The sequence below is a fragment of the Leptonychotes weddellii genome, chromosome 3 (genome assembly GCF_054177405.1).
Source record: "Leptonychotes weddellii isolate Sample4059 chromosome 3, ASM5417740v2, whole genome shotgun sequence".
NCBI classification, from domain to species: domain Eukaryota; kingdom Metazoa; phylum Chordata; class Mammalia; order Carnivora; family Phocidae; genus Leptonychotes; species Leptonychotes weddellii.
This window is the reverse complement of record NC_138371.1, coordinates 106,529,991-106,602,079: the sequence shown is the minus strand read 5'-3', so window position 1 is coordinate 106,602,079 and position 72,089 is coordinate 106,529,991. Positions and strand designations below refer to the sequence as shown.

Sequence of the window (72,089 nt, the reverse complement as noted above, 5' to 3'; positions counted from 1 at the left end):
AGCCTTTCTCTGTCCCTCCTCTCTGCTTCCACATTATCCTTTCTTGGCCATTTCATGCACCCCCGTGCTTTGAGTCTTATCTCCAAGAAGAAGATTCAGGCTGGGATCCCAGCCCTGGTGTCCCTGGGTGTTAGCTGTGCACCTGCATGTACCTGAGAGGTACCTCCACCCTTGGGTGCCAGGTGCACCTGAAATTCAGTTAGAAACCAATAGCAGCTCCCCACTCTCCTAGTCATGAAACCTCAGCACGCTTTAGTTGCCTTTCCTCTTTTCCTCTCTTTTTCGCATTCAACCAGAAAATGACAATCATGGCTCCACACCCAGAGGATTTCTCGAATCTAGTTTCTTTTCCCATCTAGAGACAGACCTGTGACCGACCTCCAAGTCCCGGCTTTGCCTCTTTCAGCCACCTGCAATAGACAGCAGTAAACTGTCTTCAGCTCCAACACCCTCCTGCTCAAAAACCCTCAGCCCACAGAGTAAATTCTTGCACTTGGCACTTATAGCTTCCTGAAACTGATCTTAATCTACCTTCAGATTTTCTCTTCCAGCAAGGACTCCTTTGTGTGGATCTTACCCTCCAGCCCAAACCACCACTCGTGACTTTTGAAAACACTTGATGCTTTCCGGTCCCCGTGGTATTCCTATCCCATTTGCCAGCACTTTTCCTAGAAAGACTTCCTCCCCTTGTATGCTCACCAAGACCCTCATCCTTCACAGTTCAACACATCTGGGCCTGCTCCATGGAAGCACTCCTAGATTGCCCCAGGCAGTGATTGTTTTCCCCGTTGGAAAGTTTTAATTCCTCTGTGTTGTACTTCTCAAGGCACTCGTCACATCTGGTCAGATGCAGAATCTTCCATTTTAGCTTTTACAAGCAGCTTTGAGGATAGGCCTTTTGTCTTGCTTTCCTTTACTGAGCTCAGTAAATTACTGACTCAATAGTAGTGATTAAATGTAGCGGTGGTCATCATAGATGTCACATCCAGCTTTGCAATGGTTACTGTTTAACTTAGGAGGGCTGAGAACTCAGTCTGTTAGCACACGATGCCTCCTCCCACTCCTCTCAGTTGTCCCCACCTTAGTCCAAACCACCAGCAGCCCTCCTTGGATTGCTGAACAACCCCTAACTGGCCTCCCCATGTCCTCCTTGTCCTCCAAATCTAACCTCCACATGTTGGCCAGGAGGTATTCTGAAAATGTCAGTTCTTATCACCCCCTTATTTAGAACCTTCCAGACTTTCTATGGAGGAAAGGCTTAGATCATAATCTGGTTAGAAAGGAAGACTAGGAGAATTGTCTTGATGCTGTATTTGCGCCCCAAGAACAGGGTATAAAAAGTTGAGGCTTCCCCAAACCACCTGGCTGCTGGGACCTGGTTCCCCGCTGGAATGTGCCAAGTGAGAAGAACCAGAAAGGAGGCAGAGACCAGGTCCTGCCTTGGTTTGGAATCTACCAGAGGGTTCTCCCTCTTGCTCCCCTCTCCTTCTTTCTTTTGTGACGGTTCCCTTCCTGACTCTCAGCTGCACTGGCTCTTCCTTCCTGGGGGCGGCACGTGCAGCCGTGGTCCCTTTCTTTTCCAGTACCTCCCTCCGTCTGTACAAGAACAGAGAAGTCTTGCCTGGCTTCTCAGGCAGGCGTTGGTCCTGCCAGCGAGGGGGTAGTGGGGAGAAACAGAAGCAAGCTCAGGAGATCTACTGTATGAAGTGAGAGGAGCCGTACTCTGGAAACACAACGTTTCACACATGAATGAGGGCAGTCCCCCTCAGTGGGAGTGACAGAGCACTGTCATGCTCACAGGTGCAAGAAGAAACTCTTCTCAGCTTATGCAGAGAACCAACCTCTTGTAATGATTTAAAGACATGAAAGAAGAGTGTCTGCTCGCACCACCTACAAGCAATTTCGTGCACATCATTAACGGGGAAAACGTTTTCTTCCAGTGCTTTGTGTAGCTGGAGGGAGGAAGAGAAGAGAGAAAGGAATCGGGGTGCTGCCCACCGATAAGCTCTGTGTCTATCCTCGGACGAGCTGTGAATAGCTGTTGTGCTCCCCACACATCCACGACAGTAAGGTTGTGTGTGGCTGCGAGGTATTTCCGTGAAAATTCCGAGAAATGGCTTCAGACGGAAATACCCGTGGCCCTTCCCTGTGCTCACGGATCTTCACGTTTCCCCAGGAAACCGGCCCGTGAGCTGCACAGAGGCTCCTTGTTTACATCTGGGGGGATGGTGGTAGGTTAGTCGGAAGCTAAATGTTGAGCAGAGGTAAAAAAAAAAACAAAAAAAAAAAAACAAAGGGAGTTTGCCCAGGTTAACTCCCTTAGTCTTGCTAGGCTTACAAAAGAAGGTAAGGGCGTACATTATACAGCGCCCCTGGCGGTCAAGCCCGAGGGGAGGTAAGCTGCCGCCTGAGCGCTGGGAGGAGACCAGCAGGTGCATCCTGCGCGTCGCAGGCACGGGTGTCCAACCGGCGGAAGCCCTGTCCTCCCGGAAATCCTGCGCAGGCGCCAGGTGTCACGGAGGCAGTCTGCCAACAGGACGAGAAGTCAGATCACTAGTCAAGCTTTCACTTGCAGGCTGGAGCTCATCCACGCAAAGCAAGGGGGGCCGGGCACCATTTAGGAGCGCACCCGCCGCATAGGGCAGGGGTGGTAGCCCGCCTTTCCTGTGCCACGCTGGCTTTTCTTCACTTCTTGACTTTCCAAATTATATTACTCTCCCAAGAACTTGGACTCCAAATACTTTCATTATCTTTAAAGACTCGGAAAATGTAGCAATGTATATAAAGAAGAACGAAAATCTCAGACCCCCATTACCAAGATGGCCACTGTTTCTGTTTGATTAAACTTGCTCCTTGATGCATATTGTTTTACATAGTTGAGATGATACTGGGTAGAATTTTAAGATTGTATCTTGCTTTTTTCCTGCTTAGCTTGTGTTATCATAAGCATTTTCTCATGTCATAAAAAATTCTTCCTACAGTAATGTGAGGGGGAAATGTATATTATTAGCAACTGACACAAGAATTCCTTTTAGGGAAAAATTCGCCTTTATTGAGAAGAAAGCTCTGGGGAAGAGTGGGGGGCATACTTTGTCAGTTACTCCAGGGAGCAAGTGTGTGAGAGTGAGGGGGAGCTGGCTTGCACAATCTGAGCCCCCTTGATGGCTCCTCACGACAGTAAATAACCCAAATCACAAAATGCTTGTGGGGAGAGTGGAAGCTGAATTAGGCAGCCCCGGACAGAGCATTGGCAGGAAAAAGGCACTTGGAAGGAAGGAAGCTCTTGGTAATCTACACAATTAGTGGGAAAGAATTGCCTTGTCGCAAATTGTGGAGCGGAGAACCAGGCCACGTTCATCAGATATCTGCAAGACAAGGGGAGGACCTCTCGGTCCCAGAGCTGATATCAGGTTGACGCTCACAGTCTTTTGATGGTTGTCTAGTGTTCCATTAAATGGCACTGTCATTTAAGTAACATTTTGAATAACTTTGTATTTAGGTTAATTCCTCGGGCACACAAAGCACTAGGTCAGATAGTATAAGCATCTTAAAGGAATCCGTTACACCACCACCTGGTTGTTTTCAAGAATGTCCGCAAATAGGGAGCATGACAGCCATTTCTCTGTGTCCTCGCTAGCACTCACCTGCTATTTAGAATCCACTCTACCAGCCACCGCCTCCAAGAACCTTTTTTTTTTATTCTGCCCAAGTAGAAATAATTTGTCTTATAGAGCTTGTAATGCCTCGCTTTCATCCCCTAAAGGCAGGGGTTCTATTACTGTCATTAGCATACACACGTCCCCCTTGAGCTATACTGTAAGCCGTCTGAAGGTAGACTCTGCCTTTCTTACCCTGCCGTGCCATCAGTATTGCAGGACAGCAGGAGCCCACATTGCCCGAGCACGGGGGGCAGCACCTGCCACTCTCACGTTGTGTCTCCTGACCCAGATTCGTAAGGGGATCAGGTTCTAAGAGCCGTTGTGATTCAATTCCGTGACTGCGCCCCTGGGACGATCTCTGGGGAGGTCTGGAAAACAGACAAGTGCCAGGAGGCTGCCAATGGGTGAACAGTGTGCTGGTGTTCAGGAGTAGGCCGAAGGTGGGGGCGGTGGGGCAGAGTCCAGCGCGGTGCCCTGGCAGAATGACTCGGGGAGGGGAGGCTGTGATCACCAGGAGCCGGCCGGGGCTCGGTGAGAGCCTTCGGACCGACCTAGTTTCTTTTGCTGCCCATACTCTGGTTGTGGCACACGCCAGAGAAATGCGAAGAGCGGGACGTCTCCGGAACCTGGTGAGCGTGCTCGCAGTGGTTCTTCTGACCCTCCTGAGACCAGGTGTGACAAGGTGGGTTGGATGCAAAGCAAGACCAGTTAGTGAATCCACAAGTGCCTGAATAAATCTGCCCCACCGGTTTGCAAACGTGCAGATCAACGGCCAGATGTTAGCGTGGAGAGAGGTTTTTTTAAAGTGACATTCCTCAGAGCTCTCTGCTTGTCTCTGAAGGGTGGGCCCGTAGCCTTGTCAGGGACTTGGAAAAAGATGTGGAAGGAAGAGGTAAGTCATGAGCCAAACGTAGGTTTGGCTGAAAGCTGCAGAGGAGCAGGAAATTAGTGGAACACAAAATCAGGATCTAGAAAGGCCAGATGAATCAGAGCATCAGGCCAAATTCCATAAAATGAAATTTAACTTGGGTCCCTCAAAATAATTGCACAGGGATGGAGTGAGAGGTAACACGTTTCAGGTGACTGAATTTCTATGTGATGCCGTGTGGCAGTCAAATTGCCCTTTGATTCAATATCCATATCTAGAAGACCGGAAGTGATGGTCAGTCTGTTCTGTGTGCCTAGGCACACCCTGGAATAGAACACCAAATTCTCGGGTCCGTCACGGGAAAACGATAGAATGATAAGGAACAGTTCAAGAACAAAGAAGGCTACCCTGAAAAACCAAAGTCTCAGAGATACTTGAAAGGTAGTTTCTGGAAGACGTGTCACTTGGAAGTATGTATGAACTTATTTTCTAGAAAAAAAAGAAGTTGCAGCTGTTTTGGTAGATGGTATTCTCTCTGATGGCCATAATAAGCTTTCTCATCTCACATGTTCTTTTATGCTATGGTCTTGCCACTCTCCAATAAAGACGCTGAGTTTAGTTATCCTGCCCTTGAATCTAGGCCACCCTGGGACTTATTTTGACCAATAGAATTTGGTGGATATGGTGATATATAACTTCTGAAGCTGGCCCTTACCAGTTAGGCAGCTTTCACCTTTGTTGATTGAAATGCTCAATTTCGGGTCCAGTTCTAGCCGCCTTCACACTGCAATCTGTGACAGACCTCAGTGGATGCCAGGTGGAGCGGAAGATTCACCTCACTGAACCCTGACAAAATATCTGATCCACAAAATTGTGAGCAAATAAGACGGTCATTGTTTGAAGCCACTAAGTTTTAGAGTGGTATGTTACTCAGCAACAGATCATCAAAACAGTGATTAAGAAGGTAGACTATGGAGCCAGACTGTTTGCTAGATATTACATCTTGAGCAAATATTTATCTTCTTTGCCCCAGTTTCCTTTTCTGTAAAATAGGGAGGGTAAACCTCACGATTACTGTGAGGATTAAATAAGGCATGAGAATCCCTTGGAATAATACCTGGCCCATAAAAACTGGTCAGTACTAGCATAGTAATAGGACTAAGGGGTGTAAGCTGTGAAGTTACAAAATAATTCAACTCTATTTTTAAAAAATTCTCTAGTGGAATTGTCCAAACATGGAGTAAGCTGCTTCTGGATGTGGTGAAGCCCCCTTCCCTGGAGATTTCCAATCATGAATGGGTGGCTGTTTGTAGAGTTTGGGGATTGATGACCCCGTCAACCTTAAGATTGTATGTCCTGTCATGTTGGGGCCAAGTTTTTGATGGAGGAGGCACTCAATGTGTTCAATACGCTTTTCTTGAATTGACTTGAGCTAGATATAGAAGAAAAACGTACTCATCTGGCTAGATCATTACAATTTTGAGATTACCAACATATTTTACTTGGCATAATGTTTTCTCATCAATCATTAATGTTCCTGTACACATCCTTATGAGGTCAGCATCACCATTCCTGTAAGATGAAAGAGTTAAAGCAGAAAAGCTAAGTGGCTTATTAATTATTGAACGAACTGCTTAGAGCACCTTTCTGCTTGTGAATTCAAGGCTGGAACACGAGGCCCAAGCCACTCAGCTTCCTTGTGCAGCAAGGTGGTACAGAGACCGTCCCGAGCTCCCCGAATACAGGGGCGAAAAGGCACAAAGACACAGGACAGATCTTACTTCTCTCCAGCTTCTGAGCTCAAGAAGCAGCCCCATGTAACTCCTGAATTACAGAAGTTCAAGAAAGGAGGGGCTGCCCATTCAGAAGTTAACGAAGGAAAAGGAGGTCTGGCATGGGAATTGTCCTATCTGTTATGAACTAATAAAATGTCCCAGACCTGCTCCCAAGGGCCCTGAGAAATAACAACTCCAAAATCACTTGCCATTCAGCTGACTGTTTCTTGCCAGGTCATTCTAGGGCAGGGCACAAGACAGGGAGAGAGAAACAGGAGGGCAGAAGTTCTGGGTGAGCGGGGGCGGGGCCCCAGCTTGCTTCCTGTGCTATTCAGTTTCTCCACACATTGGCATCAAAGACGGCGATCCTGGGGCTCTAAATGAGGACAGACTGACCCAAGAAACAGGGACAGGTGGTCACTTTGCTACTGACTCTGAAACCCCACATGGGGTATTTTAATAGTGCTCTCCATCTGTCCAACCTCGGGGGCTAATCCCTTCCTAATCTGAGCTGTAATATAATAATTGGGTAATCAGACAAGACAATGCAAAAAGCTCAGGCCATAGTTTTGCTGTGCTTTTTGGCTAGACTCTCCCCCTATTAGAGCAAAGTATAGCTGACCTAGAAATTTCCCATTTGAGCTTCAGTCTTCGCTAAACAAAAACAGACACTCTGAAGAAGTATGCATGTTTAGGAAGCACAACCCTTCTTCTTGAGGGTAATTTCAGTCCCTGCTCCCTGCACATACAGGAATCAGCTGCTAGGGGACCACATGATCTTGCTCTGTGTTACAAACTGAAAAAAAAAAAAAAAGGAGAAGAAAAGAGGGAGAGAAAAGCCTCATGGTTAGCTTGGGCTAATGAGCTCACTGGTGTGTGTCCAGGAAACATCCCGGAATGAATACATCTGCCGAGATTTCTCTTTTGAAAGAAGTAACCTTGTTGTGGTGGATGGAAATGAAACATAAATGTAAGCTGCATGAAGCCGGATCAGGGACTGAACCTAAAGCACATGCAGAAAACCCAGTAGGTGGTTAGGCGCTGGGACCAAAGTAAGCCTGGCTATTTGGGGATTAACCCATCATGGAGGAAAACATAGATTTTTTTTTTTTTCCCAAAGGAGAAAAAACAAACACTTACACTGCTGAGGCCTGATCCCACTGGCCTAGCACCTGAGAGGAAACAAAGGTGCTGTCAGTCCAGTCGGCTGGAGGTTTCTCACACTGGGGAGTCTCCTGGTTGCCATCAAGGACAGAGTCACAGCTTATTCATGACAGCCCCCAGCATAAAGTAGGCACACAATAAATGCTAATGGATGCAGCTAAGGCAACATGAAGGCCCTTCCTAAAATAGTCCAGAGGTGGCAGTGACTGCCGTCAGGTAGGTGTTCATTCACTTGAGTCTATTTCAAACATTTGCTAAACGTATTTGTTTTGACCAAAAAATATTCTCTCCAAAGGAGAAGGCTAAAGGAAATGGAGCAAGCCGGGAGCGAGTGACAGAGACTGGAACGTGAGGGTCTGGAGATCGAATGAACGGTCTTGTGGCAGGAGGAAGCATGGAGGAAAGTGAGCCCACTGGGGGATGTGGGGTGTTTCCTTTCCCCAGAACAGCTGCAGAGTGGGCTGATTTGCTAGCAAATTCTGCTAGCTGTCTGCTCTAATCTATTCTCTCCTTCCATAGTAATAGGGATGTGGCCAGGCACATGGTTAGACCATATTTCCCACGCTTTCTTGTAGCTAGATGCGGCCATATGACTAGCTGTCACCGTTGGAATATGAGTGGAAGTGATATGCACCACTTCTGAGTCGAAGCTTCTTCCAGGATCCCTTTCCCAACAACCGACTAGATGCGGATGGTGACAGGACCCCCGGGGGGATATGAGGCGTGAAGCCTGAGACCCTGGGTGATCACATGGAAGAAACCCCCGCTCTATTGACTTGGATACCTACCTAGAACTGGTAAGTGAGCAAGAAATCGACTTCTGTTAGGTTGAGTCATTATTTTGGAGGACCTGTTACAGAAGCTAACACCATCCTAAGTTACTGTTTAGAATATCAAGAGAAGTAACCTCCCCCCCATATCATGTAACTCAAAAAGGGGAGATGATGGCCCCAGAAAGTGAGTTATCAGCCTCTGACTAAGATGACTGAGCTACTCCCTTGCAGCTCTGCTGGTCACAGAGGACAGAACTACACTCTTCCCTGTCAACACAACGCTCAGTCCCTCCAAGTCAGAGTCAGTTTATGGTAGGCAAAGATGCAGAAAAAAGAAAACGAAAACAAGATAAGACTCTTTTTCAAGTTCAAAATAAGCTTTTAAAGCCCATGGCAGTATCTTTGGGTATAAGGTTTTTTTTTTTTACTTACATGAGGCAGGGTCATTTAAACTTTAAGAGCCAAGGTTCCAACCTCAGGGATCAATTTAAAAGGACATGCATGTGTTTTGCTGGCCCAGACTACTTTAGACCCCAAAGCTTTGGGGATGGGAGAAAAGAAGTTGGAGAGGAAGAGAGGGTGCTAGGGTCTTTAATAAGAAGGGGCTCTGCATGGTCCATCCAGGTTAGCTCCAAAGGAATTTCCCCATGTTGCCATGAGCTTAGGAGCTGAGACTAGGAAGGACCCTGCTACTATCTGTCTGGAGCACTTATGTATGTTCCCTGTGCCATCATGGCAGGGACAGGGGAGTAGATGTTATGACGTGGGGCAGAACCAGAGTGACATGGGAAAGCAAAGGAACTCTTTGTGTTTCTGAGAGTGAGGTTGAAGGTAGCTGAGAAAGGGAGCCAGCGATCCAGAAGGTGTCATGGCTGCAATGAGGAGATGCTGTGGCAGAGAGCGGGTTGCTCGTGTGACAGGAAACCAGGTGGGAAGGACAAACCTGGGCAGAGGGCCTCCCGTACCTGCACGGGCTGGTTCGTGCTTACTGTCTATCTGCTGAGAGGGCCGAACCAACCCCGTGTGTGATGCTGCTGTGTGTCAAGAAGCAGAGACACAGTAGAATGTCTTTAAGATGAGAGAGAGTACACCCAAGGGAGCAGGTGCTTGGGCTTGAATTCATTTCTTGCAGCCCCTCTAGGCTCTCGATCTTGAATTCCTGTGCCTTGCATCCTCATTAACACCTGTGGGCCACCTCTTGGACTCTGGCTGTAGTTTGCACCCTCTCTGGAATCAGATGATTCCCACTGCTGAGTTTGGCCTCTCCCTAACGTGCATTCATCCATGCCCAAAGCCCTGGCATCCCGTCCACATGGCCTCTGCTGTCCGACCTCATTTTGCCTGGTTTTGGCTTCTTTGCAGCCACCTTGGCACTGACAGCTGGAAGGGGCCGCACCCCACTCTGCAATCTGAGACGGAATATTTTCTAAGAGTAGCTCTGGCCAAAGAGTGGGCCAGGAGAAAAGGGAATTATGGGAAGGAGAAGCCCAACGGTGATGGTGTAACCCCTTTGCCAGCCACCCTGGCTTACATGCAGGAAGTTGGAGAACAACAGTAGCCATAGTGTTTCTCTTATTCTTTCCCAGCCGGACGGCCCTCAAGGCCCCTCCCGGTTAGTCCCGGCGGACCCAGGGGCTCTCACGTGTGTGTGCCAACGGCCAGCCTGGGCTGACGTCATTTTCTTTCTTGTGCGCTCTGGCTGGCTCTGGTGCTGTCCCCTCGCTGCTGGCCACCCCTGGAGTGCCATCCCCAACCTTGCAATCTGCCAGGAGCCCACACTTGCTGGAGCAGCGCTTGCCCAAGCTGAACCCACCGAAGCGAGTCCAAGCACGTTACTGTCTGTGCGAGGCCACTGGTGGCTGTGCCGAAGGATAAAGGTGACGTGGATGTCGCCACCACCACTGGCCGTGCTGCCTGTTATGGGTTGAACTGTGGCCCCCAAAGCTACGCTGATGTCCTAACCCCTGGATACCCGAGAACGTGCCCTTATTTGGAAATAGGACCTTTGCCCCTGTGACAAAGATGTAAAATTAAGATGAAGTGATGCTGGCGTGGGGTGGGCCCATGGTGCCGTGAGACTGGTGCTCTCGTAAAAGGAGGGGAGACACAGACAGACACCGGAGGGAGAACATCATGTGAAGATGGAGGCAGCTGACCTCATTCTGCCTCGCTTTGCCTTCCTTGCACCCGCCTTGGCACTGACAGCTGGAAGGGGCCCCAAGGGATGCCAGTGATGGCCAGAAAGAACCGGAAGCTAAGAGAGAGGCACGGGAGCTACCCCAATACCAGCATTGGCAGCTTCCGCATGGCCTGTGCCCCCCGAGAACCCCCGACATTAGAGACAAGTGCCCATTTTGCTTTTGTTTGGTCTTTTCTTCACGCCCTCTTGCTCTACAATCCAGGTGCAAACCGGCGGGGGCTGGGCCAGGGTGACACCTTATGAGTGGTGACCTGCGGAACCCAGAACACCTCCGCCCCTGAGCTTCCTGGCCATTCCAGAGCCCAGGTGGGCTTCTGTCTCCTCTTGAGAGGAGCTCTTTCCCCTCAGCCGCCTCAGCTGTGCTCAAGGGTTGATGTGGAAAATGACAAATTGGGGGTGCTTTTGACATTGCATGTTACTAATTAGAAAAGAATTTCTCCTCTGTGTAAGCATATACCCAGAACAGTTATTATCCCACACTGAAAGACATGTTCAGGACAGATCAGGAATCAAAATATGCAAATAAGAACATAAGAACTTCAGTCTAGCCTCAGCAGGTGCTCAGACCTCTCTAGTCCTCTTCTGTCAAGCGCTTGCCTAGAGCTCTCTTCACAGAAAGGAGGGTACAGCAAAATGCCGGTAGCATGGACCCCTGGGTCGGGCTCCCTGGCAAGGGGCACTCACACATCTCTCCCCTGGCAACTGTGCACTTCATCTTGTCGTCTCAGCTTGTGTGTGAGGCCCTTGGAGGGCAAGGATAGACCTTGGCCACATGGACAGAGTCAACTGCAGGATGAGGGTCAAGGTTGGCAAAGCTGGAGTGCCTCCTGATGGTCCTCATAACAAAGACATTTGAGGGTCTTCACTCAGCTCGCCCTAGAGGCTAATCATGGTGGGGTGGGGTGGGGGTGGAGATGGACGAGAGTGGGAAGGCAACATGGCCAATTGGGCTGGGGTCCAGAACAGGCTAAGTGGTCTGGAGACAGAAGGTGTTGGTCCCAGTTCAAGTATCATTTCCAAATGTCATTGGCTAAGCATTATCCCTTTAAAGACCGTAGGCAAATGTAAGGTAAAGCCAGCAGCCTTCTTAATGGGAATGCTGTGACAAGGGGAGGTCCAGAGTAGCAGCTGCTCCCTGGCTTGAAGGGTAGCTCCTCCCCCAGCTTTCTCTGTAGAATATTCTGGGTGGTTCCCCTCAAATAGAAAATTCCATCCGATAAGCTTAGGACACAGACTGGAGCTAGGCTGGTCAGAAGACACCCTGAAAAGGGAATTGATGATGATGATGATGATAATGACGATGAAGATGATGGTAAGCTCTCAAATGATTCCTCCTGTGTTTCTCTTATCTTTTCTTCTTGTTTTGATTATCCTCCTCCAAAGATGCTCGCTACCCGGAGAGAAAAGCCCTGACTGAATAATAAACACACCCTTGTGCCAAAAAAGAAAAGCATGCACATGTCTCCAGCAAAACCCGCTTGCTGTTCACATTTGCAAACCATCCTATCATTCTGAAACAGCGTTTTTCTGAAACATTTATCCTCAGCTCCTTTCTACTCTAATTTTCTGTTTGCTCTCTCAAATGGTAGATTTGGGAAGTGGTTGGGGGCCGTGGTGGAGTAGGGGAGAAAGAATGAAAGAGGAAACTATAACCCCAAACAGGGATAAAATTATCCTCACTGGTAAAATTATCTTCACTGTCATGATCTATCTTTCAGGGACAAAAGTCACCATTTTGTGCAAATACAGATTTTGCTTCCCTGACTCTTGACTGTGAAGAGCGATTTAAGGTGTGAGTAAACCCTTGAGATGGTTCATAACATGGCCTTTGGCTTCAATCTGCCACCCAGCAGTTGGGCTAGAACTAACCATCCGCCTCCCTCGCTGGCTCCTGGGCCCTGGGAAAGAGGTGCTCTCCCCCCATGTGTCTGATTTTTCTGATAAGATCCCTGTAGGCTGGCTGCACTCTCCTTTTTCTGATAGTCCCCAAAACAAGGATCTTGAGTCTGAGAATATTTGAAGGTCCCCATTCACACCATGGCTTCTAAAGCTCCCCTTGCCCAGGGCCCTCGGATGAGGATGATTTGGATTGTCCTTGTTTTCTTCTGCCTCAGGGCCAGGGACTCGCCATCACAGCATCTTCCCCAGACTGAAGACTGCTTTGTCCCTTTCTCTTTGTTTGAGGTCTGTATCTCAAAGGAATGATACCCATCCCAAATTCCTGGCCACAGGTTTCCACGAGTGGGGTGGGTGGGGGCAAGGACTGTCATGTAAATGAGACTCACACTGGCCTGTCCTGATAGGCCAGCGCTCTGCCGAATAAGCGGTCCAGGGGTGCCTGGGTGGCTCAGTCGTTGCGCGTCTGCCTTCGGCTCAGGTCATGATCCCAGGGTCCTGGGATCGAGCCCCGCATTGGGCTTCCTGCTCGGCGGGATGTCTGCTTCTCCCTCTCCCACTCCCCCTGCTTGTGTTCCCTCTCTTGCTGTGTCTCTGTCAAATAAATAAATAAAAATCTTAAAAAAAAAGAGTAAGCAGTCCACCTTCTCCCAACGTCAGGCTCAGGTATGGAGAAGGGGAGACTTTTCACAGGCTACTTCATTTTTTCCTGATTCCCGTCATAAACTCTTTCAGACTGACACAGTTAGGTAGTAACCCACCAATCAGAGCAATTGTATGTGTGTGTAAAAGAACTAAAAAAGATTTTCGACTGCCTTCAAAAGCTTGTGAAGAAATAACAAATGCATTTCTCTTTATAGTTCTTCATAACCTCTTCCCTCCCCACGGCAATGAGGACCTTGATTCATCATGGCAAGTGGTCAGTTAGACCTGGCAAAAGCCTCTCTGGTCTCAGTTTTACACCCTGTCCTGGGGACATGTGTGCCAATAGTGGGAGAGACCTGGTCAGATTCAAATGCTGAGAATGGGGGTGCCTGGGTGGCTCAGTTGGTTGAGTGTCCAACTCTTGCTTTCGGCTCAGGTCATGGTCTCTGGGTCATGGTCTCAGGTCGTGGGATCAAGCCCCGAGTTGGACTGCAAGCTCAGCAGGGAGTCTGCTCAAGATTCTGTTCCTTTTCCCTTCTGCCCCTCTTCCCACTCATATGCTGTCTGTCTGTCTCTCTCTAAAATAAATAAATAAATAAATAAATCTTAAAAAAAAATGCTGAGAATGAAAACCTCTCCTGAATCCAAACTCCTTATGTTTTAAATTTTATAAAACAATGTTCTTGATAAAAATCAACAGAGAACGGCAAGTATACAGCTAACAACCCCCAGGCCCAAATTCAAACCAACTGTGTTCCATGCTATAGGACCTGCCTTGGCCAACATGTTATTAGTAAAACTCCGACTTCAACCCAGAGAGAATGGAGTTTCTGGGTATAATGCAAGGAGCTCATAAAAAATGAAGCTGGAGATGATTAGGGAAAAGATGGGTATTCACATATATGTAAATATCACATATTGCTAAATAATATTTATGAATAAAATAAATGATATGTTAATACTACATCTTTATCACATATTATTAAGTATTAAACATATATAAATTATATATATACATATGTACGTGCTTCTCCAAATTTCTTCTTTTATTGTTAATAAGCCTTCAGTTAGGATCAGGAAATTAGGTGTCAAGGTTACAATATTAGCAGTCACCTTCGAAGTCAGATTACAGAAAAGATCCCCAGATTGGGCTGTTTCCTGGGACAAGGTTTCCATTTTCCCCAGATTATGTGGGTCAGAGCAGCTGCAGAGACTCCTGGGCACTCAGCATCCTGCCAGGCTTTTCCATGTCCCATAAGGGAAAGGGGCCGCAGGAAGCCCTGGGGGGATAGTGAAGGGGGTAGAGGGTGGCAGCAGTGGGGGGCAGGAGTAAAGCGCATGTCCTGCATAATGGAAAAGAAGAAGAAGGCAGACCCTGGAGGCCTGTGGAGATTCTCAAACTGTGTCCTCCATCCTCCACTCATCCATTGTGACAAAATGCAGGCTAGGCAGTGGCTTCTGTGACCTGAGCCCCAGGAGCTGGGGCCTGGGATAAAAGCCAGGGTTGTCCCTAAGGACCAGTCAACTCCCACCTTACAGAACTGTTGCACTTTCCTTGCAGAGAGTTGCTAATTGGTATTCTACTGATGGCTGGTGTTTTTGCAGCAAGAATCAGAACCGCATTAGTAAAGATTCAACATCCACCCGGAGACTGTGCTCAGCGGTGGACAAGACACAGATGTAAACAGGCACAGTCCATGCCTGCTGGGCTTGGTGCCCAAATGATAAGGACAGACATGAAAGGCTCGCGAAAGACATAAAGACTCATGAAGTCCAGATAGGCGCTCAGAGGAATAACCATCGTGTACTGGGTTGAATTTCTTTGTCCATTTTGGGGGTATCTTGTGATCCACGATTGGGCTTCTGGAAAGAGCCTATCTAGAGGAGGAATCTGAAGGTGGGTAAGATTGGATGGAATCTGAATTCCATACAGACGACTCTAATTTCTGCAATCGACTCGAGGCTCTGTTGCCTGCTCTTGCCACACACACACACACACACACACACACACACACAAACTATGCAGCACAAAGCCAAGTCGGATCCGAAGTGGGTTAGGGTATTATATAAGCCCTTGGCGGGAGGGGAGATGGTCTTTCCTGTGTGTTTCTTTGGCTGCCGCGGCGGCGGTGGCCGCGGTAGCAGCGAGAGTGGCTCAGGTTGATTTAGAATACGGATGACAGTGGCCTGGCGCGAGCCCACGGCTGACGAAAGCTGCTTAGCCCGCTCGGTTTCCATGGAGACAAGCAGGAGCAGCGGCGGCGGCGGCGGCCGCGAGGCTGTCAGCGAGCGCGGCGGCGGCGGCGGCGGCGGCGGCGGCGGCGATCGCGCGTCCGCGGGGGTCTGCAGGAGGAAGGAGGAGGCCGGGGCCCGGACCCTCGCGGCAGACATGGACTTGCATTGTGATTGTGCTGCCGAAACGCCGGCCGCCGAGCAGCCGTCGGGGAAGATTAATAAAGCTGCTTTCAAATTATTCAAGAAGAGGAAATCGGGTGGCACCATGCCCAGCATTTTTGGGGTCAAAAACAAAGGGGATGGGAAAGGCTCGGGTCCGACGGGCATGGTGAGGAGCCGGACCCACGACGGCTTAGCGGAGGTGGTGGTGCTGGAGAGCAGCAAGAAGGAGGAGCCGCGCGGCGGGGGCGACAGCGGGGGCGGCGGCGGCGGGGGTGGCCGCAGCGGGGGGCGGCCGAACCCGGGTCCCCCCAGGGCGGCCGGGACCGGCGTGGGCTCCCTGGCCAACAGCTCGGTGGCGAAGTCGCACAGCTTCTTCTCCCTGTTGAAGAAGAACGGGCGATCGGAGAACGGCAAGGGCGAGCCGGCGGACGCGAGCAAGGCTGGCGGCAAACAAAAGAGAGGGCTGAAGGGGCTCTTCAGCAGCATGCGCTGGCACAAGAAGGACAAGCGGGCCAAGGCGGAGGCGAAGGGCGAGCGCGCGGGGGCCCCGGGCGGCCTCATCCTGCCGGGCTCGCTCACCGCCAGCCTGGAGTGCGTCAAGGAGGAAACGCCCGGACCCGCCGGCGAGCCGGAGAAGCCCTGCAGGGACGCGCCGCGAGACCCAGCAGGTGAGCTCGGAGGGGGAGAGCCGGGGCCGGCCTCCGCCGATAGCGCCCACGTGCCGGACCGCCGAGAGGCCCACAGCCCCGGGGTCCCTAAGGCCGAAAGCGCCCGGGGAGAGGACGCCGCGGGGCATCGGCGCGCCGAGAAGCCCCGGGCACCCCCCGAGCTGGGCGCTGGGGAGGTCCAGACGGCCGAGGATGCCTCCAGGACAGGTGACGTTCCGGTAAAGACCGTCCCCCTTGTCGACTCGGAATGCGGCAGCGGCCGAGCGGCGGCCGTCCCTGACCCTTCCTCTGTTGATCCACCCTCAGACCCATCGGCCGATCGTATTTGTTTGATGTTTTCTGACGTGACTTCACTGAAAAGCTTTGACTCTCTTACAGGCTGTGGAGATATTATTGCAGACCAAGAGGACGAGGCAGGTCCCAGCTGTGACAAGCATGCCCCCGGGCCAGGCAAACCAGTTCTCTCTAAAAAGAACCCCGGCGTGGTGGCCTACCAAGGAGGAGGGGAGGAGATGGCGAGCCCGGAGGAGCTGGACGACACCTATCTCCAGGAATTCTGGGACATGCTCTCCCAGACTGAGGACCAAGGACCAGGGCCCCAAGAGGGAGCGGCCAAGGCGGCGGCAGCCCTGGAAACCAAGGTGGTGGCCGAGACGTCCAAAGACGCCAGGTGTGCGGAAGGGGCCAAGGACGTGTCCTTGGGCAAGCACAAGAGGCTCAACCGGATTCCCATCGAGCTCCATCCCAAGGAGGAGCCTAAACAGCCCGAGAAGGAGCAGCAGGAAGGCATCCCCAATAGTGACGAGGGCTACTGGGATTCCACCACTCCGGGACCGGAGGAAGACAGCGCGGGCAGCGGCAAAAAGGCGGGCATCCCCCGGGATAGCTACAGCGGAGACGCGCTCTACGACCTCTACGCAGATCCGGATGGAAGCCCGGCCGTCGTTGCCGCCAACGAGGAGACATCCTGCTTGTCCCGGTTAAAGCCTGTGTCTCCAGTCACCATCACCTGTCCACTGCGAACACCAGGCAGTTTGCTGAAGGACTCTAAAATCCCTATCAGCATCAAGCACCTCGCGAACCTTCCATCCAGCCATCCCGTAGTGCACCAGCAACCAGTCAGGAGTGAGATGCCCAGAACAAAAATCCCAGTTTCCAAAGTGCTGGTCCGCAGGGTCAGCAACCGGGGTTTGGCTGGGACCACCCTCCGGGCAGCGGCGTGCCATGACAGTGCCAAAAAGTTGTGAGGTCTCCAAAGCCAAGATGGACAGACCCCATGTCAAGGAATACAACTTACCCTGGAAACCACTCAAAAAGTTTTGCTTCTCCTAAAGAAAGGCTTTTAGGACCATCCCAGCTCCAGAGCCTAGACCGAGGAGGTCTCTGTGCCGCCAGCAGGGGCAGGATACACCAGAGAGGGGGTGCTACACATGGGATTCTCCTCTCCAGATAAGTTCCCTGAGAATTATTTTCAAGCACTTTTAGTTTTTTACCTTTAAAAAAAATCACTTTTTTCTTTTTTCCTTTGATGCACTGAACACTTGGAAGTCACCTTTACTTGCCTTTGCAGAAAACAGGACTTAACCAAACCTATGTAAGCATCATGCCATGATATTTGGCGGGGCCAGGGCCCAGAGAGGGCCTAGAGGAACGACTGCCAACACCAGAGGAGCCCTTCCTCTTCCATGACACTTTCCTTCCTTCCTTCCTTCCTTCTTTTCCTTTTTCTTTCCAGGAAAAAAAAAGAGAGAGAGAGAAAGAAAAGAAAAAAGACCTTTTGCTGTATCACTGTGTGGGAAACACCTGCAAAGCTGAAAGAGCCAGGTATTTACCTGATGAGCAGAGGGGATCACTGATTGGCCAAAAACTTGCCTACTTTCAGTTGCTGGGTATGCAAATAGGTCAATATCTACCACTAGGACAATAAAGGAGCATTTTGGTTTGGTTGGTTTAGATCCTCTGGGGAGAAATAAGAAGCTCAGCAGAGCAGGTTTTTTCTTTTTCTTTTTCTTTCCCACCCAGTGAAGAAATGAGGATCAGGGAAAGATTTCACTAAAATGCCAATAGACACAGTATTTTAGCATTTATAAACTATAACATTTTCATGTGTAGATAATGCATATTTTACAGTTTATCCAGCTGTTAACATTTTATAATCTGTCAGTAACCTCGAATTTAAAATCTGGTTTTATAACTAGTTATGATAACTGTCCCGGACCACTGATGTTCTTTTATGTACTGTAACCGAAAGCAATTCTGTTTTTGTTTTATATGGGATCTCTGGCTCTCAATGCAGGAAAAAAAAAAAAAAAAGTCTATTGTGTTGATGTCCCAGAGGAATGATTCTGGCTTGTCTTGGGTAAAAGACTATTTGCTTCTCACTCTCAATCCTGGTTTTCAGAGATTTTTACCTTGGTTATAAAAATTTTGGATTCAACCATTCTACAATATGGGGAGTCCCAAATGAGGAACATATTTTAAAAAAAAAACCCAATAGAAAAATACAGTTTTTCATGTTGTTTGACTTTTGCTTTATAGATTCATGATTGAGACAGGTGTGTTCAGAATATGACACTGGCAAGTGTATATCGTAAACACTTTACGTCAAGATTTTTTTTTGAAAAGTGGTTTCCTTATATGTATATTTTCTATTATTTTAGATGAGACATTGATTTCAGGACGGGTTACCATATGCCTGGATAGTTTGAGTGATTAACTGAAGCAGTTCCTGGAATGTTATTAGCATCTAATGATTATATAATATCCTCTTTGAAATGCACTTGAGTGTGTTTAATCAAAAGACCGGAGCTTCTACTAGGAATGGATTCGTGGTATCAGGAAGATTAGACATTTTCAAGCAAAACTACATGCATACGAATGGCACAAACACTTCTATATAGCTCCCATTTTCCAGAGAGATTGCCTAAGTAATGAACTGATATTATATGCTTTCTACGCTTGTTTTCTATTTTATAAAGGAAGGAAAGAGGCAAGTTAAGTATATGGAAACCTGTTTTAATAGTACAAAAGGAACAAAATAAATGGACATCAAAGGCAAACAAATTTGAGCCAGTAGCATAAAGTAAATCATTCCCCATTTTAAATTTGCAATGATTCAATGAGAAGAGGTGGTAGAGATTTGTTGAATTTCTTTAGTAGTCAGATTACTGGCTTTTATTGCATTGTGTCAGATCCTTAATGTTATTTCAAAGTACTGTTTTAATATTTAATTTCCTTATACAGATGAGGTCCTATAATCAGACATAGCCTTAAGCACTCTGAACCCACCAACAGGAATTCATCAAGCCACTCACACTCACACGTGCTTATGCACTCAACTGTGCACAAACTAACAGACAAAGGCATGTACTGTACACTCGGAAATATTTTACAAATTATTTCTGTCTTGAGAAAGGGATTTAAATTTGATTTAGACTCCAAATGCATTCATCTTACCCCAGTGAATGTAAAGAACATAAATTTTATTCCTAGCCGTAAAACAAAGGATGTTTATTTTCTTCTTGTGCATTTTCTTGTGAGGGTTATCTTCTCCTCTGTGTGAATCCATGACAGAGTTATATTTGTTCATTCGTTCAATTGTACAGGAAAGTTAGGAGTACCTGAAGTACGGATGAGAATATTCTAACAGTAAAGGCAATCTATTGATAAATCTATTTTGTTAGCACTGGGACAAACTAGTTTTGCTTTCATAATTTTGGGGGCTTATTTCTGCCATTATACCACTATGCTGTGTCTTCTTGTTATAAGTAAAGGAAAATGTCAGCAAAGCTTACCTTCATTTCCCCCTGCCTATTAACCAGTTATACAAGATGTAAAATATTTTCTCTTTTCCATATGTTTTCCACTTTTAAAAAACTCTCATCTTTAAGAATTCCACCCACACCAGTCAAATGAAGGATGAAGGCAATTAATTAAATGGCCTCGGTAGCTAGTTGGGAAACCAGGACCAATGCAGGAAGCCTGCATCTTAACCTTTTCCACCCACAGTTGCTTGCTTTGTGTGTGTGTGTGTGTGTGTGTGTGTGTGTGGGTGGGTGTGTGGGTGTGTGCCCCAAGGGCTACTTTCTCTCATTCATGTTCCTGGAGATTGCTTTTTTTTCCCTCCAGCATTTTAATAGATTTATATTCCAATTATTATTAATACATTTCCTAATTTGGCCATATTTGCTGATTTTTTTTAATGGAAGATTAAATATGGGCTGATGATACCTTTGCTGTGTGTGTGTGATTCTGAGATGCTTAGTTGATTAGGTCTCTTTAGTCAAAGAGCTGGACAAATTAGAGAGGAAAATGTCAAATCAGTTGTTGGCCCTGAATTTATCAGTGAGTTTAATAGCTCTGCACAAAGACAGCCTGACTTTAATAACTACATTACACAGACAATGCTACTTGAACTACTCTAGCATCAGTACTAATGGCAGTTGGATGCTTTTATTCTTCCATTAGCACCGACTGGGAGAAATTTTACTACAGTGTTTTCAACAATTGCTAGAGGAAAAAGATTTTTATTATTTCACCTAATGACAACAATGACAGATGGGACATTAAGAACTTCCTTTAGATACGTTTTCCACAAATTATCTGCCTATTTAAATACAAAGTGTTTAACATCTATGAGAGTGATGACTTACTGGGTCTAAAGCCTTTCTTCCTTAATCTCAGAAGTAGTTTTGAAGTATTTGCACTTAAATGAATATTCAAATAACCCTTTGCACAGTTACCAAGGTAAAAAAAACTATATTAGGTATCAAGATTTCTTCGACTGATCTGAGTTTTTGTTATTTATGTCTTTGTCAGATCAGTTCTCAGAGCCTTTTGACTGTTAACTTTGTATGAAGAGATTGATTAAAGTAGCTTTCTGTCCTCTCCCTTTGTACCCACCATGTTTGATGTTTGCTTGGTGCCCTCAGATAGCCATAAGGGGACACTTGTCATGATGGTGGCATTTTTGACTCTTGCATAGCGGAACACATTTCCTGATTGTAGTCATTCCAGATTTCTCTCCTGAATGATGACAATCTGGCCTTGGTCACGTGTGCTGGGTTTTCACGAAGGCATGTTCCAATACCTTCACAGATACTTTGCTCCCCTTATCATTCTTAAGAAATTAATTCAAGAATTTTATACTCTTAAACAAAAGGAGAACACATCACAATTGCCTCTTATCACCACTGGGAATGACCAATTCAAAGTACCTACATGAAATAAGAGGAGAAACCCTAATACCTTGGCCTACCCATTTCCCCTCCCTCTTCGTCAGACAGACCAAGTGATGAACAACACCGTTCTTATTTGTGGAAACTCGGCCTTAGGAATTTTTGATTGCTTATGCACAAATATTCATGACAGTTTGGGACCCAAAGCTAGCATGGCAGACCGGTGGCTTGTATATCTGTGTGGGAAAGCAAGAGGCCAGCATTTACTTTATAAAAGGACTTGTCTGTAACGTTGTCAGGTGGGAAGTGCGGTTCCCCGTCAAGGTCAGTCGCCCGTCTGCCTCTGAGGATTTTGCAAAGACCGTCATAAATTGCTTCTCAAAGCCTTTGCACTGTGCTAATGCTTTAAAGGAGATGCTTTGTTGCAACTATAGCCACTTATAAAGAATGTTATTATCTCACTCCAGATAGTGCTTTTAAGGAGTGATTCAGAGTGATAGTTTTCATGATTATGGAAAAGTGTTCTTTCCCAAACTGAAAAAGGAAAGATTAAAATAGTCACAAAGCCTCCAGAACAGAAACTGGGCATATTTTATGACCGACGTTTAATTCAATGCAACCTGTGTTCTTGGGGCATATACTGTGCTAATACTTCATAAAAACCCCTTCAGTCTAGGCTCTCACATAGCTGTACTGTGATTGGATTTTCTTAACAGTCATGAAAAACATCTTTATTTTATTTTACCTATTTTTTTTTCCATTTGTTGCTTATGGTTTGTGGGGTGGAGCAGAATGGGGCAAACTTGAACAGGAGTGGTATGGATTAAGCCACACAAATTCCTCTCAAAATAATAATAGCAATTATAACAATAATGAACATTTGTTGAGTCCTTGCTAAGTGCCAGTGACCACTAAGAGCTTTACAAATATTGACATGGTCCTCCTAGCAGCCACATGGGTTAGGCAATATTATTTCCCTAATGTGCCATCTTTAATTCATTCTTTTTGTTTGTTTCCATCCCATCTCATCTCCCCCCCACCTCCCCTCTTTCTCTTTCTCTTTCTCTTTCTCTCTCTTTTCCCCTAGCCTCTGGGATGGGAACATAAACTCTTCTGTAACTTAGACTAACACAAGAGCTAAGAACTACTTAATGTCATGACAGTTCACTTCCAATAGAAACAAAGCTAACCCATGCCATGAAGCTGAAAATTGGTTTTTTTGTCCGAGACGATGGTGCTCATATCACTGACAGAGAAGCCAGGCACAGTTAATAGGCAAACACTCTGCTTTCTTTTGGCAGTATCCTCTCCTTCTTGAGATTAACACCAAAAATATAGGCAGAAATCTCTCCTGTTGTCATGGTAACACTTCTTCCCTGTAGGATGTCGTCATTCCAAGCACGTTGCCCTTGTTTTTCCACCATGAGCCCACTCTAGGCTTGCTCTGACTGTTCCATGTGGTTTGTTTAAATAGCGACTAGCTGATGATCCCTTGCCTGGATACAATTCTGAACTTCAGAGATAAGCTCCTGGCTCTTTCCAAAGTAGCGCATCTTACATTCTGTCAACGGCCATTGAATCCTGGCTCATATTTTCCAATTCAGTCATTCATTCAACTAATATTATTGAAGACCTAGAAGTCAGTCATCGTGAATTTGAATATTTTATATTGAAGGAGAAAAACTAACATATACTGTGTGTTTGCTCTGTGCCAAGATGCTGCTCGGTGCTTTCTTTCACGTTCTTATCACGACTGTTCACAAGGACCATGCAGGGTGGGTATTGGCTCCATCCCGCAGAGGAAAAAAATGATGCTCGCAAAGGTGAAATACCTTGTCCCAAGTCACCCATTTCCTAAGTAATGGACAGAATTTGAATCAGAAACCTAACTCTATAGCTTCTGCTTTAATTATATATTTTTTAAGCCATATGATTCAATTTCTATAAAACTTGTTTTAAGTAAGAAACTGATCAAAGTTCTGAACTGCAAGAGCCACCCCAGATTTGTATAATTGTGGGTACCATCCGACTGACGGCTGTTTTAGTTAAAAGTGAACTTGTATTTTTATTTTTAATTCTTTGATGGCTTTTATACATGTAAGCCTAAAAGGGAGAGCTCAGAGACTAGCAGGTTTTTTTCTCACCTGGGCCAGTCAAAATTGTGGACTATATTCATCAATTACTTTAGAGTTCCATACAAGCAGACCTAAGTACAGATTTTGTGATCTGATGTCTGTTTTGCCAATAATAAAACCAAAAGCAATTTCAGTAGTGAATCTAGCAGCGTGCAACCTCTGTTTTATCCCACTCTGATTCTGTTAATACCTCCAGTATTTAGGGAAAATCCATTTGAAATTGCATCATGGTCATAATTAAGGAGGTTATTTTCCTAATGTATGGCCTGTCTACATTAGGTAAAATGCTTTTAAAATGAATTTTAGGCCTCATTTTAATGAGACACAGTGGAAGATTTTAATAACAGGTGGTCATTCTATTAAAATATAAACTGGGGTAATTTGTGGTAATAATAATCGGTAAAGTAAATTTCTGCTTTGTGTGTGAAGATAACATTTTTAATAAAATATAGCCAAGGTGACTGGTTATTGGAGACATATTTAACTTTCTCAGATACCTACCTGGATCATCTAATAAGCTAAAGCAGAGATACTAAAAATACCTGGTTAGATTTCATAGGGGCACAGAGCGGACACACAGTAAATACTTGTAACCTAAGTATTGAAATGGTCCTAGGTAGCCTGAAGGAATTAGTGAACTTTCTAAATATCTACATTGCAACCGTTTATCCCCCACTACACAGTTATTTCTAAAGAAAAGAAAAGAAACTCTCATAAAGTAATACAATAACATTCTTATTGCTTCCAGGACAAATTTAACTGAACATGAAGGATCTGAGAGTGGTCGTTTTATCAAGAACATCAGGGAAAATGGTTCTGATGTTATAGGCAAAGTAAATTTTTGTCACTTTTACTTGACGCCAGCTATCTACCAGGCTCATTGCTAACTTCAGGTTTTTGACCAAGTTATTTATATGGGATATCTCAGTGTAATATAAGGAATTGCAGGTTATTTGAAAATAATGACAAAGAAGACCCAAATGAGAAACTCCATTTCTATAATTAGTTTTCCTGAAAGTCAGGCATGTCTTTGAGGACAAGCTTTTGGCTGTATTATTTTTGTGCACAGGAGGAAAATTGTTAGTAGGTTTATAGATATTATTTTTATAATAGAATGTTAAATTCCCCCCAAACATCAAAAATCACCTCCTAGAACTACTCTATGTTTTTAAAACTTGTTTTAAAAAAGGATTCTAAATAGCAATAGGATCTTTTCTCCTTTCTCCACTCCAATGATTTAATGGGATAAATGAACCAATGTTTATATTTTTAAACCTGTAAATATTTTATTTTGGGTATTTTATATATTTGTTGATATAATTCCATTTTGTGCATATGTATCATTGTGCATGTTGCTGTTTTTGATAGTCACTCTTTTAATGAATGTAAGAAGCTTGGACTAATAGCACTTTTCTTGTTTCATTCAAACATCTTAAAATGAAAATACAACACTGCCATTTTAACTGTTGTGTTTAATTCAGTCAATAAATTTTGTTGCTCCTTTACATTTAAAGTGAAATCTGTTGGTTGTTATTTTTCCAGGAAGAATTTTATTTCCAGTCTCTTCAATTTTTAGAACTGATACTAATGATGGTGATAATGGCAAGGTGATGTGTGTGTATGAAATTGGTGGAAAAACCGATGGGGGTGGCTGTATTTCTTTCCACACTTTGTAAACAAGTGAAAAGTTATTGTTTGGTTTGGGTGGTCGCCTTTCAAAACGCTTGTTGTCCTCACATGGATCTGATTTCTGAACCTTTTACTCAGAAAATCTCCATTCCTCATAAGCGCAGGAACGTGAGGCCAGCTATTCTGCTGCGATTATTAGGAGCGGCTAACTGGAGTCTTTTTTTAAAGAGTTGTTTTCTGGCTTTTATTGTTTTGTTTGGGGGTGGGCAGAGTTGTTAAAAAGCAAAATTCAACCAAGTAAATTTAAAAATCCAGTTGGCTTCGTTAACAATTCATGAATTGGGCAGCATCCCTTCCAGCAAGTAGAGAGATGCTCTGAGGAGTTGTACAAAATAGAGGGTTTTTATAGGAAGGAGGGTGGGGCAAAGAGCTATTAGTAAAAGAAATAAAAAGGATTATTTCAGGCAAGGTCACCTTCCCTGAAGGGGAAAGGCAATGGCTTTCATTAGGTGGTTGACCTCATCTTCCTTTGCGGGTTGGAGAGGGCCCCAGTCACAGATTACCTCTGATGCTGATCAGAAAATTCCTTACTGACCCATTAAAACTTACAATTTCTGGGGGAGGCACAGGTTAGGTACTAAGTCCTGGTTTGGTGACTTGGCCTGAGTGCTGCCATTTTGGACTGTGGTTTTATTTTCAACAGGGGTATGTTTTCACTTTGTATGTCCAGTGGCTTAAATTCATAGTAGTTTGAAACTCAATGTAAAGACTAAGGAGGTTGTGCCTTTTTATATTTGAAAAATAACAATCGATGACTGCATAAATTGTTTTGAAGTATGCCTCCCTTAAAATAGGCTTGTTCACACTACACTTGCTTGTATTTCTCTTAAATGACAAGAAAAATTCATATTTGTCCTTAGAACATGATGAGGGTAAACTTCCAAAGGGAGATCTGATTAGTTACAGAAAGCAGAGTAAATATACATCAATAGAACCAGAAATAGGGAGATAAGAAACTCACAAAGCCTCTACTCCCTTTGTGCTGCCCCTCCCCCTTTCTCCCAGCCCCTTTGACTTGCCCCTCTCTTCTTCTCTTGTCCTAGAATTAGCATGGAAGCACCTCAAAATAACTGAACTTAATTTCCCTTTAATAAGGCGATGAGGAGGCTAAAGCTCATAGAGGCTGGGAGACTCACCCTAAAGTCTTTGAAGCAGAAAGTTGTGGTAAAAAGAGACCAAGTTTGGAAACCAAACAGAATCTGGGTTTGAATTCTGGCTTGGGCACTTATCTGCTCTCCAGGCAATTTCCTTAACTTCTGTGAGCCACAGTTTCCTCCTCTATAAAATGAGGATAACAAGATTTAATTTAGAGGCTACTTGTACCATTATTAACTTTCAGAAAGAAAGGTATCTAAGACATAGTATGTTTTTTGCATACGTTCATATAGTTCTTCTTGTTTAAAAAAAAAAGAAAAGCATTTGTAAAAATTAAAACCTCAAGGGCTGGTGTTGAAACAGTCTTGAACAGAGAACTTGCTTTGATGTACCTAGAGATAAATATGAACCTCTTGGATTGGGGTGGAGGTGTAGAGTGGTGAAGTATGCTTATATGCAAACAAGGAAAAAATGGGAGTCAAGGTGGTCTTAAGTGTCTTATTCTGAGACACATTATTCTGAAATGAAGAGCCTACATACAATTAGGAGAGAGTAGGGGGGAAAAGCTAGTCTTTGTAGAAGAGGTCAAGAACAGTAGCTGAGCTGGTTGGAGAGTTGGCAGCTAAAACAACAATGACCAGACACAATGGCACTGAAATCAGAAAGGAGCTTACTCCCCCAGACATCAACCAACGGGTTGTAATAGCACCACCATAACTGAGGTACTGGGCACCTCAGGTAGCTGGGTGGTTTAGTGCACCCACTTAGTGGAAAGAGACCATTGATGTGTTTAACCTGAAAAAAAAGAAGTAGCTATATGGGTTTGAGAGATAGAAAATAATTTAAGCAAGAAGGCAATTGCCTCTACCATTTCAAGTCACGGACGAGCAAGGCCTATGTTCTGAATCAGTCTCAGTTCCTGAACACTTTTCACAGAGTAAGCATCGCCCTGCCCTGAGTGGGATGTGGGATTCTGGGATTTAATGATAACACCATTTTCATATGACATAGCAGCCAAACTCAGTCAGAGAAACCCATCTATTCTGACACGGAGGGAGTAGTTGGCCACACTGAACATACTGAGATATGTCAGCCTCCATTGTGAGCCTGCACAGGAGAGTTTTAAGGGCATACACAGTTTTCTCCTTTTATGCTGTTTTCACTGTGTGGAGTAATTTAGGCTGAAAGTTTAGAATCCTGAGGAAGCAACTGTGAATGAAAGGGGAGTGAAAGCATGTGTCTCAGAAGGAAGAGGCTAATACCATAAATCTAAACCGAGAGAACAAAGCAATGGAAAACTGCCCTTGAATTTTCCTATCCACCTATGCATTTTACTCACAGACTCCTGCCCACTCCAGATTATGTCAGGTACTCATGAACCAGCAGTGAGATGAAGAAAGGGATATTCCCAAGAAAAAGTAGGAATCTGGGCAAAGACCAGGACCCGGGGGTATAGACACATCCCTTTGTCTTTGTCATTCTAAGTATATACTTTGAAGCAGCAAAGTATATACTTGTGTTCCATCAAGGAGGGGGTCCCCATTTAAGATCATTTAAGATTTTATGCTTTTCTGGCTTCTAGGTGTACGATTTGAGAGTTTAATTTCCTTCTCAGCCCCCGAGATTTCTATATTCCCCATGCCCTGCATAAAAGTGGCCTTTTAGAAGTAATTGAGAGTCCTTGACGGTTGGTCTCGGTGCCTCCACGTTGGCTTTGTTGCCCAGGGGATGTAGGAACTTTCTAGAGGATTCTGGTTCTCTTGGGCAGCTCAGGGACAACTCTTGCCAGGTGCTCCAGTGGTCCCACGTCTTATGTCACAGTCTAGCTGCAGCTTTCCATCTTATGAAAAGGTTACATCCATTGTATATGACAGAAAATAGATTCATGCCATTTGGGTTAGCTCAATAACCATTGACTCTTTAATGTGTTAAGTTCATGCTCAGCTTGGTGGGTATGAGTGAATGAGATATAACACTCTCTGCTAAGGCCACTTAAACTTCCCAACAAATTCCCGGAGTACAGATCTCTGCCCTGGCGTCATTTCCTGGGGACCCTTAACCTCAGATATTATTATTTCCATTTTCCAATGAAAAAATGAGGTTTAGAGATCGTACATGTTTCTGGCAATACAGAAGTTTAGATAGAGTTTTAAAAAATCCTTGTACATAACACTTAAAAATGCCAGACAAAGTTCATTTTCATTTCTCTATATGCATTGTTGAGCTATCACAGGAGGGAGGCCGAAAATCCCTGGATGTTACTACTGATTCCTGAAGCCCTAGAACTTTCAGTTCCATGGTTCAAGAATGGGCTGGGGACCAAACAGGAGACAGTTAAATCCACAATCAGAGCAGAAGAGCTGTTTTGTAGACCTTTTTGGTATTGAAAGATCAAGCAGGCACAAAATCAGTAAGGATAAAGATTTGAGAAACATGTATATAGTTAGATACATATATAATCCTGGATCAAACAATTAGAGAATCCACATTCTTTTCAAGTACAAATAAAACATTTATGAAACTTGGCTACATCCTAAGCCATGAAGTAAGTCTTAAGCTTTTCAAAAAAATCAGTTACATGCAGAACATGTTCTTTTACTACAAGTATGCTAGAAATTTGTAGAAACAAGATAACTAAAACCACTCCATACATCTGGAAAAATTTTAAATGCACTTTTCAATAACTTATGGATCAAAGAATAAATGAAAATGGATACTAGGAAACAATTGGAAGTATGTAATTATGAAAACATATATTAAAACATGGAATATAGCTAAAGGTTACTTAGAAGGAATTTTACAGCCTAAAATGCTTAAAACAGAAAAGATAAAAGGCTACAAATTAATGAGCTAAGAATCCATTTTAATCAAATGTAAGAAGTTAGAAAAAGAATAACAGAATAAGCACATAGAAAGTATAAGTAAGAAGTAATATAAATTAGCAGAAAGTAATGAGACTGGAAACAAAGATACTCTAAAGTGGATCAACAAAGACAAAAATTGATTCTTTTGAAAAACATCTAATAATATTTATTAAGAAAAAGAAAATAGTAAGATTCAGAATGGGAAGATGGGCACCATGTCTGTGTGCCAAAGATAAAAAGATAAAGAATGCTATAAAGCTATGCCGATAACTTTAAAATTTAGACAAATATGCGAATTCCAAAAATATATAAATTGTCAAAAGTGACTTGAGAAGAAATAGATAACGTAGAAAGTCCTAAAACTATTATAAAGACGTGACATTGGTAGTGAAAACTCTCTCTCCCCCTCCAAACAAGACAGTAAAACCAGATGGCAGAACCAATGTTTTACCAAACAACTAATGATCAGTTAATTCCAATGTAACAAAATCTCTTTAAGAGAAAGAAGAACCGTTCCTTGTTGCATATACCTGAGGAAAATTAAAGCCATAGCTCTATTATGGAATTCAGCATTTCCATATAAGCTATTTGAAAATTGAATCTAGTAGTCTATAAAACCAACATTCATCATATCAAGTTGGGTTTATTCCAGGAATGCAAATATGGTTCAACTTAAAAAAATCTATTACTATAATTATCACATTAAGAGGTTAAAGGAGAGCAAATGATGTCTTAAAGCTGTAGATTCACATGCCTGAAGACACTTTTTAAAGTTCTTTAACAATTCTAGAATTTGGACACTTAATCCCTGTCATGTTCTTAAAGCATTCAAGCTATTTAAGACAATGGGGTTCTTTAAACTTTAAATGTTTTGTCTAATAACATTATTTTAAGCAATTGCCCATATTTCATCCAATCTAAGGTTTTGTAGATACACATTCCCTTATGTGTCATAAAGAAAAAAACAATTCTGGCAATTATAATTGTGAGACACCACTGATTCAAATATGTACCCAGTTTTAGAGATGTAAAATTGTGAAAATATGCATCTTAGAATGTATGTAATATTGGTGTATTTGTTAAAAGTTTTAATAATAATATTCTCCACTTATCAGGGAAGTAAAGGTTTATGTGAAAAAAGACAGTTATCTAAATGTTGGGTCTACAGATACCAAGTGTCTGTATGTTTGGAAGCAACTAATATTTAGTGAAGAATATATCAAACAGATACAATCAAGGTCTCAATGTTTAGGAAAATTGTATATTCCTTTTTATACAGAATTATACACTTTTCATGAAATGAACATGAAAAAAATTCACATTTATAGAGGGTTAGTTTTCAAACTTCCCACTTTGAAGAAAATGAAGACCTGTACATCTGACATCTTTGCTTACCAGGCCCTCCAAGTTGGCAGGCAAGAATACAGTGAAAATCGAAAAAGATCTTTCTCTGCTAGCACCTCAGTGTTTCCCAGAAGACACCGATTTCTCATAAATCTATGTCTTGTACTTACTTCCAGATGGTAATGTGTTTTTTAACAAGCTTCTAAATTTCATTTCAGAAGATTCTTGTCACATTTTGTTTTCTCAGTCTGGCAGATATGCACCAGGCCAAAATGATGCATGACCATATCCATCAATTTGTGCCTGCCTGGTGGGTGTTAGGTAGAGTTCTTCTGAGTGGAGAGCCCCATCAACTGGCAAGTCCAAGTCCTACATTTTGTTCAAGAGAATATTGGTCTTGCCATAATGATATCTCTCAACTTGTAGGTCTTTAAATAGTCATAAAAGGTGAAACCTACCTCGCTCTATTCTTTCTGATGGTCTATAGTTTCCCCACCCCAAGGACTTGCACCTTTTAATCTTTCTTTTAGGACTGTGCATTTTGGTTTTAAGATTTCCTTCTTCCTGCTATCTTTGTTTTTTGCTCTCATACTGACATTTAGCCCAGAATTATCTTCCCAACAGTTCATTTGTTCTCTTTTACTGGAAAATCCACATAATACCTACTTTTTCTGGGAGGATTATCCTGAGAATCTTGTATCAATAAACTAATGTTGTTAGAGATTATAATAGAGTTTGTCTGGTCTTGCTTCCTGAAAAATAACTTGGAAATCTTTGGACTTTCCTGAGTGACAGGGGTGTCTTTATTATTCATGGGGAGCCCCTCATCCACACCTGAGCTTATGCTAATGAGGTGACTCAGGATGGGACTGGTCATGCCAGAGAGACCAACCATGTGATTAGAAGCCTGGGGCTCCAAGTCTTGCGACAGTAGCATGACCTCCCCACTTCCAGGGAGGGGAAGGGGGCTGGAGATTGATTGAGTTCAACTTTGAAGCCAATGATTTAATCAATCATGCTTAAGTAATGAAATCCCAACAAAATTTCTAGACACTGAGGCTTCTGAGAGTAGCTTCCTGGTGGTGAATTGTTCTGGGAGGGGTGACAACCCCAATTCCACGAGAGAGGACACAGAAGCTCTGTGTCTAAGACCCTCCAGACCTTGCCCTATGTGACTCTTCACTTGGCTGGTCCTGATTTGTATTCTTTTTCATAACTATCATTGTAAGTATAGCAGCTTCCTGGGTTCTCTGAGTCATTCTAATGAGTTATCAAACCTGAGGGGGTGTTGGGATCCCCCCAAACTGGTAGCCAGTTAGTTGGAAGTGCAGGTGACCAAACCTGTGGCAGGCATCTGAAATGAGGACACTTGGGGACCATGCCCTTAACCTGTGCAATCTATGCTGACTCTGAGTGGCTAGCATCAGAATTGGATTGCAGTATTGCAGGGATGCGGCAGGGTGGGGGCAGGGGGGCGCTTAATTTTATCAAGCCCGAATAACACTTTTAAAAGGTTATTTTTGTTATAGTGTCTATAAATAAAGAAATAAAAATTGATACCATAGTCTCATAACTTACATGCCCCATTGATCTACCAGCTACACTTGTTTCTTAGTTATTTTATGGGGCTGTTTCTCTGAACCTTTAAAGAGTTACTTTCCCACTCCCTCCTGTGGCTTTAACTAGACATTCCTCAGAGGTATGCTTGGAGGAGCTGATCTCCTGCAGGGCCCAGAGTGGCTGGCCATACCCTGGTTTGGGGATCCAGAGAGTGGCTTGGGCAGCGGGGAGAGGGCCCAACATCATCTCACGGTATTCACGGGCCTGGGAACAGATGAAAAAGCCTGGGACTCCCTGCAGTGCTAGAAAATGCAAGCAAGGTGATCCAGCACCTGAAAATCCGCCTCCCCCACTGCTGCCCACTTGATGGACAAAGGGTGGAGATGGGAATGGAATATGTGTTGGAAAAGGGCAAGGGGCAGGGTTCCACAGCCCCAGGTGCTGCCCAGCGTGGGGCAAGGGAGGGTTTGGCTGGGTCCCCATCTCTGTCCTCCCAGTTAGCATGCTTTGGGCCAAGGGCAGGTTTAGCAGACTCGCTGTCCTCTTTCCTCTGAGTGACTGCTCTCGTATATGCGAGATACACAAGGGAGAGCTTCCATTTACAGAGTCATTGGGGTCAAAAAGTCCAATTGGGTCGGAGATCCATTTGCCCTGATGAGAAGAACTTCCACCATGAAAGAGATGGAGCCGTTAGACTCTTTAAACCTAATTTCAACTTTTATAAATGTTTGAAAGGTTTGTAAAACGGTGTTCAATTTTTTATCACCCATTTGGGTGAACACAGTTCCTCCTCCATGGTGACTATCAAGGGGTAGAAAAGGAAGGTGGGACCGCTAAGGCTTAGACCCTTAGAGGCATGCCATGCACAGGGAGAGCCAGCTCCAATTTCTCAATAAAGTTCTTGGAAAGGTTTTATTGAAGAGTTTTATGGAAAGTCAGTATTAAATATTTTGTCTGTTACTTCCTATTTTTCTTGACATAACTGTATGATGTAATATGAAGAAAATGTCATGTTTTTAGCAAGCCCCATAGAGTTGTCCCTGGCTCCCCTCTGCTGCATTAATATCATCATTCTCCATGGGACTGTGAGAGGGAGAGCCTGGGGGCCCCAACTCTTCACATGGTCATGAACGCCCCAGACTCACACAAGATTCACTGGTATTTTAGGCAAACTCAAGACTGTGACCAGTGATTTCAGTTGTCCTCCCTGCTTTACACTGGGAAAAATCTATGTGTATGTTTCCTCCCCCCCAGGAGCCACTAGGTAATCAGAGCAATAGCACATAATAAATCTCAGTGGATTCTGGTGTGATATATAGTAGCGAACACAGGTCAATATACATTTTTAATTTAATACATTTTTAATTTTAAAAAGTCAGAAAGCAACACAGTTGTGTTACATTACTAACATAATGTAAGTGACAGCTGGGATCACCTGGTCCTCCGAGTTTAAATGCCATCCTTCCAATGGTAAGAAATCCAGTTAAGCAAGGAGGTAGTTTCCCGAAAGTTCCCTCAGCCTGATCCCACAGGGAACTTGAGAGAATATATTTCACTGTGAAGCCCATTCACCTCAAGGCCAGCGTGGTTTTTGTACTCCTCACCAGTCAGCCATTAACTGGGGGACCAAGAAGATTTTTCTGTATTCATTGGCCATTTGGGCTTCTTTTTCTATACACTGCCTGCTCCTGTTTTCCCCTTGGTTTCCCCACCTACTAAATGAGCACGCTCTCCCACCATCCCCAGACAGGCTGGCTCAGGGCGTTTCCTAAACAAGTGCCTCCGTGATAGAAATCTGGTACCAGCTACTAAAACAATCCTCCCCACCCCCGCTACCTAAGAAAGAAGAGAAAACAATAAAGGAGTGAAGAGAGGGAGGCTGTGGCAGGTGCTAGGAGAGCCCTGCCCACGTCCCCAGGGAGTCTGTTGCTCCAGGGCTGAGACTAGTAATGACTCAGACCCACAGCCTTCTCTGAAGTTCTGCCTGCCGGATTGGAGCTAGCTCTCCAGGCCTGCCTGGAAGCTGTCTGCCAGGCCACCCCAGTGACTAGAGAGGGTTCCAGTAGCCCTGCTCCCTGGACTGAATATATGTGACTGTGCTTGAAACGTCTGACTTATGAGCTTTTAAATCTCTAGGCATGGAACTCATTACCATGAATCCATCAGTGTCACCTCCAAATGGCACTGAAAGTACAATCGTTTTAATGTCCACACTAATTCCGTGAGATAAATGGGGTGGGGACAGAGTGGTTGGAACTAGAATTCCAGAACTTTTGAGCTGGAAGGGGCTTGGAGATTATAGTCTAACCCCTTCATTTTACAATGAGGAAACTGAAGTCCAAAGAGGGAAAAATGATCTCCTCCTGGTGAGTGAGGTTCCGTGGTGAGGGAGGGGACAGGTTTAAAGCCAGAGCAGAGGTCAGATGCTTGTCTGGTTCTCCTTTCCAGTGAAGGATGGAATGGAAAAGAGCATTTCAGGCTTTTGTTATGAGTCCAAGTTAATTGCCCACAATTCCTGGAAAGGGTCTTCTTCATTAAGGAGGTGCAGGGGAAGACAGAAAGATACAGGTTCGAGAGAGATTCAGGAGGTAGTAGCAATACTTGATAACCAACTGGATAAGAAAGGAGAGAGAGAGAGATGACAGACAACTCAGAAATTTCTGATTTTTTAAAAGATAGATAGTAATTCATTGTAATAGGGAATATTGAACAAAAAGCAAATACTGAAGATGAGTCCATTTGAGATTTATTGAGTTGTTATGTTTTCAGGACCTTGAGATGAAAATGTCTTTTAAAGATAGGAAACTGGATCTGGGTGGGATTAGTGCTTGGGAATATTTTTGGATACCAACAGATAACACTAGGTCATAATTCATTTGTTACTCCATCCCTGGACACATCTTAAGAAACTGGTTTGAAGGTAGTCACCTACTCAAATCTGTGTGCTTCTTTCCCAGAAGATAAACTACACTAAAAGGAAGAGAAAATACAACCCTGACAGAATTGCTCAAAATCATGCTTGCTGGGAATTAAGACAATTGAGGTTAGATATGACCATTGAAACTTCCTTAGATGAGATCAATGAATAATTGAAGATCTCAATTGAAGATCCCAAGGATCAAGAGTTCTGTTCCTAAAGAAGAATAATAAATATATTTTTAAAAATATTCCCTTTGTGGACAAAAATACCCGTGTCCTCCATTTTGACAAAATGAGCTGGATTATCTGACAGTGAACAATTCCATTTTTAGTAGAAGACCAGAAGCAATGAGAGTCATTTCAGAATGTTGTTTAACATGTTTTTAGATAGGGAAGAAAAAAACAGGGTCCTTCCTCCTTCTAAAAAAATCCCTTTTAAAAAATTCCTTTCAAATGGACTATATCTTTTGTTGACTTGAGCTTTCTATTCCACTGGATGAAGATAATCAAAGTAAGGTTTATTCCAGACCCAAGGGTCCTAAGCCAAGGCAGCAGTTGAAGCCACAGAAGTAGCTGAGATTATGCAAAGGGAATCTGGAACAGAAGGCAGGAAGTAGAATTCTGGTGTAAGGGACAGCTCTTGAATTTGTCTTTCCAGCATCCATTCTCCCTCCTTTGGCTAACAACATACTATTTCCTCTGGGGAGCACCTCCATCCCAAAATCCCTCAATTCAACTTGTTCATGTAGAGATGGCCCCACATTCTGGACCCAGCATTGGGCACACCACTCAGAGCCCTGCACCCCCCAGGCACAGTGGTGGATTCAAGGAGGAGCAGCTGATCACTCTAGATCTTCTGCTAAAACCATTTGGGAAAAAGAGCTCTTTGTCTGCTGGAATTGCTGTACTGGTGGGAATATGAACAGGAAATTGCTGTTGGCCAACTAGTCACCGCAGGGAGATCTTGCCTGAGAGAGAAGCAGTGGGAACAGAGCTACGAGAACGAGAGAGCTCCTGAGTGAGCAAACCCTGGCGCCCAAGATCATGGACACATTGTGACAATGCTAGCTCTGTGTTTGAACTTTTTATCTGAGCCAATACATTCCTTCTCCTATTAAAGGCAATTTCAACTGTGACCAAAAAAAAAAAACATGACTAAAGTACTTAAGATTAACATTTAAAATATGTTTCTTAAACTTCAGTCTCTGAATTTTGCATTTACGCACCCATAGTGATACAGTAGATTGATTAGCCTGACATTATCCTGCTTAGCCCCCTTTCTACAGTGCAGAGCTGGAAAGGTAAAAACCACATGTCCCACTCCCTTTGAAGCCAGGATTATGCATGAAGACCCAGGCTCTGCCAGGAAGACGAGCTTGGGAGAGACCCTGATTGGAAACTGGGTCACCCGAAGACAGTGGACCTCATGAGGGACTTGATCCGGTTGGAGTCACATGAGGAGAGAAGCTTGGGCTGCAGGGCGCCACTTTGCTGGCACAGTCCCTGCTAGAGCTGCTATAGTTTTGGGGCCAGCAGCTCGGTGATGGCTTTTCTCTGGGGGCTCTTTCAGCGGGCAGAGGCAGAACAGTTCCATTGTGTGTTTAGGGTTCCTGGAAGTTTCGCACTCCCAACCTTTACGTGAACTGTCTGTGCTCTCAGGAAAAGCCCCTTTTTGACTCCCCTAGCTGGAGTGTATTCTTCAGTTTGTTACGAACAACCTTGATCGATACCATGCAAAGTACATGTTTCTAGGAAACAAACCATAGGCTTTACCCATTTTTCAACAGGTTTTGTAATCCAGAAAAGGCAACACATTTGTTGGCTTGAGGGATGGAAAATGGAGGAGGGACCACTGAAAAGGAATAGGAAGATCTATGAGGGAAGTGTTCAGCAGGCCATTTAGAAGAGGATAAATCAGCAGAATCAACTGTTATAGAGGAGTGAAATGCTGAAATTAGGCCACTGCACTTGGCAGTTTCAGGAGAGTAGAGGGGCAGAATTCTAATTGCCAGAGTGAGTTGAGAAGTGAATGAATGATAAGAAAGTACAGGGAGTATAGAATATTTTTGGAAGCAAACACGTTGTGAAGTGAAGAACAGGGATGACTAATTGATTCTCAGGAAGAAGGAAAGTTGTTTTTCTTTCCTTATTTTCTTCCCTTTTTAGTTCATACACTGAAGATAAAGAGCCACTGGAGCAGAGAGATTGGAGATAAAAGGAAGAGGGAGTAATTGATAAAGCTAAATCCCAGAGGAGGGCAGGGGGGACAGGATCCCGAGCAGAGGGGGCCCAGCGCACTGTGGACAGGAGGAAGCACTGCTTGGAGGATACTCCAACAGTGATGGAGGTGGAGATAGCTGAGAAGTCCTAGAGAAGTTGTGGACTCTGTACAGGCTGGCTTCTCTCTCTCGACGGAGTAGGAGGCAGGCCACCTGCTGAAGGGTGGCGACAGGGTCTGTGGGATGAACTGCAGAGGCTGCTTTGGGGCATGGGGAAGACACTGGATGTGTCGGACTTGGCCAACAGCAGGTGACAGAAAACCTTGCTCAAACTGACTGGAACAAAAAAGAAACACCAGATTCATGCAGTGAAAAGTCCAAGGACAGGGCTGCATCTAGGAGTTCAAACAATGTCATCAGAACTTGGTTTCTTTCCCTCTCTCTGTGAATGTTGGCTCCGATCCTCAGATGCCATTGCCCAGTCCCTGACAATGGGATCGAGTACAGCAAAAAAGGCGAGGTTTCTTCCTGGATGGGGATGCCTGAATCCTGGCATGGGCCTGGACTAGACCAATCTGGGTCTTAAGCGCATCCTTGACCCAATCACGGTGGCCCGGGATTTGAATTACTTTAATTGGCTAGCCTCACGACATGTGACCTCCTCTGGTCCAATCATTGCAGCAAATGCATTTCAGGGGGACTGAAGAGCCAGCCCTAAAGACTGTGCAGGAACCACATTCAAACCAAATTTCCCTGAAGGGGGAAGAGGAAGGTGGGAAAATCACTGTAGAGGAGACAAGGACTGTTAGTGCAAACTACAGGCATTGGTTTAGGACAAGGAGGGCTCATATGCCAGGTAGGTACTTAGGATGACTGACAGTCTGAAACAGCCCTGCGGGGACCCAGAAGAGGAGACAGCGAAATATGAATAAAAGGATTGTGAGGAGGGCCCCGAGGTTAGCAAAATAGACAGACTTACTTGTTGAGTCAGCACCCTTATGAGACTTTTTTTCCTTTTTCTTTTCTTTCCTTCTCCTTCCTTCTCCTTCCTTCCTTCTTTCTTTCTTTCTTTCTTTCTTTCTTTCTTTCTTTCTTTCTTTCTTTCTTTCTTTCTTTCTTTTTCTTTCTTTCTTCCTTTCTTCCTTTCTTTCAAGAAGCACTTGGTAGCCAGTCCCACAGTATAAGGGGAGGAAGCAGAAATGCTAATAGACATACACCCACTGCAGACAGAGTTACAGCCAAGTTGCAGAGCGCTCTGCCTCAGCGACAGTGCATGATTCATGGGAAATTCCTGGCTTAGCCTTGAAGGCACTCGTTTAGGACACACGCAGATGGGATAAGAAGAGCAGACGTGGCCCACAGCTTCTTGTGCAGGCAAATTTACTCCCGGGAAAAATGTAATGACATGCTTTGGAATGATTCCCCAAACAGCGAGGAACAAGTGAGGGATTGTGACATGTGTGCGTTTTTTGATTTGATGTGCTCCTCTTAATCACATGTAGCTAAGCAGGTACTTAAAATAGCTGGGCCACCAGGGAATTGGCATGCCATTCGCACAAACTCTGCTTTGAGTGTTAATTTTAAGTTGCTCCCTTTAGGGTATTCTTAATAGCAGCGATGTTTCTTGATTCCAGAACTTATCCCCACCCTCAGTCTCTATTTTTCTCATTCACTCCTTACAATAACCAAAATCTTCTCTACCACAGATCTGTAGTTGAGTCAAGAAACATCTAGCCTGGTGGTGAAATGGGACAGTGAGGGTTCCCCAATAATCCCTGTGGGACAACTTTGAGAATAGACAGGGAATACATCAGAGTTTACGGATGGAATTAAGTATGTATCATAGAAAGAGCAAGAGAATAAAGTTTTATGTGGCTGGTAGCATAATCTTTCTAGAGCACAGCTCTGACCAGAGTCTGCCCTCTACTCACTCTTTTTTGTTTTTTCAAATTAGGTTTGTGCAAACACTCTTAATATCTACAGAATAAAGTTCAGAACCCTAGGCATGGTATTGTAGATCCTTCAACCTCTGTCCTCAAATTTTCCTTTCATTATTTTAATTTTTTATGTTTAAATATTAAAGATTTCAATGCACAGAAAAGTTCAGAGAAGAGGATAATAGACACCCAATGCCCACAACAAAAATTAGACTGTTCATTGGTTTGTCGTATTTGTTTCACATCTTTGTGTAAAGAAAGTCTTAAACAGACAAGACAGTGGTGGGTGGTGGCGGCGCCTGGGGCCTTGGGCACCTTGCAGGCGGGTCGCGCTGGCTGGCTCAGTGGCTGCTTGCCATGCATGGCTTGGCCCTGGGTGGAGGCTGCCCTGTGATCTGGGCCCCTGGGCTGGGCGCCAGCAGACAGAGGGTTGCCCAAATGAGGGGCTACAGCTCTGAGATAAGGACTGGCTGCAGGTGCGGTACCTGGAGGAGTAGAACCAAGGAATTGTGGTGCTTGGAATAAATAGAGCTTATGCCAAAAATTTGTTCAGTAAAAATCTGATAAAAATGCTCTCAAAAGCTATAGATGCTTTAAAATCTGATAAGAAAGTGAGGACAGTGAGGCGCCTGGGTGGCTCAGTTGGGTAAGCATCTGACTCTTGATTTCCGCTCAGGTCATGATCTCAGGGTTATGAGATCCAGTCCCGCTTGGAATGCTGAATGTGGATCCTGCTTAAGATTATCTCTCTCCCTCTGCCCCCCCACCTCTCTCCCTAAGAGTGAAAGAAAGAAGGAAAGAGAGGAAGGAAGGGAGAAAGAGAGAAAGTGTGGACCATAATAGTCAGGAGAAAAGTCCCAGAGACATTCTGTGCTGGTGTGGACCTTATGGAGAGTGAGAGCATCAAAATGAATCCCAGTGAAGTTGGTCCTTTGTCTCCAAAATAAAAGCAGTGATTAATGAAATCGGTGGGTGCCCAGTGACCATGATGGGCTATCGGGATGTCCCTGGCCAAACAGCTCATCTTCTCTGCACGGGTGCTTGATGGCGAAGAAGCCAAAGCAGTGGGCTTGATCAGCCATGTTCTAGAACAGAACCAGGAGGGGGATGCTGCCCACTGCAAGGTTTTGGACCTGGCACAAGAGTTTTGACCTCAGGGACTTGTTGTGGTGAGAGAGGCAAAATTAGCAATTAATCAAGGGATGAAGGTTGATTTAGTAACAGGATTAGCCATAGAAGAAGCTTGTTATGCTCAGACTATTCCAACAAAAAATAGGCTTGAAGGTCTTCCTGCTTTTAGGAAGAAAAGGTCTCCTCACTCTAAAGGAGAAGAGAAGAAACAGAAATCTTTAAAATGCCAGTGTAACAAATAAATGTACTTCTGGAAGTATCTTTCAGATCCACATATGCTTCAGCACCTGGAATCCCAATGACCAAAGTGAAGAGCCAGTTATCCATGTAGTGAATTAAGCATCTGGTGTGGACCCATATGTGGACTTTGTTCAAACGTGTATCATGTCATATTCATTCAGTTTTATAAAGCTAGTCGTGTATACTGTCAAAAACAGATTCAAAATTTGGTACACATTTTTAAACATCTCCTGTGTACAAGGTTTCTTGTTCTTAATTTTTTGTTTTGTTTTTTTTAATGTGAATAATTTATACATTGCACACTCTAGGAAATAATATTGCTTATATGTCTACTGTGCCACAATATGAAATAAAATTATTTCTATATACCAAAAGAAAGCAAGAAAGAAAGACTCAAAGCACCAAGAAAGTCTTACAGACACGGTGAAAGCTTCTGCCGCCATGCATCCCCATGTGAAGTTCAATGTCATGACCACTGTATTCGATCTCTGCTGTCCTAGAGGGAATCACTATCCTGAAGTTGTTCTGAGCCCTTGCCACCCATGTTTATATGTTTTTGTTAATTATATGTTTCTATAGACACTGTACAGTATTATTCAAGGAGATTTAAACTTCTATATCAAGTAAATTATCCTCTATGTATCATATTCTAACTTGCTTTTTAATTCAATGTTTTTGAGATTTTTCCATGTTCATAATGTAGATCTGATTCATCCATTTATTTCAACTGCTGTATTATATGTCAATGTATGGATATATCAGAATGTATCCATTCTCTTAATGATGAACATTTATTTTGTTTCTGTACAACAGGGCTCTGACAAGTGCCCTTAAGCAGGGGTCCTGCATCAGGCTCCCTGCTCAACCGGGAGTCTGTTTCGCCCTCTGCCCACTTTCCACCCCTGCTCATGAGTATTCTCCTTCTCTTTCTCTCACAAAAATAAGTAAAATCTTTAAAAAAAAGAAAACACTACAGATAAGTGCAGAAAGAAGTGAAACAGAAAACATGAGTGCTACAATTATTTAGCAAATCCCTCAAGAAATTGCCATCATAAGGCATAAGAGAATTTTCTCTCAGGTTTCACAGTTAAGAAACATTAAACAACTGATCCACTTTTTTTTTTCTGTGAACCTTGTAATAATTGGGGTGTGCTTTTTGCTTGGGCTATTAAGAAGCCTGGCACCAAATTTGTAGGCCACCCTGGAAATTCATAGCACCACGTGGCATGTATTCTATGTTCTAATCTCTCCCTGGCTTAATTCTTTTTCCTCAGCTTTATCACCTTAAGTATTCTGTGTGTGTGTGGTATATGTATGTGTGTGCTTCCTGGAAACATTTGTGGAGTGCAGCATAAATGAATCAATGAATAAATAAACAGATTATTACAGCAAGACAGCAAGACTAGACAGGATAGAATGGGCAGATCAAATAATCTGTACCCATTACAGAAGTCTGCCTTAAAGCTGATTTTTGTCAAGACACATTCCTCTTGCATAAATAATGTAGCTTAGAATTTCATAACTTTGGCATTTCCTAGTAGGGAACTCAGCTCATTCTAGCTCAGCCATCTCAAAGATTAAAGGTTCGATTTTCACTTTTCCTTACATTGATCAGAGTGTTGATATATAAATCAAAAGGACAATTTGTGAGCTTGCAAATATCCAGCGGTTAAGGGCAGAAACAGAAAAAGCTGCCATAACTAACATATCTGAAAGAAATACACACCGTTAGTCAACGGATCCTTCTCTTTGAAAAACTAAAAAGTTCGGACCTGAGAATGCCATAAGCTGCCTGCAAAAAGATTGTATGTATATCACATGCAAATCATCCCCACTGTGCTGACAGTGACAGAGAGCAGTTATTGTTTCACATGCCCAGCTAACCAGAAATGCGGACTGTAAGTAGGTCTTTAATAGTATTTTGGGAACTAAGCCATTCTTTGGCCTTTACTGAATAGGACTTAAATGTCTTGCCCTGATTAGCCTTTTGTGTTATGTGTCAGAATCTTTTTCCACCTCAATTTAAGGTCTTCTGATGTTCAGCCACTTCATTTCGTTATAAATGTACTATTTTTTTTTCTTTTGTCCTTATGGAAACTATCTGTCCGATAATGTAGAAGGTATTTTAAGTGCTTGCTTTTTTCCCTCTGACCTACTGTTCTGCTTCGGTTCTGTTTTACACATAGATTGCTTTGGCAGTTTTTAATAACTTGGCAGATCAAAACAGTTTCTGGGAAAAAAAAAAAAAAACTTAAAAAAGGAAAAGCCAGTCAAACCAGAATTTTTTTTGTCCCAAGTGACCTAACCAGTCATGGCGATTGCTGTCATTTTCTGGTTTAGTGAACAATGAAGTAAAAATTAAATGAATATTAAAAACCTTACTTAAATTATTTTCACATGGATGGATTTTCTTGCCCCTCTAAATGTTGATTTCTCTTCGTGTGATTCTACCTCATGCATTTTCAAAGTGCATTGGGTGTGGACAAATTGGCCCACCGGGTGAGTGGAGAGAGTTTGAAGTTCAGTGAGATTCCAAGTGCTGGTTACCTTGTTTAAATTACTAGCTGAATCTTGTGCCACACTCTGGGACAATTCATTTCTTTCCTTTACTTATGGCCCATACCACATTATAGGAAGAGAATGGTCTGAGATCATACCCTCCCAGTAGCAATTCTTGTTTTTCTTTTCAGAGAATTTGTCCACCAACATACTTTTTTTGTTGTTTTTTCTTTTTTTTAAAAGCTTTTATTTATTTATTTGAGAGAATGAGTGAGAGAGAGAGAGTACACGAGCAGGGGCAGAGGGAGAGGAAGTGGGAGAAGCAGACTCTGCTGCTGAGCAGGGAGTCCGATGCGGGGCTCGATCCCAGGACCGTGGGATCACGACCTGAGCCGAAGGCAGAAGCTTAACTGACTGAGCCACCCAGGCGCCCCACAAGCATACTTTTTACATAGTTACCTCCTACAACTTTTTTTCCTCCTTAATAAAAATACCATTTTACCTGTGAGCACATACTTTCTGGAGACAGCATGTTTCAGAGTTTTCTACCTCAGTGCTATCAACATTTTGGGTTGGATAATTTTTTGTTGTGGGGGCTGTCCTGTTGTCCATCATGTGATGTTTAGCAGCATCCCTGGTCTCACCCACCAGATGCAGGTGGCACCCCACCCACCCCCAGTTGTGACGGCCAAAAATGTCTCCAGACATTGCCAAATGTCCCTGACGGGTGGGAGACTTCATAAGATTGCCCCAGCTGAGAACCACTAATCTGTTTTTCTTATCTGAGGAAAGCAAAGGGTGTTGAGAATGAGACCCCATGTCCAGGCACGCAGGAAGGAATGTGGCTCTAGTGTGGCAGGGCCAGCCTCTGAGGAAGGTATGCAGGCCTCTTCAACTGACCCTCATAACGAAGCCAGTCAGATAGGTCCAGGAACCCCCAGTCCAGCTCCGCCCAGATCAGGACCAAATAGTCACTCTGTTGGGGATGTGTGTTGTTTCAGGCACTGGATCTTACCCATAATCCTCTGAGGCAGGTAATACTATCCAAGGTTTACAGGTGGGGAGACTGAGACTCAGAGAGGTTGAGTAAACTGGCCCCCTGGCAAGTTGGGGAATTCAGGATTCAAACACTGAGCAGTAGGATGGTACACTTATAGTCTACCTCCTACCATGACACAGAAAGGCAGTAGGTGGGATCCAGGCCTGCAGGGGATGGCTGGTTGCTCATGGGGTCAAGCCAAGTCTTAAGAATCTGTTTCAAGAGAAAGAGAAGGTGTGAGGTTGATTACAGTCAAGGGAAACTTTCGAAGAAAGAATTGAGGTGTTTAATGGGGAATTTTATTGTTTCTGCTGTATGTTGGATGCTAAGACCTCTCTACCGAATCCTCATAAAATCTCCACTAAAATATGTGTGTCACATTATTGCATCATGGAATTGGGTCAGCCACTGGAGATGGGTCAAGGTGCTAAGGTCTGCTCAGGGTGGGTAGGAGGAGTGAAAGGAGGCAGCCCACGTGGCACTGGTCCATTCAGCTGTTAGGATGATCATAACATTTTATAGGAGAACCTGTTCTAACATATCACAGAAGAGTTGCAACAGAATCGCCAGGGACTTCCTATAGACTCCACACTCTCTACTCACTGGCAGCCAATCCTTCTCACAAGCTTATGAGGTGGGTGATTACTTTTGCCATTCGACAGTCACAGAAACTCAAACTCAGAGAGGTTAAAATGATGCAGGGAGTAAGTAGCAGAGCAGAAATGTTTAATCCATCTGTGATGGGCTGCAAGCCAGCCCTCTTGCCTACTCCATCATGCTATCTACTGAGGAAGAAGAGTAGGACTGGGAATTTTCTTTGTTCTCAGATTTCTTCACTAGGCAAAGGTGTCCTGGATACTCTACTGAGACGGAGACATGAAGATCCCTACAGGGGCTCCACACAAGCCAAGCCCCAGCCTCACTTTGTGGGAGACAGAGCAGGCCCCCATCAGCCTGTATCTGTAATAATTGTTATATTTGTTATAATTTCTATACCTGTTATAATTCTTGTTATAATTCTTATACCTGTCCTAAACCTCTCTGCCCCAGAGTCCAGACAAACATATGACTGTAGTCAGGCCCTGTTTATCTCAGGAACATATGCAATTCTTTTAAAGAGAAAAAAAAAATCAGGGTATAATGACTGCTGTATCAGTCCCTTCAGCTGAAATCTACTTGGGGAGCTACCATGTTGGTAAGCCCATCGATATAGCCAGTCTCCAGGCTTTTGACCAGTTTTGCTTCTGTTGACCATGCCTTAGTGTGCAAAGGATATTACCTACCTACCTACCAGCTAACTTTGTTCCCTGTGAGCTGTTAGTTGCATATATTTGAATATCAGCCACTGGCATCGTGGAAAAACAAGTTATGTCATCTTCAGTTAGTCTTTGGAAGTTAAAAGAAGTACACCAAAGCGAAGCAAAGAAGAAGCAAGGGCCCTTTCCAACTGGGTTTGGAGACACAAGATCTGGGGTAAAGGAGAAGGAGTCCACAGGGCCAGACCAGGACCCAGTGGACCAGAATCAATTTGGAGAAGCTGAGAGCAAGAATCTGATGAGACTAGGAATATGCAGAACTATGAAACAGTGTTCAGCCTTCATGGAGCTTCATGGAGCTCAGGCCCTCAGAAAAAGAAAACTCACAAAGATCTATCAACAACTCTTTGAATTCAAAAGAAGAGAGTGAGAGCCTTCATATTCATTCATGCATGCACGCAGGTGTGTGTGTGTGTGTGTGTGTGTGTGTTTGAAGACAATGTCGGTATTAGAAGACTATATACAGATATAGTCTTTTTTGTGCTAGCATTTTTTCAGGTGGGATAAAACAATGGACAATATAAACCAAAAAAAGAAAAAAAGAAAAAATCCTCGCTTAGGTGGAGATTACATTATATTTCTATATTTCTGTGTGTGTATGTATAGAATGTATGTATGTATGTACTAGCAAATCTCATCCACTTGAGACCATACTGGTGGCTAATAAAGCATGGATAAATCGCTGTTCTTTCTTTAAAGAATAGATGATAAACATGAACATTTCAACTGACCTCACAAATTATGTTGCAAAATGCAAAAGCACTTGCTTCTTACAGATTATTATCCTGTTTATACTACCAATTGATTTAGCAACATTTTTATGAAGAAATTATGCCACAGAAGGTACATTTCAGTTCATTATGTGTTCAAATATCATGACAGAAATCAGACTTTTGAACGATCGCATTTTTACTGCAGCCATTTTCAGCAAAGCAGGGTGGGGCTTTGGGATTTGCTGAGTTTGGACTAGAGTTTATGAATGCATGGATCGCTTCAAGGTGTGACATTCTTTAAATAGAATAAAATATGTACGGGAATGACTCATCCTCTCCATCAAGGCTTTTTTATGGAAGTCAATCTAGTTTCCTATTTCAAGACATGGGAAATAATCCACTGTGGTTGGAAAGGAAACTGTTGCAAGTTAGCAACCAGACTCCCTTTCCCTGAACTTCCTTATTCCTTTCTTGTTACTAAGAAGCAAGAGCACCTATTACTTTGTAAATCCCATTCCAGCGATAGAAAACACCGCATTTTCCAAGACACTGCGAAAACTGACCGTGGGGGGCTCTCACTCACCGATGGTGGGAATGCAAAATGGTGGCAGCCACTTTTGAAGACAGTTGGGCAGTTTCTTACAAAATGAGCAAACTCTTACCGTACAATCCAGCAGTTGCACTCCTTGGTTTTTACCTAAAGGAGTCAAAAACTTCCGTTCACAGAAAAACCTGCACACAGATATTTATAGCAGCTTTATGCATAGCTGCCAGACCCTGGAAGCAACCAAATTGTCCTTCAGTAGGTGAATGGACAAATAAGATGGCACATCTAGACAATGGAATATTATTTAGTACTAAACAGAAATGAGCTATCAGGCCATGAAAAGACATGGAGGACACTTAGAGGCATATTACTAAGTGAATGAAGCCAGCCTGAAAAGGCTACTACTGTATAATTCCAACTATATGACATCCTGGAAGAGGCAAACCTGCAGAGACGTTGAGGTATCAGTGGTGGCCAGGGATCGGGGCAGTAGGGTTGGGGAGGAAAGAGTAGGCAGAGCGCAGATGGTTTTAGGGCAGGGAAAATACTCTGTATGGCACTATGACGGTGCATGTGTGTGTGTCGTTATACATTTGCCCAACACCATAGCACGTACAACACCCAGAGTGAACAGTAATGGGAACTATGGACTTTGGGGGATAATGTGCCAGTGTAAGTTCATCAATTTGTTTTCTTTTTTTTTTAAAGGTATTATTTATTTATTGGAGAGCGAGAGACAGAGCATGAGCAGGGGGGATGGGCAGAGGGAGCGGGAGAAGCAGGCTTCCCGCTGAGCAGGGACCCCCCCACCACCACCACCAACACGGGACTCGATCCCAGGACCCTGGGATCATGATGTGAGCCAAACGCAGACGCTATACCAACTGAGCCACCCAGGCACCCCCATCAATTTTTTTCGTAAGTGCATCAATTATAACAAATGTAGCGCTCTGGCAGGGGGGTGTCAATAGTGAGGGGGGTTGTACAAATGTGGGAAGAGGGGGTATATTAGAAATCTCTGTGCTTTCTTCTCAATTTGGTTGCAAACTTCAAACTGGTGTAAAAATGAAGTTTATTAATAATAAAAAAAAAGGCTTAAAAAAAACTGACTGTGGGTTTAATGAACCAAAACTTGATCATGCGAATATTACCAATCAGGTCTTTTTCAAACATTGTCCGGGTGACTAATAACAAATTTGTTCAGAAATGTTCGTTGGTGGGGCCTTCAGCTCACTCCCTGAACAGGAGTGTCTTTTCTTTTTTCCTCCAGCAAGATGTGCTGGTGCAGCTAGTGGTGTGTCCCCTCTGTTTTTATGCCCTGAAAGCCGCATTGTGTGGGTTCAGCCTCCGTGCCCGTTGGCAATTTGCACTAATTGTTTACAGTGCTCTAATTTTTACACTCTCTTTAAAGGATCTTTGTGTGTGCTGATTGCAGGAGGTAATATTTCGGGCATCAGTAACCATGGTAATGAATCATCTCCGCTCCGAATTGGTGCCAGCCCCACTCCTGTCTAGATAGCAGCACCCCGGTGTTTTGCTAATGAGCGACTTTTCATTTGCTCGTAGGAGGACGCTTCCACTTCTTCGCATGTTTGCTTGTGTTTTGTTAAAGGCTCTTCCTTGAGAACAACATGAGAAAAAATAAATCCCATTTGGTAAAACCTTGATCTCAAAAGGAAAACCTGCCTAGTTCCAGAAAGCAAAGCAGGCAGAATGAAAGCCTTTGAAGGTTCTATGGGGAGGCCATTCCCGCCTGCTCCAGGCTCCAGTCCTACACGGCGCCGCCCCCCCGCCCCCGCCCCCCAAGCATCGATGTTCTCTTTCAGGCATGCACAGAGAGCTTTCCATCAGCATTCTCCTGTAACTACTGGAGAAAAGAGTTTATTTTTATTTTTTTTTTTAAGATTTTATTTATTTATTTATTTGACACACAGAGAGAGACAGCCAGAGAGGGAACACAAGCAGGGGGAGCGGGAGAGGGAGAAGCAGGCTTCCCGCCGATCAGGGAGCCTGACGTGGGGCTGGATCCCAGGACCCTGGGATGATGACCTGAGCCGAAGGCAGACGCTTAACGACTGAGCCACCCAGGCGCCCCGAGAAAAGGGTTTAAATATTTCAAAGACTTATGTTATGAATAATTTAAGAGAAATAAAGAAAGCTCCTAAACTCTCTTTGAATTATGTAATGGAAGCTTTGAAATATGTTAGCATTTTGGCTTATCAGATTAAACTTACTATTTTTTTTTTTTTTTTGGTGGGAAGATCGAAGTGGAACTGTAAGCTATTGTCGCCCTTTATTTCACTGACTAATGATGATTCTAGGAGAGACAGAGAGCTTCTTAACCTTGGAAGAGATAAGAGCCCTGTGGTAATGGACCCTCTTTCCATCTACTCTACACGCTATTTCCACGAACAATTGACAGGATACTCTCACTAGCTTTTAAAACATTTGAATCCCATAGTGCTGCTACTTCTAGCCTAGGTGGCATTTTGACTGAGAGCTAAGGAAAACTGATATCCAGAATACCTGCTGAGTGTTCTTCCTTCCTAGTCACTTAAATACAGACACCTGATCCTATGATTCTGGTGTGGATAGTTACTCAATGCTGAACCTTCACTCACAGTGATAGCTTCACGAGAGGCAAACGCTTGGTGCTTTCCACGGAGTCTTATGTGCTTTACGTGTGTTAACTTATTTAACCTTATAATGACTCTACAATGTACACATTATTTTTTTTTTAGATTTTATTTATTTATAGCACAGGGTGTCGGGGAGAGCCCAAAGAGGAGCTTAATTTCACAACACTGAGATCATGACAGGAGCTGAAATTGGGAGTCGGACCCTCAACTGACTGTGCCACCCAGGCGCCCATGATGTACACATCATTATTTCCATTTTACAGATGAGGAGGGAGGCACAAAGAGGTTAGGTAGCTGGTCCAAGACTACCTGGATGGTAAACGGCAGGACCAGGATTCACATCCAGGAAGTCTGAGTGTAGAGCTCTTGGTATTATTCACATACCTGTATATCTATAGATCCATCGCAACACTCTACCATACAAGGAAGCACACAGGAGGGTTCACTGAAATCTCAGCCCTGGGGTGCCTGGGTGGCTCAGTCGGATAAGCTTCTGCCTTTGGCTCAGGTCATGATCCCGGAGTCCTGGGATTGAGCCCCACATCGGGCTCCCTGCTCAGTGGGGAGCCTGCTGCCCCCTCTGCCCCTCCTCCTGCTGGTGCTCTCTCTCTCTCTCAAATAAATAAATAAAATCTTAAAAAAAAAAACCTCAGTGCTGCCACTTGCCATTTGCCCCATATAAATTCTTTTCTCTTGCTGCATCTCAACTTCTCCAAGAAATGGAAATCACGGGGCGCCTGAGCGGCTCAGTCGTTAAGCGTCCGCCTTCGGCTCGGGTCATGATCCCAGGGTCCTGGGATTGAGCCCCACATCGGGCTCTCTGCTCAGCGGGAAGCCTGCTTCTCCCTCTCCCACTCCCCCTGCTTGTGTTCCCTCTCTCGCTGTGTCTCTCTCTGTCAAATAAGAAATAAAATCTTTTAAAAAAAAGAAAGAAATGGAAATCACAGCGCCTGCTTCACAGGGTTCTTGGATGATCACATGAGATTAAGCATCTGAAAGCTTTTTAGAAATGCTACAGGTGCTATGCAAGTGGGTATATAAGGATGAGGATGAAGAAGAAGATGATAATGATTACTGGAGAGGTGGATCATAATGAAAAAACATATCCTTAAAGAATATTAAAATAAGTGATAATTAAATCATTCAAATTTCTCAGAATTGTGTGATTAAGAACTCACTTATTTCAAAATATTGTTCCTGTTGAATTAACTTGGAAGTTTACAACACATGGATCCGGAACAAGTATGAGACTGACTACTTAAAAACGGGATGTTCTTGGGGGTGCCTGGGTGGCTCAGTCGTTAAGCATCTGATTTCAGCTCAGGTCATGATCTCGGGGTCCTGGGATTGACATCATTTGGTGTCAGGCTCTGCGTTTAGCCAGGAATCTGCTTCTCCCTCTCTCTCTGCCCTTCCCGCAGCTTGTGCTCTCTCTCTCTCTCTCAAATAAATAAATAAAATCTTTTTTTTTTAAATGGGATGGTCTGCCGTCATTGTTAATTTTGAAAATATCCATCTTTTTTGGGGAGATTAACATGTCACATGAGAAAACAAAGAGCAAATCCCTTGAAATGACTCCGAGTATGGACAGAAACAAGTGACCCCCAAGTGACCCCGGGACATTGCAATTGGGCCATTCACATCAAGGGTGACACAGGAAGACGAAAGAGCACAGCTACAGCAGAGGAACCTGATGAAGGATAAAACTAAGTGGCATAAATGTTACCAAATACATGTTTTAATGCTTAGTTAGCAAGATATATTTCAGAGAGGGAGAGAGAGGAGAAAGCAAAAGGGAGAGAGGGAAGGAGAATCAGAGACCGAGAGAAATGATGGATTTCATCTTTGAGTCTCGATTCAGGTCTAAGAGTCCAACCACAGGAGGTTCAATTTTCTTCCTTCCAGAAACGATAACCTGACTCTTGATTTTTCCCTTTAGACATTTTCCCAAGTAGAAAAAACGAGCTGCAAGAATATTTAATATACTTACAGAATTCTCCAAGTGGACTAAAATAATCACTTGCATTAAAGTGGAGATTTGTTTTTTGAACTTAGCTGTGCATCACCAATCATGTTAAATCTCTTATTATTGTAACTATGTTCCAGAATCCAAGTGACAGGTGGGAAATATGGAGGCTTTGGTCTTTCCAACAGTAAACCACAGTGGAACCAGTTTTACTGGCATTTTCTTTAAAGACAGCACGACCATATTCCCTTAAAAAGTCCACTGTGGTGTCGCACCCATGAGTCATGAACTTTCCTCCTTCTGAGAAGCAGTGATCAGGTAAGAACATGCTTGCTGGCACTGGGGAGGGTGGGGAACAGAACAGCCCTCCTGGTAGTGAAGCGTTTTTTCGCGCATTTATCCCACTTCAAAACCTGTGACCGTCTTGGAAGGGATCCATGAACGCACACTCAAAGGGACAGATGGTGAATGAAGGAGAAAATGTGATAGTAGAAACGAATTCGCTTATGAAGGAGTCAGCTACTTGATATAATGTGGCAGGTTTCCATGGAGTACTGCATGGGCTTTGACTCAAAGACGAGAGGGCTTTCCCAACAGCTCGCTCCAGAGCAAGGACTGGTGTTTGGATCACCACTATTTACAGTCATTTCACAAAAGCTTCCCACACAGAGTCTAGGATTCCTGTGGCGAGTACTCTGCTCTCCCCTCCCCGGCCATTCCTCCGGGCCCCCGGCTTCCCTCTCCGCTCCTGCGCAAGGGCGCCCAGGCTGAGAAGCATCCACGATAGCTTCTCAACCCCAGGCACGGCGCTGGGCTCAGAAAGCGACACAGATGCCTGAAAGAGACACACATTCTCCTGGAGCTCCCAGTTCGGAGGATGGGGTGAAACAGGAAAGATGTCATTTCAGGGAGACAGAGTATTAGGAACGAATGAAGCAGCCAGGCATGAGGCTTCAGGGAGCTGTGGGTACTGTGGCCATCTGGAGAGAGCAATGTGAATATGCAGATTTTTGTGTGAAAATGTCTGAGTTTTCTAAAACACTTATGGCGAAGCAAAACACACTGAATTCAGCCTGCAGCCTGCCAATTCGTGACAGGTGGGAGGGCAAGAAGCCGGAGTATGAATGGCCCCGAACATACCAGTACCTTCCTTTCTTTCTCCTTGGAACAGTAGAGTTAGGACTGTTATCTTAAACAAAACAAAACACTTCAAGGAAAACAAGAAGAACAAACAGCTTAAGATCCTACGAGGCGTTAAGAGCATGGCCATAAAACGCTGGAGTCAGGGAGGGCACCGCCTGGGTTTAAAGCCTCGTTTGGAGCTTCCGAGCTGTGTGGGCTTGGGGCGGGGGGTCACTTCACCCCAACACCTCAGTTTTCTCATCTATGCAACGGGGAGAATAATATTAGTCACCACCTTATGGGTTGGGAGGATAAAATTAGTTGATACAGATAAAGTGCTTGGAAGTGTGTCTGGCACCATATAAATGTTAGCTATTCTTATAGTTACTTAGACAGATGACTTCAGACCATCAGGATCTCAGAAAATGCAGTGAAGAGGTTTATGTGACACATGATGGCTTCACCCTCCAGGCAGTCCTTTATAGCAATATCCCCTCCAACCCTCATCTCTACCCTGTATCTTTTTCCCAGCTGTGTCCTGGATCATACCTTCTTTCCAGATCTAGACTTTCCAAATCTACCTTAGGCTGTATCTTCTCTTCAGACCTAGATCAGCACTGCAGAAGCCGTTGTGTGCATGTGAATCACCTGAAGATCTTGCTAAAAATGTGTACTCTAATTCAGTGCCTCTGGAATGGGACCTGAGATCCTGCACTTCTAACAAGCTTGAGGGTTTCGTCAACTTTGAGAAGCTACAAAACTAAACAAGCTGCCTCAACATCCTCTTCCAAACCAAGTTTTATATCAAAGCTTGCTTTTTATTCATTTATTTTTAAAGATTTATTTATTTTTAGAGAAGGGGGAGAGAGAGAGCAAGAGAGCACAGGGAGGGGCAGAAGGAGAGGGAGAGAGAATCTCAAGCAGACTCCCTGTTGAGTGTGAAGCCTGATGCGGGGCTGAAGCGGGGCTCGAGCTCACAACTCTGAGATCATGACCTGAGTTGGACACTTAACCGACTGAGCCACCCAGCCTCCCCTCAAATCTTGTTTTTTAAAGTTTGAAGTGTCCTTTAGCCCAAGATCTAGTCTATATGATGATACCCTCTGTTGCCACTTCACAGCTCTCTTGAATGGCAGCCATGGAAAATGGACCCTAGGCCCATAGAATATTCCAGCCCTTGTTATTAGCTCCATCTGCCTCTTCATGTTTTCCATGGCTCAGGCACAAACTGCCTCCAGTGGGAGTGTTCTAGTAGGTGTCTAGTATGAATAGAGTTTTCAAAATCATTCTCCAATCTCATGACACTGTGAGGAAAATCATTTTTTTCCCAGAATAAACACAACAAAACAGAATGTTGTGCCTGTGGATTCATCTTCTTTCGAGACAGTAATTTCATAAAGGTGAGGACTTCTTGGTCACTTTGACTCCTTCCACCCTTGCTCTGTTAGATCCCCTGCATACAGTCAGTCCTCAATAAATGTGAGGAGGACATGAATGCATTTCCACACTGCATGAACAATTTGGCCACATTCCATACCACTATATTGTTCCAAAATGCCCAAGCCACAGATATCCTATGAATTTATGAGGATGTCCCAATTCTCTTGGCTCAAACTTCCCCCAAAACCCAGGAAAATGGAACCACCAGGCTTCTCTATATTGACTTGTACACATCCCAGACACAAAGTAGCAGAAAAGAGTGTTATTAAAAGAAAGAATAATCTGTGAGCATGTATTTTAAAATGAGAAAACAATGGGGTGCCTGGGTGGCTCAGTCAGTTAAGCGTCTGACTCTTGGTTTTGGCTCAGGTCATGATCTCAGGGTCCTGGGATCGAGCCCCACGTCAGCCTCTGTGCTCAGCATGGAGTCTGCTTGAATTTCTTTCTCCCCCTCCCTGTGATTCTCCCCCCTACACTTGTTCTCTCTCTCTCTCTAAAATAAAAAAAATAAATCTTTTTAAAAAAAGGGAAAATGACAATAGCTTAAAGCATGGGAATATTTCACAGTCTTCCCAAAGCTCAAATGTAACTAGCCCCCAGTGCCATTTATTCTTTACACTACAATTGAGGGCACTCTTGGGGGAGTTTTATGGTGGTCTCTATCCCCACCGTGAGCCCACACAGCTCCAGGCTCAGATACCACATCAGTGACTCTCCCCTATCAGTTTCATTCACTCATTCATTGACTTGTCCATTCAGCAAATGTTTATTTCAGCCTGTTCGCTGGCTGACATGTGGGAGCAGGCAGCATAGTGGATTTGTGTTAGAACAAGAGGAAAAGGTGCGAATTCTGTTAAACACAGATGATGTGTGTACCGTGTATTGCGGAGTCTGGGAAGGACAGAATTGAAGTCTGGTGTAAGTCTCATTCCCCAGCCAGCTCCTTTGGGGCTGCTGCAAAGACAAGCCTGAAGGTGTGGCCCCATGTCCCGTGTTGAGAGGCTGGCAATGGGTGATACCAACTCAAGCCAGGGTCAGAGACAGTTCAAGAGCAGTGAGTGCAGGGGCGGAGGTCGGGGGGAGGGCAGGAGTAAAAGCACCAATGGCCCAAGCTAGGACAAGTCCTCGGACCCAGGTGAAGTCCCACTGGGGACTCCGTATGGCTGGGGTGTCCCACATCTCTTGCAAACCTCTCTACTGATACTTCTGTCTCTGTGGGTGAGGGGTTTCTTGAGATTGACAGAGCAGGAACTCAAAAAGAATCTGTTGAAAAGAAATGTAACCGAATTGAGATGTGGCTGACAAATACCACATGGAACCAAAATGCAAAGGAAGCATTTGACTTTGGGAAAAATAGAGAGAAAAAAACCACATAAAGAAGATAATGGGCATTAGAATACAGAGAGTAACAGAAATCACAAAAGACTCTGTGCCCACATCCTCTGAACACATCGTGAAGAATCTAAACCCTTTTAGTGGGGGACACAAAAGGTTTCATAGGGAATAATAGATGCTTTACTCACAGAATGATGTTGGAGTTCAATAGCACCTTCAGTTCACTCCACGGTTTGATGTCAAGGGTCTCTCTTCCTCCCCACCGAGGCCCTGGGAGGGACCCAAGGAAGGTGTTATTCTGAGCTAACCCGTGAGAAGCCAAACGCAAGCTTCTCAAATGCTGGCCCACAGATCACTCACATCAGACTCACATGAGGAGCGTTGGGTTCCTGATCTTTGTCAGAATCTCTCAGGAATTCACATTTTCAACAACCTCGCCAGGTGATTTGTAAGTGCACTCAAGGTTGAGAAGCTGTGGCTCCAGAGGTTTAGGAACTTCACACACGTGCACACACACACACACACACACATGGCCAAGACCAGAGCCCAGCTCCCTGGTCCCACGGCTTTCCTTCTCAGCCCTCTGTCTCTCATGAAATCCTGGTGCCCTTTGCCATCCATTCCACACTGGAGTTTCTGAGTTGCTTATCAACACTCAAATCTATCTTTTTTCTTTAGAGAGCAGGGTTCAGATGATTTTTTTGGAAGGCATATGAGTAAAAGATGAATGTCTCTCTCTTTTTTTAAATTTATTTTTGTTATAGAGAGAGTGAGTGGGGAGGGGCAGAGGGAGAAGAAGAGAGAGAATCCTCAAGCAGAGTCCCTGCTGAGTGTGGAACCTGATGCAGGGGACTTGATCTCACCACCCTGAGATCATGACCTGAGCCAGAATGAAGAATCAGACACTTAGCCGATTGAGCCACCCAGGCACCCCAAGGTGAGTGTCTCTTAAAAGCAACTCACTATTCATTCAGAACAGCCCTGCAGTCTTTATCATTTGGTGTCTTAGAGCCTGACCTTCCATCCATCTTTTACCCCAAATTGAAAGGGCCTGGTGGGACACAAAAGTTAAGCTATACATTTGTAGTGAAACTCTTGTTTTACTTATGAAACCTGCACATTCTATGTTGGGATGAGGGTCCTTCTCCCTCTTTATATGGAGGGGGTGACTTCGTGCAAGCCTCAACACCTACTTTGTCCTGACAGGGGATGTGGGAAGGCACAGTCCAGCCTTCTCTCCTCCTCCCCTTGATGGCTGGCTCCTTGGTGGGAGAGCACATTCCACAGGGTTCCTTGTGCTGCAGGTTTCAGCAGGGTCTGCCAAGGAGATGGATGGGGTGGGTCAGACATAAGGAAGCCCACTCTTCCATAGGCATAAGCCACATTCTCCAGTAATGGCTTTGAATGTAATAAAGGTAACGTTCTGATGTCCCGTCCTCCTGACTCTGTTTGAAATGCATTGCCCATATTTAGTTGAATTTATGATTCTTTCCACTAAAAATTTTCCAGAGCTAAGAGGAAACAGAAGCTCGCCTCACTATTTGCAAGAACCCCCAAAACGTATCTGCTTTAATGGATATACTTAAACAAGGAATTTAGCTGGGCAAGACTTACTCTTGGACATTATGTGCTGTTACCGAGGCAACCGGATTGTGGCAGCCCCGAGCCTCCCTCCTGTGTGCAGAACACACAACAATAGCCCTTATAAAAAACAAAACAAAACAGTAAGTCCAAGAATTCGGGCCAAGATGACAACCACAGTTCGGAGGACTTTTGGAAAGCACTGTATCTGTGGTGGTCTGAGAATTGTCTTCATTGCCTCTCTTCCCCGTTTTGTTACTGTCCGTGACTTCTTTTACTGGAAATCAACCTAAAAAGTGATGTGGTCTCCCAGTTTTGCTAACAAACTCAGGACATTTGAGTATTGATAAGATCATAGTACATGAAGAATGGCTAAGTCAATCACGCCCTCATAACTGAAGCAAGTACTGTATCCTAATTTTCGAAGCATCGGACATCCTTATGTTGCTTTCCTGACTCTGGGGCTTTTGTCACTTTGGGCCTGAAGTCCCACTGGGAGGTCAGAGACTTCAAAAATCAGCCAGGTGTGAGTTACCCGATTCTCAAAGACTTCCTGGCCCCCTCTTCAGTCTCAAAACTCCTAGAGGGTCCCGGCTGTCCAAATGTTCAGGAAAGTCCTCCATTTAAACACACATCTGAGTTTAGATGACATATGGCAGAATGTGGAAGACGCACATACAGTAGTTAGAGAATTACAGTAGTACATAAAGAATTAATAATAATAGAGGGGGACTGAGAATGATCAATAAACACTAAGAGTCAAAGGGAAATTATGACAATAAATATTTGGGGGGATTTGGGATTGGGGGGAAGATCCTGTAAAGCTGGAGGGTTCAGAGAAAGATTTTAAGAACGGGCCTTGCAGAGTGGATAAAATGAAGATTTACCTATAGAAAAAGGAAGGCAGTCCTAAGCAGGGGCATGATCATACAATTCCTGACTAACTGGTTTCACCTGTATCCCTAGGGGAGCTTGAAACTGTGAGCAGATGAGGTATTAAGCCCCAGTTTGGGATCTCGGGTCTCAGTGGCCCCCATCTGGGGCCCGTGGTTTTCTTTCTCACGGCAGCATGTCCTGATCAGGGCCAACTTCCGCACTTCTGGGAGGAGAAGTCGTGTCCGACGTGGCCCAAAGGACAACACTAATGTTACCACTTCCTACCCGGAAGGCCTGAATTGAGTGAATGAACCCCTTTGAGCCTCAGTGTTCTCCTCTGTAAAATGGGACAATAATTTAGAGTTGCAGACTGTGGGAGTCAGGGAGGTCCTGGAGCCAGTCCCCTGGGACCATTCCAGTAACTTCTGCCCAGCCAGCATTTTGTGGTGTACTTTGTACGACTGTCTCCCCCACATAACCAACTCTTCCCTGTCTTTGAAACCTCAGCGTCCGACACCTAGGAAGGGCTCAGGTAAATGTTCGCTGAGTAAATAAATGAATATGAGAAGAGAGAGAGAAAGGAGTAAGTGAAGTATAATACAACCTTCACCAGGATCTGTGATGTACTTTGTTGTGTTGTTGATGGGTTTCTCAAATCCTATTCATGTGTTGAACTGCTGGTGCCAAAATCCTGAGTGTTTAGAAATTACTTTTAAGAGGTGGAAATCCAACCTGTGGATTTTATTTCCTGACCTAGAGAAGGAGGTGCCTTCTGAGGGCTCTGTTAGTTAGAGGGTGGATGACTGTCTCCCCGGCACAGAGAGCTGGGGTGGTTCTGAAACGAGAAGCTGTTCCCAAACTGGGGAATGGGTGGGAAATAGAGGGAGAGGGTGATTGAGGTCTGAGCCCATTCTGAGCAAGCTCCTGGGTGTCAGTGTTGGGCCCAGGGGATAGCCCTGCATGGGAATCAGGACTGCTGTGGGGAAGCCATGGCCAAGCTCTTAGAAATACTTGGACTAGAAGTCTCTGCTCATCCTAGCACAGGCCCACCCTTAGGCCAACTGCTGCTGTTAAGCCAGGGTCACCCTCACAGCGGTGCTGGGGACCCTGAATTGTGTGAGTCGGAGCAGACACCCCCTTCCCTGGGTCCAGGACTCACTTGGAGGACTGCCTTTTATTTCTCTTAAAAGTGCCTTTTCAAGTTCTGCATAGAGAGTTTGCTGGGGAAACGAAGCATGGATGAAAAAAAAAAATGTTAACTCAAAAGTGAGGATAAGCCACCGTGGAATTTACCACACTACCTTTGGCTAATAAATAAAAATAAAATTCTTCCCGAGTGAAATAAGAGGCCACAGGAGCACCTAGAACATCACGACCTTGCTAAAAGAGATGACGCTATCCGCAGATGCTCCAGCAAAGCGCTTCCTGCTTTGACATCTCCATAAACCACAAGATTATCTGCAAAGCTGATCCGAGGGGAATCGGTGTTCCCATTATTAACACCTCAAACAACAATGTCAAATAGGAGCTGGGGAGTTCATAATCGCTAAACCGTATCACCTAAGAAGGCAGCGATTAAAAAAAAATCTCAGCATGGTAGAACCTTAGCAAAAAATCTAGTCCAACCTCCCTATTTTCAGACAGAGTAGAGGTGTGGAAAGGCCCCCTGGTCTTGACTGGCAGAATGGGGATTAGCATTCCTAATTTGGGCTTCTTTCTGCTATACTGATGCTTCCCTGAATAAATTGGATAGCAAAATATCTATTTCGTGATTTCTAGATATATATCTAGACATTCCCATAAACCTGTGGCTTTTTAAGTTTTGCTTACAAGTTGCACCTAATAAATTTTGCTGAAATGAGATCATTTATAGGAACAGAGTCTTTCCTGAAAGGGATTAACCCTGACACAAAACTTGTGTTTGGGGGGAGTTCATCTGGAGCATTTAATCAAGAATGGAAAACTTGGGGCACCTGGGTGACTTAGCTGGTTAAGTATCCAACTCTTGATTGAAGTGCAGGTCTTGACCTCAGGGTCATGAGTATAAGCCCCACATTGGGCTCCACGCTGGATGCGGAGCCTACTTAAAAAAAAATTCCTGAGAAGTAATTGAGACCAAGAAGCATCATCAAGGGGTTTAAAGACAAACGTCCACTGGAGACTGTGCATGGCCTTGCTTCGGAGGCGGCAGGAAGTGGGCTGAGCGGTCTGCAGCTACACTGAGCAAGGGGACTGAGCAGCTCCAGCAAATTGGCTCCAAAGTGTGTGGGGAGTGGAGGCCAAGCGGGGCTGCAGGGTGGCAGCTCATCTATGACAGAGGACGCAGGTGATGTCTGCGGAGTCACAGGCTTGGTGTCCCGCTCCCCATGCTGAGATTGCTCAGGCGTTCAGCTAGCACTGATTGCATTGGATTGAAAGACAGATGCCATGAAGCCGAACCCAGTCGTGGAGGCACGAAGGGCAGCCTGGGGCGATAGGGAAGAGCTGAGCAGAGAGCTGCAGACTCTGAAGGAAAACGAGAGAAAATGAGAGTCCTGTGTGACTGGCAGTGCTGGGTTTTCCAGAAGGCAGATAGGGCTCTCAGTTGGGGCATTGGCAGGATGAAGGGCACAAGAATGATCATCCACCAAAGTCCTGATATGGCAATAAAAATACAGAAAGACGCTACTTTGGTTTCAAGAAACGTGAACCGTAAACATGCACCCCAATGTTCATAGCAGCAATGTCCACAATAGCCAAACTGTGGAAGGAGCCGAGATGCCCTTCAACAGATGAATGGATAAAGATGTGATCCAAATATACAATGGAATATTACTCAGCCATCAGTAAGGATGAATACCCATCCATCAACATGGATGGAACTGGAGGGGATGATGCTAAGTGAAATAAGTCAAGCAGAGAAAGTCAATTATCATATGGTTTCACTTATTTGTGGAACATAAGGAATAACATGGAGGACATTAGGAGAAGGAAGGGACAAATGAAGGGGGGGAAATCAGAGGGGGAGATGAACCATGAGAGATTATGGACTCCGAGAAACAAACTGAGGGTTTTAGAGGGGAGGGGGGTGGGCAGGATGGGTTAGGCCGGTGATGGGTATTAAGGAGCATGGAGCACTGGGTGTTATACGCAAACAGTGAATCATGGAACCCTACACAAAACCTAATGATGTACTGTATGGTGACTAACATAACATAATAAAAGAAAAGAAAAGAAAAAGAAAAAGAAAAAGAAACGTGCACCTTGTATCTTGTGTGTTGAGTTCTTTGTCCACTTAGGCAGTTCTGCAATGTTTTCAGTGCTTCGGGCTTTGAACACCTCAGGGCCTGGGACTGAGGCTCCGTGAGTGCTCCCCGAAGACAAGGAAGCCAAACCACATTAGGCTTTGGAGGGACTCAGGAGAGAATGCCCCTCCTGAGCTGTGGTCAACTGCGGAGACGCTCCAGTTTATGTCAGAACTCCCCCTCCCCACCTTTTCACACCACCACCCCCTTCTCCAGCGTCATTGCTCAGAAGGAAGGATTTGCCCCAAGAGACCTTATTCTGTGTGGACCACGGGTGTTCGGAGCAAATGACCTTTTTCTACTTAATTAAATCATGGCGCATCTTTTCTTATCTCGTGTTCTGCTGATTTAATTCCCCTTCCTACAGATTGTTCCCAAATCCCATCCCTCGTCTGACCATTCACTCTTGATCCAAACCCTCTCATCTGAAGGTGTGCCAATCAATTACACTTACGTCTCCCTGTTACTTCACATCATTGCCTCTCAAAGTGCACACGCCACCGTCCCCATCAGACTAGCCCTGCCGACTACTCTATTTCCAGTATCGGCACCCCCAGCTCCTCGTCATCTGGGTTTACAAGCATAGATCATTTTTTATCCTATCTTCTCTCAGTTTAGGGTTTGTGCCCTGTCAATCTTTCTTTCCATTGTCCTTTCATATCTGTACTCTCCTTTCTAGAAACAAAATCGCCTGGAGAATTCAGGCCGGTGCATTCAGAATTAGTTCACTTTCGGCAATTAACAGTTTCAGTCAGTAAATGTTTGCTCAGAGAAAGGACGCAAGAAAGAATCCAGAGTTTGCAAGCCTTCATGAGACGTGAGTCATAGGAAGGTGGGAGCAACGTCTGAATTATCCCCGGCGCCCAGCTAAGTAATGGCACAGCTGACTGAATGCTAGTTAGAAGGAAGATACAAACAGATGGTTCCTTGGTCTTTCTTCCAATCTCTGTGCCTGTTAATCCAGCCTATTAAACTTCCATAAATAATTTATATTATTAGGTTTCTCCTTTCTTCAAAAATTTCAGGTTCCTATTAAAAACTTCCTTTGTGTGTCATTCAAGAACTTATGCATGTGGCTTCAAGCAGAGAAGAGAGAGGAGTGTACATGTGTGTCTGTATGTGTGTTTGCATTTGTGTGTGTTTGTGTATGTTATGTGTAGTGTTTGTATGTGTTTCTGTGCCTGTGTGCATTGGTGTGTACGTTTGTGTGTTTGCATTGTGCATATGTGTGTGTACATTTGCATGTGTGTGTTTGTTTACATGTGTGTATTTCTGTGTCTGTGTTTGCACTTGTATGTGTGTATGTGTTTGTGTGTATGTTTCTGTAGTTGGGGGATAGAAAAGGGGTGAGACTAGAATTGATGAGGAGGGTGGAGGGAAGAGAGCAAATTATCCACCAATCCCACACATGTCTCTCCCTGGAATGCAGGTCATTGAGGTTCTGAACCTTGAGGACGAGGACTCAATTGACCAACAAGCATTTCCTCTGTTTATTTCCAGGGCAAGTCCTCTCTTGAGCAACCTCCTCTGATGGGATTTTTACTCAATATTTACTTTTGGTGGCGATCTGCCTTCAGTGATTGCGAGGCTTTCCAAGGTGAGCGGGTGACTCCCGGCTGGGCCTCTGAGGACATCTCCTGCACGTGCACTGGGTTGAGACAGGCCACACAGGAGGGCGCAGTCCCAGCTGGCCCCTGGAGCCAGCCACCGTGCTTTCTCCCTCCCGAGTTGCGCTCCCCTGAAATAGGCTGGAACCCGCACAGAGGCAGGCGGGGAAGCACCACAGCTGCTGAGCACGTCGATGACCTTGACAGCAGAACCCTGCTGAGCAAGCCCGCATCCAGAGAACTGTTGTCCACGTCTGCACCTGGCAGACTCACTCATGCCGGGAGCTCAGGTGGCATCCGGGAGCAGAGGACTCGGCCAGGGGTGGCTTCAGCGGCTGGACACAGAAAGAGAGGTGGAGGAGGGGCCAAGACAGGATTTCTGGCCTCTGATCCTATTTATGAGTTCAATGGCCAAAGGGGAGGGGATGGCGGGATGGTGTTTTTTTCAGGATGGGTTCATTAGCTATTGCAGTCATTTGTAAGACAGCAGAAACAGTCCTTACAGTCCACAATCGATTCTTCACGATTTTCTTTTCATATATCAGAAAGCCAGTCTTTTCTCTCTGTAAACACACCTGGAGCAACAAAGGTAGCGATGTTGGCTTTTTCAGTTAGTGAGATTAATTATTTGGAGGCCATTTGAGTTTTGAAACCATCCGGCCAATATTGCAGAGACAGAAACCTCCAGCAGATGGCAGCACGAAGACAGTAGCGCCACATAGTCCCCGACTCGCAAGTATTCACCTTGTGAGCAGGCGCACTCTTCTCATTGGAACCTGTGTTATGACTGGCTACCACCAAGTGTAGTATAGTCATAACAGGATGAGTCATTCATTTAATATTATTGAGTCATAAAATAAGAGAAATAGGAAAGGCTATTTTGCCGGCAAGTTCTAAAGCAAGGGCTATGTGTTTCTATCCCAATTTCCAGAAAATAAACATTGCAAATACTGTTGAAATTCATTGCTTCAACAAGGAATAATACCTGTTGCTTGGAAATTTGCTTTTGCTACAAGATCTGGAAAACTGAAATTCTGGATTTCTCCTATCTAATATAGACTTTTGGTAAAAGGGAGTCTCAGGATTTTGGCTGTCTCTGAAAGGCTCCTGGTCTTTTTCCTAGACAACAGAAGACTGAACTTAGCTGTTTTAGTGACAGTTTAAGAGTTAATTGTATTCTTAGAAAGACATCATTCAGTGGCACTGCATATGTTCTTTTGGTCAAAACAAGTAGGCTGAAGTATAAACTTCATTATTATTCAAAAAGAAATGCAGAGTTTCTTAAATATGTCTATGAATCTATGTAGTTTGTAAGTGTATATATTTATAGTTTAGCATCTTTTTCTTATTTAAGAGATATATATCTGCCATGAATCTCTGATATATAGATATAGACCATAATTCACACTGTAGGAAAATGCTTTTAAGTCTAATTTCATGTTATAGTAAGACTGTAGACGGCTGCTACCGTTGGAGGTCTGTACTTGAGCCAAGTGGTATTTTTAAAAGCAAGCCAGTCTCTATCTAGCTGCTTGTAGCTGGCAAATCCTGGAGCCAACTGCAAAGCACGGAGCACCTTACCTTAGCAGACTGTCCTGAATGATGGAAATTGCATTTGGGATAAATGCCAGCTCATCTGGATGTACCTGAAATTCCTTAGATGGCCATGGTGGAGAGAGTTAGTTGTTCTCTGAAAATGGAAGATGCTGACTCTTGCTGTCTATAATCCTCTGTGTGTCCTGTGCTATTTGGTTATCATACATCTAAGAAAAATCATTCTTACATTTGCTTCGATTCCATTGCTGAGGACCCAAGTCCCCAGTCCCACCAGCGAAACTTCCAGACGTGTGCTAGAAATGGCACCCATGGCAGAAGGGTTGACAAAGGGTCTAGAAGCTTTGACAAAAGTCACATTCAATCTTTGTCTCAGTCTCCTTGTCTGTAAAATAAGGGCTGGGGATGGCACGGCTTCTAAGGGCTCTTTCAACTTTAACATTTCAGTATTTCTTCTTCTGGAGGTACTAGGAGAGGGTTACGGATTGACTTATTTCTGTGCAACTCTGCCAGAAGTAAGAGAGAACATTCTCTTGGTGTCAGCACCTTCAGATAAGCTGGCTCAAAGGACAGTATCGAAGAAACAGGCCTTGCGTGATTTCCCAAAATCGCAGTCCTTATTTTTAACATACAGCTTTTAGTACTAGCTCCCTAAGTCTCCGATCCTTACAAAGGTAAATATTGTGCTTTCTGGAACTACATTCAGAAAAGCAATTCTCTATATCTGTGTGTATTGCCTCCTGGCAGGAAGCAAATGACAGCTCACTCCTGTGTAATTGATCTGCGGCATCTTAGTTTCAAGGCTTAGCCAAAGTAGTTACTAATAGATTTTAGATGACAGATATGGAATTTTCATCTCTCATCCTTCAGTGGGAAAATCAGAAGGACAGAACTGTGATGGTAGGTTTTGATGCCTTCATGGTAATTTTGGGAAAGCCTAAAACAATGTTAAGAAAAAAATATTGGAATATGTATATATCAGTGTCGTTTCAGTCGTCTTTTTAATGAACACAAATTTATTTATCTGGCAGGTGAGCTCAATTATTTGCATTATTGTCAAATCTCAAACTGGGGACCATGTATAAAAGCACCAGAACAATGCATGGAACAGTCACTCAACAAATGTTAATGCCATTTTGTACAGAGTGTACTTGAAGGGTGATTATTTGTAATCATCTCAGGGATATCTAGATTATTTATATGACAGCAGCTCACGTTAGGAGACTGAAGATAAACAGATTATCTTAAATAAATGTTGGCTAGTTTCACACAGTATTTTCTTAGACCTTAGTCTAAGACCTAAGTCTGATAAGGCCTGAGAACCTTTTTTTTTTTTTAAAGATTTTATTTATTTGAGAGAGAGACAGACAGAGATCGCGACAGACACAGTGAGAGAGACCACAAGTGGGGAGAAGAAGCAGGGTCCCCACTGAACAGGGAGCCCGACTTGGGGCTCGATCCCAGGACCCTAGATCATGACCTGAGTGAAGGCAGATGCTTAACCCCAGGCCTGAGAACTTTGAAGATGAATTATCCTGAAATATCCAAGATATATGTGCCCATGCAGCCCATTTTATCCCCTCTGGTCTGCATTCCTTTAATTTCAGCTACAAACGCTCAAAGACCAGTGTCTCCAGGAGGTTTGGGTCTTGAAGGTTTCCTTGTAAACTCTAGAAGCCGTGGGAAACATTGCATTAGGTACCAAGTGTTCACTAGATTTTCTAAAGTTGAGAAATCTCGAGAAGAAATAAAATGTACTAGTACCAAGTGTTCACTAGATTTTCTAAAGTTGAGAAATCTCGAGAAGAAATAAAATGTACTACTGCAAGAAATGGACCTGCCTATCCCAGTAGTTAAGGATACTTGCTCATAGTTGTTATATTTTCACAGGATCTGCACCATAAGAGCCTATCTCTTCATTGATAGCTGACACTCCTCTTGGTGATTACTAAATAGCAGGGCCTCAGCGTTTATGAGGTGGCTGAAGAGACAGCAGAGATACTCTATTCATTCTCAAGGTGCTTCAGGATGCAAATGATAGGAGCGAATACTGGGCACAAAGATTCTAGGGACTTGGGTGCTCATCAATTATGACCAAAGAAAATTTTGTTTGCGAGATTGCTCTGACAAAGAACATGTCAGGGTAACACAAGTCATAGCCCACGCTATCTTCTATCACCATAGTTACTGATTTACGGAGTCATCTTAACTCTCTGAAGTATCAATATGGAAAGACTTTATGTTTCCATTAAGAGCCATTAGCTGTGCTCTGTTGAACACCCCCATCCCTTGCTCTCTGGCCAAGCCTTGCTTAATTAGTCCAATTATATAAACCTTTAGTATTTCCAGTTATTAGCACAGTCTCATTCTAAAGGTAACCAGTCTTGTTTATTTTCTTTAAAACCACATTTTTTTTTATTGAAGTAAGCTTTATGCTGTAACATGCATTGTATCTTACATGCAAGATTCAGTGACTTTCAACAAAGGTATACACCTGTGTAGGATGCAAAACGAATACACAAAAATCAATTGTATTTTGTACACTAACAGTTAAAAATCTGCAAATAAAATTTAGAAAATGATTCCAGGGGTGCCTGGGTGGCTCAGTAGGTTTAGCATCTGTCTTTGGCTTGGGTCATGATCCCGGGGTCCTGGGATTGAGCTCTGAATCGGGCTCCTTGCTCAGTGGGGAGCTGCCTTCTCCCTCTCCCTCTGCCTGCCACGCCCCCTCTTGTGCTCTCTTTCTCTGTCAAATAAATAAATAAAATCTTAAAAAAAAAGAAAACGATTCTATTACAGTTGCATAAGAAAAAGATAAAATATTTAAGAATCAATTTACAAAATAGTGTAAGACTGGTACCCTCAAAATGATACATTGTTGAAAAAATTTGAAGAAGATTAAGTAAGAGAAGACATCCCATGTTAATAGATTGAATGGCTTGTTAAAATGGCAATATATGGGGCGCCTGGGTGGCTCAGTCGTTAAGCGTCTGCCTTCGGCTCGGGTCGTGGTCCTGGGGTCCTGGGATCGAGCCCCGCATCAAGCTCCCCACTGGGCGGGAGGCCTGCTTCTCCCTCTCCCTCTCCCCCTGCTTGTGTTCCCTCTCTGGCTGTGTCTCTCTCTGTCAAATAAATAAATAAAAAATCTTAAAAAAATAAAATATACAATTTAAAAATAAATAAATAAAATGGCAATATACTACAAATAGATCCACAGATTTAGCATGACTCCTATCAAAATCCCAGTTACCTTTTTTTTTTTTGCAGAAATTGACAAGCTGGTCCTAAAATTCATATGGAAATGCAAGGAACCCAGCATAGCCCAAACAATCTTGAAAAATAATAAAACTGGAGAACCCACACCTGCCAATTTCAAAACTTACTTTAAAGTTCCAGTAATCAAGACAGTATGAGACTGGCATAAGATAGCCATAAGGTCAACAGAATTAAATTCAGCCCAGCGATAAACGCTTACACTTTTGGTCAATTAATTCTTGACAAGGGTGCCAAGACTATTTAATGGGGAAAGAACAGTCTTTTCAACAAATGGTGTTAGGACAACTGAACATTAAAATAAAATGAAGTTTGACTTCTACTCACACCACATACAAACATAACTCAAAATATATCATAGACTTAACTGTAAGAAAAAAAATGCAGGAGTAATCTTCATTAACTTGAATTAGGTTTCTTAGATATGACACCAGAAGCACAAGCAACAACAACAACAAAAATAGAAAACCTGAACTTCATCAAAATCAAAAACTTCTGTACTTCAAAGAACACCACCGAAAAAGAAGGGAAAAAAGATAACCCATAGAATGGGAGAAAAAAATACACAAATCATGTCTTAAAAGGGACTTGTTATATAAAAAAACACAAGTTAAAATGAAGATTCAAATAGACATTTCTCCAAAGAAGATATGCAAATGACCAATACTGAAAAGATGCTCAATATCATCAGTTATTAAAGAAATGCAAATCAAAATCATAATGGTGTGTGCAGCAAAGGATTCTATCAAGAAAATGAAAAGGCAACCTATGGAATGGGAGAAAATATTTGCCAATTATGTATCTGACAAACGGTTAATATTTAAAATATATAAAGAGCAAATACAACTCAAGAGCAAACAAGCGAACACATTAAAAAATGGGCAGAGAATCTGAATAGACATTTTCCCAAAGAAGACATATGTGTGGCCAACAGATACATAGAAAGATGCTCAACACCACTCGTCATCAGGGAAATGCAAATCAAAACCACAAGGAGATATCCCCTCATACCTGTTAGAATGGCTAGTATCAAACAGACAAGGAATAACAAGTGTTGGTGAGGATGTGCAGCAAAGGGAAACTTTGTCTCGTACACCGTTGTTAGGAATGTAGACTGGTGCAGCCACTGTGAAGAACAGTATGGAGGTTCCTCAAAAAGTTAAACCTAGAGCTACCCTATGATCCAGCAATTGCACTACTGGGAATTTATCCAAAGGAAACAAAAACACTGACTCGAAAAAATATCTGCACCCTCAGGAGGCACTGCCGCATCATTTACAATTGCCGAGACCTGGCAACAACCTGAGTGTCCATCAGTAGGCGAATGGATAAAGAAAATGTGGAACATATATACAGTGGGAAATTATTCAGCCATAAAGAAGAAAAAAGACTGCCGTTTGTGACAACATGGATGGACCTGAGGACATTATGCTAAGTGAAATAAGTCAGAGAGAGAAAGACAAATACTGTATGATCTCTCTTATATGTGAATAATCAATCAATCAATCAATCAAACCAAGCTCATAGATACAGAGAACTGATTGGTGGTTACCCGAGGCAGGGATTGGAGGTAAGAGAAATGGGTGAACTGTTTTTGGGTTTGTTTTAGGTTAAGTAAATTGAACTTTAAAATAATTTCTCCCCAAATATTATAGTCATTACTTCCTCCTCTACCTCTATCATGTCTGCTGCATTTGATCATTTCACCTGCTATCATCCTAGCTCAGAAACATACACTGCATGATTGCAATAATCTAACTCAGTGATTCGCAACTCTGGTTCCCCATTAGAATCACCTGGAAGAGCTTTAGAAACATCCTTATGGGGGCTCCTGGGTGGTTCAGTCATTAAGCGTCTGACTTCAGATCAGGTCATGATCCCAGGGTCCTGGGATCAAGCCCCACACCGGGCTCCTTGCTCAGCGGGAAGCCTGCTTCTCCCTCTCCCTCTGCTGCTCCCCCTTCTTGTGTTCCTTCTCTCTCTGTCTCTGTCAAATAAATAAATAAAATCTTAAAAAAAAAAGACTTTGGAGTAAAAGAGCCTTACAAAACCTCTTACACTCATAGTGTCTATTGTTGTTCCTTGAACATAGTAAGTGTTCAACATGCTTATTTAGTAAATAATTTTTATAGATAATTCTAAGTATATCAAAGGCAATTTAAGCCTGGCTGTAGTGCCCTTTGGTGGTGGATAGACTATATATAATATTCTGATTAAAAGGTTTCTTTTGGGGATGCCTGGCTGGCTGGGTCAGTACAGCATGTAACTCTTGATCTTGGGGTTGTGAGTTTGAGGCACACATTGGGTGTGGAGATTACTTAAAAATAAAATCTTAAAAAAAAAAAGGTTATCTTTTTATAGTGTAGCTTTAGAAAGAGATACAAAAATATCACAAAGCATTTAAAAATATTTACAACTCCCTGGGTATAGTTCTAATGTCACTCTTTCCTAAGTATTTTTTTCTAAGTATATACTCTTTCTAAGTATCCTAAAATTCTGCTAAATATATTTGGTCTATCCTCCCCAAATTGAATGTTTTTATAATCCTAACAAAAATGGACCAGCAAAATGAGGTGGAGTTCTTTTGAGGTCTATTTCCTGATTTTTATGTATTCCTTGCCTAGGGCAGCATTGGTATAAAAAAAAAGTGACTGTATTATCACTGGGCTTTTTTTTTTTTTTTTAAGATCTTATTTTTAAGAAATCTCTACACCCAAAGTGGGGCTTGAACTCACAATCTTGAGATCTAGAGTCATATGCTCTTTCAACTGAGCCAGCCAGGTGCCCCAGCATTGGTTTTTAAATTTTAGATTTAAATTGATTCTCACGGGATGCCTGGGTGGCTCAGTTGGTTAAGCGTCTGCCTTTGGCTCAGGTCATGGTCCCAGGGTTCTGGGACCGAGCCCCATGTTGGGCTCCCTGCTCAGCAGGGAGCCTGCTTCTCCCTCTGCCTGTTGCTCCCCTCCTTGTGTTCTCTCTCTCTCTGACAAATAAATAAAAAAAAATTTTTTTAAAATATAATAAATTGGTTCTCACTCGTATCAAGCAATACAACTGAGTTTTAGATATTGACCTTGAATTGAGTGGCCTACTGAATCCACTCATTATTTCTATTTGTTTATGGACTCTTTTAGCTTTTTGATGTATGCAATCATGTCATCTATGAAAATACAGATTTACTTTTTCTTTTCCATCTTTATACTTTAATTTCTTTTTTTAGCCTCATACAGGTTAGGTCTTCCACTACAAAGTTGAATAAAAATGGTGATAATGGATATCCTTTTTTTATTCCCTATTGAAAAGAAAGCATTCAATATTTCATCATTAAGTATGATATCCTAGATTCTTTGTAAATATACTTTGTTCTAGTTTCCTGAGTGTTTGAGAGAGAGAGAGAGAATGAACCGGGGGAGGGACAGAGGAAGAAGCAGACTCCTGACTGAGCAAGGAACCCGATGTGGGACTCGATCCCAGGACCCTGGGATCATGATCTGAGCCGAAGGCAGACTCTTAACTGACTGAGCCACCCAGGTGCCCCTCCTGAGTGTTTTTTATGACTGAGTCTCAAATTTTATGAAATGCTCTTTCAATATATGCAAATATATGGCTTTTCTCTTTTATTTCTGTTATTATGATGAACTACACTGATTTTCAAATGTTAAACAAACTTTTCATTTCTGGAATAAGGCCCAATAATCCTTCATTTTGACAACATTCCTAGAAAAAGGAGGTTTCTATATAAATGAAGTTTATTATCACCTTAAGAACAAAACTCTTCTTTAATACTTTTTTTGAAGGAGGTGGAAATATTTTAAAATTGTTTTGCTGGCTTTTATACCCTTTAATCATAACATACTGAACACAATTACATTTTTTTCCTACCGACTGAGAGTTATCATTGTCATTGACACTTATTCCACAAATATTTACTAGATGCCTTTTATTCTTTGTTCTGGTTAATGAATTAATGACCATTAGGGGTGCCTGGGTGGCTCAGTTGGTTAAGCATCTGCCTTCAGCTCAGTCTTGATCTCCAGGTCCTGGGACCAAGCCCCACCTCAGCCTCCCTGCTCAGCAAGGAGTCTGCTTCTCCCTCTCCCTCACCCCTCCGCTCTCCCTCTGCCCCTCCCCCCTCCTCCCTGTTGGTGCTCTTTCTCAAATAAATAAGTAAAATCTTAAAAAAAAAATGTGCAGTGATATATAAAGGTTATGAAGTGTAGTCAATATCTACATGACACACTAGGTTTGGTTTTTATTGTTGCTGCTGATGTTATTTCTGTTGAGTATTTATCCTGCTTTTTGCCTGTTTCTTGCTATTTGACTGCCAAGTATTTCTTGCTGCTTCTAATGTACTTGTTTCTGGCATTCTGTCCCCACCTCTTAATTTGTTTTTTTAATAAGAAAGAAATAGCTAACCAACCTTGTTAGACCTATATGCAAAGTAAGAGTAACTTGGTTCTGAGTGTGGGTATACCCACTGTTCTGGAAGAAACAAATTCATGGTCTTTGTACTTTTTCTGACTGCCTGAGACCTTGTTTGCTTATTCATACATTCTGTTAGTCCATTCTATATTAAATAATTGAGATCACTGAATAAGCGACTGTTATGATATTTGAGTATATCACAGACCAAGCAGCATGGACTCAATTCAAGTTTGAATAACTGAAAGCAACAATATTCAAGTCAAATGCCAGTAATATACATATTTTATAGAAATTATAAAAATTTTGTATAAGATATAAAATCAACATTTTGTATATAACATAACTTTTAAAATAGTTTATAAATTCAATTAACAAGTTCTACTTACTTATAATAACAACCTACATCAGTTAGAAAGATTTTTTAAAAATACAACTCCCCAAGAATAAATTATATGCCCTTGTCACCAAACTTAACCATCACCTAGTGCTGCTTTCTTTATATGTTTGTTTTCCTTTAT

The 72,089-nt window shown here is 43.7% G+C and overlaps 1 protein-coding gene and 1 pseudogene across 2 annotated transcripts; both read left to right on the top strand.

Annotated features, from left to right (window-relative positions):
• The first annotated feature begins 15,216 nt into the window (after nt 1-15,216).
• On the top strand, nt 15,217-24,883 carry AMER2 (APC membrane recruitment protein 2). Of its 2 annotated transcripts, XM_006738124.3 has the most exons (2): nt 15,217-16,045; nt 16,424-24,882. In XM_006738124.3, exons 1-2 carry the CDS (start codon nt 15,217-15,219, stop codon nt 17,290-17,292), a joined length of 1,698 nt encoding a protein of 565 aa, XP_006738187.2. In that variant the 3' UTR covers nt 17,293-24,882. The 2 variants fall into 2 exon arrangements, with proteins under 2 accessions (XP_006738187.2, XP_006738186.2); XM_006738123.3 differs by having other exon boundaries at nt 15,217-24,883.
• A 14,576-nt stretch (nt 24,884-39,459) lies between these two features.
• On the top strand, nt 39,460-40,357 carry LOC115942596 (methylglutaconyl-CoA hydratase, mitochondrial-like; annotated as a pseudogene).
• Nucleotides 40,358-72,089: the final 31,732 nt, after the last annotated feature.

What these genes read in the sequence shown, in the direction of transcription:
- AMER2 (XM_006738123.3), top strand. Translation starts at nt 15,217, where the DNA reads ATGGAGACAAGCAGGAGCAGCGGCGGCGGCGGCGGCCGCGAGGCTGTC.